General features: G+C 43.7%; 1 protein-coding gene across 1 annotated transcript; it reads left to right on the top strand.

The window, feature by feature from the left end:
- The first annotated feature begins 11,897 nt into the window (after positions 1–11,897).
- On the top strand, positions 11,898–41,878 carry STMN2 (stathmin 2). The gene is made up of 4 exons (XM_075550834.1): positions 11,898–12,135; positions 19,797–19,969; positions 34,402–34,593; positions 41,737–41,878. Exons 1-4 carry the CDS (start codon positions 11,898–11,900, stop codon positions 41,794–41,796), a joined length of 663 nt encoding a protein of 220 aa, XP_075406949.1. The 3' UTR covers positions 41,797–41,878.
- Positions 41,879–72,089: the final 30,211 nt, after the last annotated feature.

The raw sequence follows: 72,089 nt of genomic DNA, 5'->3' as shown, positions 1-72,089 counted from the left end.
ATATTTCTTACATGACTGTGATTGGCAAACAGTTACAAAACCCTCGAAAAATAGATATAAATAAGTTCCTCTCGATGTTGCATGAAATTGCAAATTTCGCATTCAGATTAGTAGTATTTCCAGTACTAACCAATAATGTTATGTTATGTTACAAATGAGTAATATATTAGCCCAAACCCAAATCACCGCCATCAATTTGATTCTAATAGCAGAGACTCTATAGAACTAACTGCCTTTGTGAGTTTTCAAGACTGTCACTCTTTACAGGAGTAGAAAGCCCCATCTTTCTCCCCAGTAATATATCAGTAGACCATAACTGTTAGAGAAGTATAGGTGTCCTAAGGAATCAAATTAGCATTCACTTGGCATTTTGCCTTCAACATATCAACTCATATAAATGTATAGTACCTAAACTGGGAATGACACAACTGCAGGCATATTTGTCAAAATATGTCCATATAAGTACAGCTTTGCCCAAGTGTATGCAGCTGATGATTATCATAATCTGGATATAAAAATATCCAATAGACTTTACATTTACAATGCATACGATAGGACTGACTCCTGCAGTCTCAGGAATACGGAATAGTGACAAAGGCGAAGTTGTGCATGAAAGTGCCAAAGTGGTTTCAGTCCCTATAAGCGCCATACTGTCTTGTAAGGGACGAGAGTTCAGCTCTCCAGGAAAATGCAGCCCTTTGTCTCAATTATAATAGACACTGAGGTGCTGAAATGCCTACTCAACACACAAGAAATGAGCTGCCTCTCTTCTGTCAACCAGACTTGGTTTTTAAAATTTTTTATTAATAGAAACAAATGAGATTCAATACATATTTAGATTGAAAAACGATGTTCTCTATTCAGAGCTGACATTGAAGAAATACTGACTTAAGCAGCTTTTCAATAGTTTGGATTCCATCTGTTGTATTAAAAGTGAAAGCCATTAAGAGGGGGGGGGAAATTATGTACAAGATCACAGTGTTTATTGGTTAAGGCCCCTGGTTTTCTGTTCAACTGCTAACCCAAAGGTTGGTGGTTCTAACCCCCTCATTGACACTATAGAAGCAAAGGCCAAGAAGACACTATGGAGCTACTCTTTAATAGAAGGCGCCTCTAAGAGTCCGAATCAACTCAACAACTAACAACAGCATAGGTGGAGTGTGGACATGAATTGCAACAGATGATATTACAACATTGTCAAAAGAAGAAATGCAGAAAAATGCAATTTAGGAAAGAACACTGGAAACTGTGTCCACCTTGCTGGTGGAAAATAATCTCAGAACTACCTATTTAAGTGAATTTCAATGGAAAGGTATTGGTCCTGGTTGATAACAAATAACCTGTTAGTTATTTACCACTAACTAAACTATAGAGATGAATGGTGAGTGAATCCATAGAGTCGGTATAAGAAATCAGAGGCTATCTCAGGTGGCTTCTAAGAAAAGGTACACAGTTACAGCTGAACTGCTGTTATTAAACAAATGGTAACAAGCTTTCAGAGTGAACCTGGAATCTACTTTCCTTAGTCCTTGCTTCCTGGGAACATTTACAGATTTTTTTTATTCAGCTATGTTTGGCAATGAACTAAATATTATTATCTTGTGGCAACTTTTTCTAATTATCTTCCCTGGTCATCGTTCACCAGTTACAAGTCAAGTATTGCTGTACACTTTTTCTCATGTAAGAATTGTAGCAATTCTGGGACAGTTTGCATCATCTTTACAAGAAAGGAAAAGCAGAAATAAAGGGAAGTTGAGTGACTTTCCCAGGATCTCGATGGCTTTTCTGCAAAGAGTACTCTCTCCACTACAGTCCAATCTTCCTTCCCTTTAACCTTTGTACATGTTGTATGGTGCAGATATTTGGCTTTTGAGCCAGAAACACGTTTCCTTTACTTCATCCTCCTTACAATATCTGTGTGAATCAATACATGACTAGCATGTATTAAGCACTTAACAGGTGCCAAGATCTGGGATTATACTAAACTTCTTGCAAGTGTTTGCATACCCATTTCTGACCCTCGGGGCTCTGATTGTGTTCAGTGATTGGGTGAAGTGAAGAAGAAGGAAGTAGAATGATAAAGAACCAAGGTCCGTGATACTATGTTTTAACCAAACCACGACAGAGGGGCAAATGGAACAAGTGAGGCGCCAGCTAAATTCGCACAGAAGGAGCACGGCAGCCCATGTGATCCAAGAATTGTAAAGAATTAAGTCCAAGATCAGAGGAAGGAGTTGTATTAGAACTTCCATTCTGAGCACCCAGTTTGCAGAAGGCTGCAGATGACTGTGAAAGCCCAACATTCATTTGTAGTATCCCTATATGGCTTAAACATCCATTAAACTTTCTCTGGCCATTGGCCAGGAAAGTGAATAGTCTTGCCCTAAGACAGTTTATTACTGTAGACATAATTAGGTTAAAATTTAACATATAACCATTTGTTTTTCTTTCTGTCCCATTTTTAATTCGGTTTAATTTCTATTATGCATTCCCTTGGAGTGGAGTATTTCTATGTTTTGTTTTGCTGTTATTGCTGGGGCCTTGGGGATGATTTTCTTTATATGAAACCCAGTATAGGTAAATCCATAGTGACCACAACTAGATTAATATTTCCTTAGAGTTATGGCAAGGGAGGTTGCCGGGTAATGGGGAGCTAAAAATAATAGGTATAAGAATGAAGAAAATATCCTACAATTGACTGTGGTGATCATTTCACAACCCTTTTTAATATAGTTAAGCCCTTTACTTGTATGGTATGTTACTTGTATATTGATAAAGCTATTTAAAATATATAGGGGGATTTTTTTTCCCAAGAGCCAAACAACCGTATCATTAACTAGAACAATTTTCAAATTATCAACAAAGCTACAGCAAAGGCATAAAAACTAAATGAGAGAAGCCTTCCATGTGCATCATGCAAATGGTCTGGGAAGTGCAATAAAATGAGGTGAGCGCCACAGTCCGTCACCTTACAGATGCTGCAAGGGGAAGGTCATGGGCATTGTAGCGATGAGAAGGGAAGAGGAAGGCCATTATCCTATGAGAAACATGCACACTCGGGTGAGCAGACTCTTTGCCTTCTCGCCTTGCCTCTGCCTGACGTGAGAGTCCCTGGGTGTTGCAGTTAATCACTCAACTACTAACTGAAAGGTTGATAGTTCAAGCCCATGCAGAGATGAATCAGAAGAAAGACCTGGCATCTGCTTATGAAAGGCCACAGCTAAGAAACCCTATAGAGCGCAGTCCTACTCTGCAGTGAGTGGTCACCTGAGTTGAATTCAGTGAAGTCTCAACCAGTCTCACTGTCATCTCAAGTGGATTACTGCTACTGGAATGTGAGGGGAGAGGGGAGGGTGGGAGCAGGTTGTTTGAACAAAATCAGTATCCCGTATTGAACTGTTGAAATGTATCCAGAATAAAGTACTCTATCACGCCCACAGACGTTAGTGTAATTGAGTCTCCATCAAGGACTATACAAAATCTTTTTTCATTAGATGAAAAGAAAAAAAAGGCCAAGACCTTGCATGATACAGTAGAACTCTCATTAAACTCAGAAGGAGCTATAACTCGAATCAAAAGTAAGGTGAAGTCACCGGTTGGTGCAATTTACTACTTTCACTACAATTACGATCACAGGACTGATTCATGTCATCCAGTTTTCCTTTCTTGTTACAATTTTGCTGTGCCAAGAATGGAGAGTGGAAGTTTAAGAGCCTCATATGTTTCTGTACTACTTTGACCTTTTAAAGTGCCCTTTATTTGATTTTGTATCTGTTCCAACAAAAAAGTATGATGCTTTGGCTAGTCAAAATATTAATCTTTCAAAACCTCCCTAACGGTGATAGTTTAAGAGACCATAATTCTTATGGGGAAGATGAGTAGCGTGAATATAGACTGAATCCATTTATATGCTAAACCAATTAACATTACCTCATTAGCAAAGAAATATCTAGAACATTACCTCATATCAGTGACCTGGAATGTTAAAATAGATTTTTAAAAATATATTAGTTATTTCATTTCCGTTTGCGTAGGCTTTTTGACTTTTGTTGGTGAGAATATACACACAGAATGCACACCCAGTCCACACCTTGTACAGGTGTAAGTCCGTGACCTTGACAACATTCTTCAAGTTGCACAGCCATTCCTAGGCTTTGCTGAGCTCTTCCTCCCCCGTGATCACTAACCCATGGCACCCTAGGGTTCCTGTCTAATGTGTCAAGTTGCTGTTAGTTTGATCTCCTTTAGCTAGTTCTTAAGAGAGCCCACTGCTCAAGGCAGACCATCTTAAATGTTGGGTCTTCAATTACATAGTCATCAACGCGAGTTTTCCTAAGCTCCAAATGTGAGCCAATGGAGTATGCGAGCAGTCTTTTACCCCCTTTCATCTTTCAGGAACAAAATTTCCATGAGAGTATGCCCCAGAGTATTTCTGGATGGGATGACAGATTTTAAGAGAACCATCTCGGTGAGAGTTGTGGGGCCCCACCCAAGCTACTAGGCACAGAGTTTGCTCACGAGCAGTTAAAATGAGCAATGGGAAAGACAGGCATCCAAAAGGAACTACGTCGTGGCTGAATCCTTATGTTAAGATTTGGGGAATGAGAGTAAGGCAAAAATAGGGGAAGAATAAAATTAAGAGTAGTGATTACGTGTGGGTTTGATGTCTAATAACAGTAGGCTTAACTTTCAGGTCTTTTTAGAACCAATCAGCAGCGTGCTCTATTTCTCTCATTGCTTGCTGCCCTTGTAAAACCTGGTATTAACAAAGCGGACTGCCTGGGAAGTAGGGCATACAACTATGGGATCCTGGTGGCATAGTGGTTGCATGTGGGCTGCAATCCACAAGGTCTGAAGTTCAAAACCACCAGCCCCTCCAGGGGAGACAGGCAGGGCTTCCTAGCCCCATAAACAGTTACAGCAAGTCTCAGAAACTCACTGGGCACTTGCTAAGAACCTGCATTGACTTGATGGCATTGAGTTTGATTGTGAGTTTCTGGAAGACTCCTCAGAAGAGTCCTCCCGACACTGCCAGGAAAGCATAGTGCTACTAACCACAAGGTCGGTGGTTCAAACCTGCCAGCCACTCCCATGGAGGAACATGTGACATTCTGCAGCTGTAAAGATTGACAGCCTCAGAAACCCAAAGGGGGGCAGTCCTATCCTGCCCTATAGGGTCACTATAATTCAGAATTGATTTGAGAGCAGTGGGTGAGGAATCAGAATTGACTTGAAGGCAGTGGTTTGGGCATTTTTTAAGATCCCTCTTTGGCTGCACATTATGCTGCTAACCGCAAGTTCAAAGAAGACTGTCAGCGCCATAGCAATGTCCTCTTGGAAACCCAAAGAAGCAGTTTGTCCTACTCTGTCATACAGGGTTACTTTGAGCTGCAATTGATCCAATGGCTGTGAGTTTAGCTTTGGTTTAAAGACGCGTCAGAGACATCCTGGTGGCAGAGTGGTTAAGCACTCAGCTGCCCACGGAAAGTTCTGTGAGATTCTGCAGGAAAGGAAGTGGCCGTCTGCTCCCATAGCGAGTGAAAGTCGTGGAACCCCTGACGGGCATGTCTGCGCTCCGATGGCTCAGCATCAGTCCCCCGAAACAGGAAGGACACCTCCGGCGTTCCCAAAGTCCTAAGCACAGGCCAGAGGTGCCTCGGAAGAAAACCAAGCCAAGCTCACTGCCAGGGAATCAATGCCAACCCTAAGTGGCCGTGTAGGACAGTGTTCCCGACACTAACTCTGTGGAGGTAGGAAGCCCCATCTTCTCCTGCGGAACACCTGGTGGTTTTGAACTGTTGAACTCCTGCTTCACAGCCGAACGTGGAACCACTACGCCAACCCCCAGGGTTCCTACGGTTTCTGAGCATCATAGCCATTGAAAACCCAGTGGGGAGGGGTTCTCCGCTGAAACACATTAGGTCTTATGTTGGAATTGGCTGAAGGCAAGACATTTTGTGTGCTTAAAACAATAAATAAATAACGACAAGACTACCGGGGAGTGACAGATCATCTCTCCATCTCCCCAACGCAAAAATAAAGGAAGGGGGCCTCTGTGACATAATGGGTTAGAAAGTGGGCTGCTAACCACGAGGAGTGCCCTCCCAAACCACCAGCTGCTCTGAAGAAGAGGCTTGCTGCTCCTTAAAGATCGCAGCCTCCGAAATCCACAAGCGCAATTCGACTCTCCCCTCCAGGGCCACCACAAGGCCCTGCATTTGGAAGCAAAACAAAAAAGTGCTTTTGTCATTATATAAATTACTCAATTTCAAAAAAAGGGATTTTGTCAATCATTTCTAATTTTCTCAATGAACTGAGGCACTGACTAGAAGCAGTCTAATGCGAATTTAACATGGTCACCAGGGGTACCTTGCTTATGATCAATGCCGACTCCTAGTGACATAAGTGTTCTTTGAGGACAGGATAGAACTGTTCTTGTGGTTTTTTAGGAATAGGAATCCACCTCTTTCTTCCGCGTTTATATCATTGACTCCAAATTAAATGACAGCAAAATGACAAGTATGCATGCGCACGGATGGCTGTTCTCACACAAGCCAAATGCTAAATTGAAAATGCTTAACTAACTTATTTTTAATTATTTGATGGTTCAAACATAATGGCGCATATTATCATGAATAATGTATGTCATTTTCTTGCTAAAACAATAGGTATAAAGTGGTTATGCATTTTAAAATATGAGCAAAGGCCCAGAGTTTATGATATCTATTTACAAGAATGGCAGCAATATATAAATGGCTACAATGACCAAGCAAGCAAGTTCTCACTGTCATTCTTATCTATCTCAACTGATTATTAAATCTATAATACAGATTGCATTCTACTCAATCACTCTAGGTTCTTCCAGGAAAGCTTTAAAACTCTGTAGGTGTATACAGACAATACATGTGTGCACAGACATGAGCACACAAAACACCCCACAGGAGAAAAAAACAATAGAGCCTGTTCAGGTAGATGCTTGCCAAAACATCCTTCTTGAAATATCCAAATAACGAATGCAGAAGTTTTTCTTTCTAAAATACATAACTATTATCATTCTCTATTTGCGTATTAAGCTGTGACATGACTAGATAATCATAGTTCAGTCATATACTGAGTTCATGAATTTCAATCATCTCCATACCCATATTTATTATCTAAGTGCAATCCATGTATGAAAAAGGACACTTGTAGAAAATCTCTACAGCTGTACATCTGTAGACATATAGGTGGTCAATGACTCGCAGGTGGAAATTAAAGAACAAATGCCTAAGACAACATGGAAGTGAAGAAAGCCTCAGATTCAAATTTTTAAATCAATAATAATATGCATTCTTAAAACATCTGAGCAACTTGTTGGGAAAGTGAACAGCATTATAAATCTGACAACCCGACGTACAAATTGAACCACACCTTCTGACCCACTGGGCTGTTAGCTAGTGACTCCACCTGAGTCTTTTTACCTCATTTGTCACACAGGACAAATTATAGTACTTTTCTCACAGCACCATTGACAGGATGAAATTTTAAAAGCGTGGAAATAGTTTAACACTGTACATGAGGCACTGGTCTCAAATAAAGATATAAAATATAGCTTACAATTATTCCTACTTCATTACAACCATTCGGAGGCATGCAAGAAACCATAATGCTTACCGTGGGCTGGTTTCTCTAGAGGAGCACAACCGGTGAAGGGCAGAAACATCAGTATCCATAGAGAGATTGGTTTCAAGGAAATGCTTCACACACTTGTGAAGGCTGACAAGTCTTAAATCCAAGGGTCAGGTGTCAGGCTGGAAGCCTCTCTTGACTTGGCAGGTTTCTGGGGCTGACCATCCAAAATTGGCAGTGAGACCACAGTCTGCTGGCTCACATCTCAAGAACCAACAGTCAGAGAAGGACAAATCAGGTGCAGCTTTGCCAGACACCCACATCGCCATACCATCAAGGAAACCACACCAGAGCAGGAAATGGGGGCTGGTTACGTAGTCTCTTTCTACATTTTATATCCAAAAAACTGAGGATAGAAATATATATATCTTGATATTTCTATTTCTTCCCTAATAACAGTAGTCCTGGTGCTCAGTGATTCATCATTGACTACTAACTAGAAAGCCACCGGTTTAAACCCACCAGCGTTTCTGCAAAGGAAAGAGGTGGCAATCTGCTCCCATGAGGCAAGCAGGCGTGGTGGCCCTGTGACACACTCCGACTCTGACCTGTCGGGTCACTGCGAGCTGGAATTGGCAATGGCTTTTCTCCTCTCTTTTTGACTCCCTAAGACAATTGATGTTTTCAATATGCGCTTCCAGTTTGTGATTAATTTTGCAATGCGTTCTGGATCCCATATTGCATTCTTTCACATATATATTTTCCCCCTTAGCTGCCACTGTGTCAACCCCAGCTAGTAATGGCTACTTCTCAGGCTCCATAGACCAGCCTAGGGTCAGCCCTGAGGTTTTCACTGGCTGATTCAGTAGTCGATCCGCAGGCCTTCTGTCTCAGAGTCTGAAACAAACACTTAAACCTCTTCAGCGGTCTCACAGCACCCAGGAGGGCGAGTGGAGGCTGCCCCAGGACAGCAAGGAAAGCCAGCGGCCTGAGCGGAAGGTGAAAGCACCTGCCCCAACAGACTTTGAGCCCCTGCGGCTGTTGTTTTCAGCACGTTCGTGGAATGAAACGCCTTGAACACCACGTTTCCGTCTCCTGACAGACATTGTGCTTCACCCTGAACAGCCCCGGGTGGATCTGCCTGGGCTTCGATGAGTGGCATTCGCTCATTCACTGAGGAAACAAAAGCAACAAATAAATATGGTTTCGGCCTCCTAACAGTCCAAAGGCGTTCAATAAAATCTCTCAGAATTGGTGTTGGCAGGACTGCTCTGGTGGCAAACAGGAACAAAACAGAACAAAATGTGTTGTTTATTTTAAAGAACTAAGGGATTCCTGTCTATGACAGTTCAGATCCACCGGGGTTGCTGCAGATGCAAGGCCCGGTAACGGGCTTCCGAGGTAACGGCCACTGGACACCCGATGGAGGTCGCTGTCTTCTGCGGGTCATGGCACAGGGAAGCCGGGAGACTAGATCCCTGTGGGTTTGTGCTTCTTGAGGTTGCCGTGTGTGGCACCGTTAGGCTGATTGACATTTCCATGGCCAGTATCTGATTTGGGATATTGCTTGACTTCCTGCAAACATGGGCAACCCTGTGAACACGTTGAGCTCCCCTTGAACGTAGTGCTGGACAAAGGTCTGGGGGCAGTCTTGAGAAAGAGTGCTTGCTGCCTTTCCTCCGGACAGCTCGGCTTCATCGATGACGAGACGGCTCTGGCTTCTGTGAAACTCAGTCTCCTCCTTTGTAGGTGGCTGGCCAGCGAGGTGGTTGGTCAGGTGACTGGATCACTTAGCACTTTCTCTTTTGAAAGCAGGCACCAGGTGTTAAAGCTGCTTTCTGCTGGCCCCAAAAGATAGGACAATAGTCCCCTGGCCATCTTCGGGGAATTCCTGCCGTAAGACACTCACTTGCCCTTGGGGTAAAATAATGATCTGAAGGCCCTGTCCAGAGCAAATGTGACCTGCCAGGTTCACTTTATTAGTCCAACACCATCTGTTTATACTCCCTTACAAATTAGTGCAAAATATACCTAAAACTTCCCCCGTTTTCATGAATTCTTTTTTTTTTTTTCTGAACTAAATGATCAACAGACGTGAGAGGACCCCCCCCCCCCTGAGATCTCCATATCTGGTGCCCGGGAGCGTCTCCCCTGGAGGTGGTCAGAAAGCTCTTCTGAGCAAGAGGCCTCGTGGTTGGAAATGGGGAAAGTGAGAGAGGAGGAGGAAGAGGTGGGGAGAGATGGAATCTGAAGTTTTACAGCTACTTGGCCTGTGGGCACACCCAAATGGAGATATGCAGAGATTGAAGGGGATCCTTACCATATCTCAGATTTAGGCTTTGAGTGTAGGTAGACAGAGACTGAGATAACAAAACACCCTTGGGGGTAACGAGAAAGCAGCAAGGCAGAACCCTGCAAGATATACCTGCCTAATATCGACACTGAGGTGTTCTCCATTCCCCAAAGGAATATGTGGCAATTCCGAGCGAAACAGCAAAGGAAAACCTGCCAACGTTTACTTCTATACTACAGACTTGCATGTGTACTCATTAGAACGGGCCTACTTTTCTGCTGGGCTGCCTGAGTGGTGCAAAGCGCCAACGCACCTGGCTGCTCTGTGAAAGGTCAGACACCTGAGTGCGCCAGAGGCACCTCTGAAGACAGGTGCGGCAATCAAACGCTGAAAAATCAGCTGTTGAAAACCCTATGGAGCTGGTCTTGAGGAAAATGAAGGTCAAATACTATAACGTAGACCACAAAGCCAATGTTCTACATTGGCCAATAGCCACTGAGATCTTAAAAGCTTGTGGGCAGCCATCTAAGGTGCAAGTATTGGTCTGTCCTTCATTGAGGGAAGTAAAAGTGAAAACTATCAAAGTCCTAAGGGAATGATTAGTCCAATGGGCCAATGGACCCCTTTAACATGAGTCTATGTGATCCTGAAACTAGAGGAGCTAGATGATGCCCAGCTACCATCAGCAACTGATCCGAAAGGGCTCAGGTTAGAAGGGCCCAGATGAAGAGGGAGAAAAATGCGGGACACTCATAACAAAGACCAGGTTTACTGGCAGGATAGACCTGGTGGAACCCCCAAGATGAAAGTCCCCAGTCACCCTTCAGGTCTGGAAATGAACTCACGCCCATGGCCCAATATTTACCCAAGAAATAGACAGGTATATTAAGGAGCCAATAACACATAGGGAGGAGGGGCATAAGTGATGTTACGTTGTGCGGACTGCCATCAAGGATCTGTAAAGACGTGTATGAATTGTGAGTGGGAAGCTGATCTGCTTTGTAACCCATCAGCCAATTCCCAATGAGAAGTCTAAAAGGAGAAGATGCACTTGAAAGTAAATCCATAAATCATAAAGGAAATAACACTCAATGGTGCCTAGTTCTACTGTGACATACACAGGGTCACCAGGATCCAGGGTGGGCTCAATACCAACTGGCTTATCTCCTTGCTAGTTTTGCCTGTTTTATCTCTTTCTCTCTCTCTTCTCTGCCTCCTTATACAACTGGATCTTGATTTCTTTTGCTTTCCTTTCTTTATCTCATTCTTTCATTTGTTACCAAATCTACTATCATATGGAATTGATATCCTCTGTATTTTTATGGAAGGAGCCCTGTGGCATAGTGGATTACCCATCGGCTGCTAACCTCAAGGTCAGCAGTTTGATACCACCAGTTGCTCCGTGGGAGAAAGATGGGACTCTCTCCTCCCATAGTTACAGTCCCAGAACCCCACACGGGGTAGTGTTCCCTGTCCTATAGGGTTGCTCGGAGTTGGAATCAACTCAAAGGCAGTGAGTTTTGAGTTTGGGTAATTATATGCAAGGAGTTCTCGTAGTGCAATGGGTTACAGCAATGGATGTGAACTAACTACAAGTAAGGTCAGCAGTTCAAACCCACCAGCAGCTCTGCTGGAGGAAGAGAAAGTTGTCTGCCCCTGGGAAGATTTACAACCTAGAAAATCCATGGGGTCATTCCACTCTGCCCTGTAGGATCACTGTGTGTCCAAATCAACTTGATGGCAGTGGGTATTTTCATTCGAGGAGCCTACAGGCTCAGTGGTTAAGGGTTCAACTGCTAACTCAGAGGTTGGTGGTTTGAACCCCCCATATGCTGTAAGGAGGAAAGACGTCACAGTCTGCTTTTGTAGAGTTACGACTTTCGAAACTGTAATGAGGCAGTTCAACTCTGGCCTGTAGTGTCACTATAAGTCAACGTGTTTGGTATTTTTACACTACTGATTAAAAAAACAGGAATGTGTACTTAAATTTTCTAATATGTTCTACAAAAGAAAGCCAAGAAGGTGTGTAGCTGGCCAAATTAATTCTGCCAGGAATTGTAATTACGATACAAATGCAAAGAAGCTTTCAAAAGAAAGCCAGAAAATAAAAGATACTAATGTCCAGTCTTTGATTTCAGCCTACAAGGAAAAAATGAAGGAGCTGTCCATGCTGTCACTGATCTGCTCTTGCTTTTACCCAGAACCTCGCAACATCAACATATACACTTATGATGGTGAGTGGTCTGCGACACACGTGCTTCTGCGGGTCAGATTGTTTGGGAAATCTTGGATGTGTGTGTTTCTGTCTCAAAGCTCTTCATATCATTAAGTCAATATTTTGTAGATTTCTCTGTTAACTATGTTGTCTAGCTATCAGGCCTTATTGATTTTCTGATTTAACCCTCAAAACAGGTTGGTCTTTGTGCTACTAACAACACATCGATGTCTCTCGGGAGACAGGCGGGACTGTTACTAGCAGCGGCCTCCAGCATACCAACATCAATAATACTTCTTGGCATGTTTTCTTTAGGAATCATGTGCCAAGCAGTAATTGCAATAGATCATAAGAAGATAATCCTAATCGTTAGAAATTCTAGAAAGAAATTCAACAACTATGGGTGTTTTTGCTTCCTTGTTATTGTTATAAAGTTCACAGATTTTGTGTATGCAGGAGAGCAAGCTAACACGTGCTAAAGATAAAACTGACTCATGAATGAGGCCCCAGTTAAAGGACAATAACCTAAGTATTGGCACAGCTATTAACTTTATTGAAGCGCAGACCGTTAGGTGTCATTCTTCCTGATTAATTGTGCTCAGTTTGGTTTGCTTACGGGCGCCTTCACTATCCACTTGACCTCAGGCAGGTTACTCTGATTTCTCTGAGCCTCATTTAACTCTGGTATCTTCCCAGAAGGTCTGTTCTTAGGTTTAAATGACTTATTGCCTCGTAGGTGCTTAGTACTGAGCTGAAAGTTTTGTAAGTATGCAATAAAGATAGCTATCATTATCAACAATATCATCCTCAATTAATTCAGTCGATGACATTAAAATGTTTGATAGCGTTAACATGGGTAGAAATAGCTGACACCTGTTCAGCTCATAATTACCTTTCGTGTTCACGTGTGTAAAGAAAAGCATCAGGTGACGGGACCCTGTGACAATGAGCTCTCTCTGTGCCTTAAAACAGGATTCAGATGCTTCATCCTTCCAAAGGCACAAGAAGCATAAAAGCGATCTCATCAACAAATGTGAGAGGGCTTCTCTTTCAAAATAAAATGTTAGCAGGCGACAGCAAGAATCTGGGCCCATTATCTGCTTTGTAGAAATTCATCCAGCCAACAAATGTACAAGACAGGTCCTTATTCATTTGTTAGGATGCTCATGGGGTCTCATTATTATAAAAATTAAAGAAAATTGAAAACTACTTTGCGATCATAGGCCAGGAAAGCTGCGCTGATGTTTTTTGTTTTTTTGTGTGCCTTTTCCATCATGACAGTGCACCTACTCATTCTTCAAGGGCAGCCAGGCCTGTCCTACAAGAATTTCATTGGGAAACCTTACCCCATCCACCCAACACTTTTGATCTTGCCCCTTCATACATCTTTCGGTTTCCAATACTCAAAGAACATTTAAAGGGAACATGATTTGGGTCCCTCAAGGATGTCAACACTTCCAATTGGGCCTGGAATCAATAGAAATATGCAGAATTCTTCAGGGAAGGGTGGGAGAGATGGAAACACTCCCTTCAGAAGTATGTAAAACCTGGTGGATGACATGTTGAGAAATCATAGCTTCATATTTTGATATTTTTGCTTAATGAGGGTTTGTGGCATTTTGTAGCGTATGTTTTTCTTACCCTTGTGCATATTACCAGCCCTCGTCTGTCAGTTTGTCTTATTGCAGGGCTTGGTGTGTTGCTGTGAGACTGGACACTATGTCTCCAGTATTGCAGATGCCAGCAGAGTCCCCATACGCCATGGTGGACAGATTTCAGCAGTTTCCAGGTGAAGCACCAGAAAGAAAGAACAGCCAGTTCACTTCTGAGGGATTACCACTGAAAACGTTAGCAATCGCAGAGAGCACTGTCTGATACAGTGCGGGAGACGGGGCCTTCCCTGAAGACGTTAGCAATCGCAGAGAGCACTGTCTGACACAGTGCGGGAGACGGGGCCTTCCCTGAAGACGTTAGCAATCGCAGAGAGCACTGTCTGATACAGTGCGGGAGACGGGGCCTTCCCTGAAAACGTTAGCAATCGCAGAGAGCACTGTCTGATACAGTGCGGGAGACGGGGCCTTCCCTGAAAACGTTAGGAATAGCAGAGAGCACTGTCTGCTATAGTGCCGGGAGACGGGGCCTTCAGGTAGGAAGGCACGCAGAATGCAGCTGGGAAAGAGCTCCCTTCTCAAAGCAGGGTCAACGCTAATGGCATGGGTGCTGTTAGAGCTTTCAGAGCCTTCCGTTGCTGAGGGGGCATGAGCCAAAGAGAAGAAAACAGCTGTAAATATCGACAAACAATCATAGCATGGACTGAATGACGAATGAATCCAGGAAATGCGATAGCCATCAAAAATGAAACCAGCACATAAAAATCAGTGCCCTAGGCTTGGAGAGACATGAAGGCTGAACAGGAATGGGAGAGGGAATGGGAGTGTAGCCCTGAATATTCATAGGTCTGGCAAAGGATATTTGTATATGTGTACTTACCTTTGCTGCAAAGATATGTAAAGCTCAGTGGCCTAGGCATTAATGAGTTTAGATGGACTGGTCCTGGACTTTCTGAATCGGGCGATCTGGTGTATTATGATGAGAATGGACAATTCAAGAGGAAGGGTATCACAGTCGTCATCAGGAAAGAACATTTCAGGATCCGTCTAGAAATACAATACCGTCTGTGACAGGATGACATTTCTATGCCTACATGGGTGACCAGTTAATACAACTACTATTCAAATTTACACACCAACCACTAATGTCAGTGAGGAAGAAACTGGAGAGTTCTGCTGCCTTCATCGGTCTGAAATTGATCAAATATGCAATCAAGATGCATAGAAAGTAACTGTAAATTGGAATGTGAAACTTGGAAACAAAGAAGGATCAGGACTTAGAAAATATGGCCTTGGTGAGCAAAACAAAGCCATGGAAGATGATAGAATTTTGCAAAATCAACTTCTTCGTTGCAAATACCGTATTTCAACATCATGAATGGTGACTATGCACATAATCCTCACCAGATGGAAGACATAAAAGTCCAATGGACTATATCTGTGTGAAGTGATAATGGAGTAGAACAACATCACCAGCCAAAGCAAGGCTGAATTTCACCATGAATTGCTTGTATGTAAATTGAGATTGAAGTTGAATAAAAACAAAACAAGTTCATGAGAGCCAAAATACAAATTTGAGTAGATCCCACCTGAATTTACAGACATCTCAAAAGTAGATTTGATTAATTGAGTACAAATGATCCAAGATGAGATGAATTTCAACATGGCATCATTTATGGAGAAAACAAATAATCATAAAAAATAAAGGACCAAAAAAATGCCCTGAGAGACTCTGAGACTTACTGTTGAATATAGAATAGCTAAAGTGGATAGAAGAAATAATGTAGGTGGGGGGGGGGGACTTCAATGCATGACCCCAAAAAAACCAAAATAAAACTAGTGTACAAAATGTTTTGTACACATATACAAAAACCCAGAGTTAGATGAACAAAAGGAAGGATGTGCTCATCAAAACTCAAGCTAAAGAACCAAAGGGGAAATTTTCCTTGAGTTTCAATAATGAAATAATTTTATACGCAAATATTGAATGATGTGGGTAGCATCAAAATAAGATGGAAGGAATATACAGACACTGTACCCCCAAAAAGGCCTTCAATATTCAACCATTTTAAGAGGTGGCATATGATCAAAAACAGAGTATTGAAGGAAGACGTCCAAGCTGCCCTGAACACATTCTATAAAAACAGGACTCCAGGAATTGTCAAAACACCAATGACATGTTTTTAAAAACTGAGGCAGTGCTGAAAGCCTTCACTAGTCGAAGAATCTAAGCCAAGAAATTTGGAAGTCAGCAACTTGGCCAAACAACAGGAAGAGATCCATATTTGTACCCATTCTAATGAATGATCACACAACAGAAAGTTTAAATTATCACACAATATTATTATTAATATCACATGCCAGTGAAAGTTTTCTGGAGTAATTCAAAATCCAACTTGAATTCAGATGAGGACATAGAGCAAGGAATATCCTTGCTGATCTCAGAAGGGTCTTGACTGACAACAGAGAATACCAGAAAGACGCTTACTTGTGTCTTATTGACTATCAAAGGCATCTGACTGTGTGTATTATAACATACTGTGGATATTATGAAGAATAAGAATTTCAGAACATTCCACTGTGCTCATTTGGAACCTGTTCGAAAGCCAAGAGGCAGTTTTGCAAACAAAACAAGTGAATACTGAATGACTTAAAATCAAGAAATATGGAAAGAACTAGGAGGCAAAAGACCTTTATGAGGTCTAAATAGAGGCATGTACACATGTAAATATATTTATATATAGCAATATGGAAATAGACTTATGCACATATATTTATATGTTAATATTAAGGTAGCAGACAGCCATTGAGCCTCTATTCAAGTACTCCCTCAACTCAAGAACATTTGTTCTAATAACCCAACATTCTGTGATGCTCACCTTCTCAACATGATCACTGAACACAAAATGGGTGCATAAGCAAATGTTCTGAAAAAAGCTGATAGGGCCCGGCTATCAAAAAATATATCTTCAAGCTTAAAGGCTTAAAGATAAACAAGGAGCCATCTAGCTAAGAAGCAACAAAGCCCACATGGAAGAAGCACACCAGTCTGTGTGATCATGAGGCATCAAAGACCCAGAGCAAAAATCATATGGATGTGAATGAGGGGGAGGGCAGAGTGGAGACCCAAAATCCATCTGTAGACAATTGGACATCCCCTTACAGAAGAGTCACAAGGAAGAGATGAGCTAGTCAGGGTGCAGTACAGCACCGATGAAACATACAACTTTCCTCTAGTTCTTTAATGCTTCCTTCCCCCCACCCCACTATCATGGCATCAATTTTAGCTTACAAATCTGGCTAGACCAGAGCATGTACACTGATACAGATAAGAGCTTCAAACACAGGGAATCCAGGACAAATAAACCCTTCAGGACCAATAATAAGAGTAGTAATACCATGAGGGTAAGGGGAAGGTGGGGGGAGGAAAGGGGAACTGATCACAATGATCTACATATAACCCCCTCCCTGAGGGATGGACAACTTAAAAGTGGGTGAAGGGAGAAAGCGGTTGGTGTAAGACATGAAAAAAATTATAAATTATCAAGGGTTCATGAGGGAGGGAGGGTCGGGGTGGGGGAGAAATGAGGAGCTGATATCAAGGGCTCAACTAGAAAGAAAATGTTTTGAAAATGATGATGGCAACATAGGTTCAGATGTGCTTGACACAATGGGTGGATGGATGGATTATGATAAGAGCTGTAAGAGCCTCCAATAAAATGATTCTTTTTTAAATCAAGAAATGTATTATGTTTGTATCCTTTCCCCATTTTTAATCTGTGTTCTGAGTGAATAATCTGAGAAGCCGGGCTATCTGAGGAAGAATTTGACATCAATAGTGAAGGAAGGCTAATTAACAACGTTCACTGTGAAGTTGACACCACTTTGCTGCCTAAAACTTGGGAGGATTTGAGGCAGTTGCTGATAAGATCAAGGAATAGCCTTCATTACGAATGACAACTGCTTTAAAAAAAAGTCCTTGCGACTTCACCAGTACACATCATGATCAATGGAGAAAAGGTTGAAGTTGTCGAGGATTTTGTTTTACTTGGATTCACAATCAGTGCTCAGGAAACTGCAGTCAGGCACCAAAGCAATACACTGCATCGGCAAGTCTGCTACACAGACCTCTTTGCAGTGCTAACACGCAAAGGCGTCGCTTTGAGACCCAAGATGTTCCCGACCAAAGCCAGGTTGCTCTCAACCACCTCAGATGCATCTGAAAGTCTGACATGAAAAAGGAAGGCTGAAGGCAACCTGAAACATTTGAAATACGGCATTGATGACAAAGGCTGAAAATACCATTTGTGCTAGAACAGACACATCTGTACAGCAAGAATGCTTAGAAACGAGAATTTATTCTGGACATGTTATCAGGAGGGACCATTCTCTGGAAAGGAAACCACACTTGGTGGAGAGTCAGCGAGCGGAAGACCTTCAACCTGATGGACTGGCACTGACTGCAATCATGGGGTCCAATCAGACACCAGCGCGAGGAATAGCGCGGGCCCAGGCAGTAGTTCATCGTGTGCACACGGCACTGCTGTGAGGCAGAGCTAACATGGTCGCACCGATGACAACAACGCATGTATTGAGTGTGTTACATTTCCATTGTCTTTTAGCCCAGAGTGTCATTAAAGGGCTGAGGTCATTTTACTGTGAAGCTTGGGCTTCACTTCCACACATCAGTGGACACTAAGTGGCAGAACGCATTCATGGGCGCTCTCCCTTGTCATTATTCTCGCGGAGCATCTTCCCCACTCTGGTTTCCACCGTTTAAAAGGAATTAGTAAATTAGAGAACACCGAGGTTAGTGACCAGGGTAGTGAGAATCAAAAAGCGCTGTTACTCTAGACCCGAGACTATTTGCCTCGGAGAGGAAACTGAAATGAAGCATAAGAACTGTTTTCAAATCCCTGGGCGATATTGTTGTGCAGCAGAGAATGGCCTAATCTTTGATAGTTTTGGACGCAAAGCAAGAATGAAGTTAAAGGGATGACATTTCAGGCTCAAACTAAATAATTCACACATGAAATGATATGTTTAAATCAACGGTAAGTAACTATCATTTTATATTATAAATTGTATTAATTTTATGCTATAAATGCTACTAAGCAAAGTTAAAACTTTAGGATCTGATCATCTTGTCTTTACTCTTTAGCCACTGATGAGGAAAAAGATGAATAGCCACTCTTCAGTTCTTGGTTTATAAGCTTCAAAAAATGTATACAACTCATAAATGAGATAGGTGATATCCATGCTCCCTTCTTTCATGTAACCTCTTTCTAAAGCTCCTGTCAAGCTGTGCTGGAAAAGGATATTCTAAGTAGAAATGAAATAAGAGCAAAGGTACCCCCTACCCCACCCCCCAAAAAAAAAACACCAAACATGAGGCCCTGCCTGTTTTGCCATTTGACTGGAAGCCTCTTGAAGACAAAGATCCTCATCACACCATCCCCCACGGGGAGACGCCGGATGCTTCATGAATCAAGTCAAAACATTTACTGAAGAGCCAACTAGCAGCCAGCAGGATGTTTGCCAGTCACCTGTGACTCTGCCACATATTTCCAACTGTTCAGGGAGCTAGGTTTGTTCTAATATAGCTCCTGTTTTTTCCAACTACAAGATTATATTTGAAAACTAGAGAATGATGCTATTTTCCTCGTAATTGAGAGTGAAAATACCTCCATCTCTGGCCATTTCCAAAAGACAAATCTGTGCTGCTGGATTTCCATGTGATGCTCATATTTATTCAAAAGGAAAAATAAGCAAAATGGAGTTTTAAATCAATCCAAATGATTTTTTTCTAAGTATGCCTCTCATTATTCAACTCTATTGATATCATTGAATTTTCTAACGCCGCAACTATTTATGCTATTAAAATACATCCATAATTACACTAAAGTAGAGTCATACATTCAACAAACAAAATGCAAAACAAATGATCATATATAGCATTTTATTACTACTGAAGATTCTTTCAAATGGTGATTCTTTCAAATGCTGAAATTCCAATTATTAAAATAAGTCACTGCTTCACACTTAACATTCTCAAATGTTCCTTTCTCAGATATGGAAGTGAAGCAGATCAACAAGCGTGCCTCTGGCCAGGCTTTTGAGCTGATCTTAAAGCCTCCATCTCCTGTCTCAGAAGCCCCTCGAACTTTAGCTTCTCCAAAGAAGAAAGACCTGTCCCTGGAGGAGATCCAGAAAAAACTGGAAGCTGCCGAGGAAAGAAGAAAGGTAATTTGTTCCATACGCTCTAAATTCTCTCCCTAACCACCCCTATCCCCGCCCCCCCCCCCACACACACACACATGCACCTGTAAGAGAGGAGGGAGGTCACAGGGAACATGAACCCTAGACATGCGCCATCTCAACATGTACAGTGGGTCTTCCCAGAAGGAAAGCCAAGCGAGTTGAGAGGAAATGGTCTCATTGTAATAAGTGCTGTTTTTGAAGGAGCTGAAACCAGGGTTCTCAGAAGCTTCAAGATTCTAATGCCTTGTGCCTCAATGCTGGGCTTTATCATAAAAGCATCCCTGGCCCGAGTCCATCACATACTCACACTCAAGAGAGCACAGCCTTGGGAAACTTTCAGGCAGGGCTAGCAGGGCAGGACTACTTCTCTGCCATGCCCTCCAGTGTCAGGTCCAAGTTTGCACGTGCATGTTTCTCTTAGAACGCATGAAATTCCCGAGGAGCTCTGGTGTAGAAGTGGGCTACACATTCAGTGCTAACCGCAAGGTTAGCTAATTGATCCCACCAGTTGCTCACAGGACAAAGAGGAGGCTGCCCACTCCAGTAAAGGTTAAAAGTCTCAGAAATCCAAGTCAGCAGCACTACTGTGTCCTAGAGGGTCGCGATGGGTCAGTATTGACTCGATGGCAATGAATTTGAATTGTATTTATTTATTCATGTTTAGTATAAAGTGTCAGATCCTCCTTCTAAGATCTTTTCTAATGCTGTGCAGTTTGTCTATAGTGCAAGGGCCAGGACCTTTCCTCTAGTCTTCTCAGAGCTTCAGCTTCATTGCCTTCCCTTGAAGTTGGTGATTCAAAGACCAGAACTCTGTCCTGGATGGTGGGGTTTCTTCTCCTATCTACTTCTAAGCTTTCATGGAATTATTTCATTTAGGAAACATCTGTTTTATCAAATCTTAAGTTTTCCATTCAGATAGCTAAGAAAAGTGGACATTAAAAATCAGGGTCACTCCAATAGATATCCCAGAGCCTCTACTCATAAAGACAGAAGCTGTATCTGAATATATGAACCCAAAAGGAGCTCTGGTAGTGGTGTGGGTTACACATGGAGCTATTGACCACGGGTCAGCAGTTAGAACTCCGCACCCACTCCTTGAGAGGCTGTCCACTCCTGTAAAGAATTAAAGTCGCAGAAACCCAAATGGGGGGCATTTCTATTCTGTCCTATAGGGTCACTAGGAGTCAGAGTCTATTCAATGACAGTGTGTTTAGTTTACAGTCTTTTACCATTCTCGGTAACCCTGTATATAGGTGCTGTGAGTCCGTGTTAGTCTGTGTTGACTAGAGAAACAAATCCAGAGACTCTCATGTGTATAAGAAAGAGCTTTCTGTAAAGTGTAATTGTATGTTAAGAAAACATCCCAGCCCGGTCCAGATCAAGTCCATCAGTTCAATATTAGCCCATATGTTCAATATCAGTCTGTAAATTCCTCTTCGGGCTCACCCAACACATGCAATGATGCAGGATGCAGGAAGATCACAGGCCAGCAGGTAGAAAGTCTTGTGGATCCAGTGGTGATGGAAGCATCTTGGCACTAGCATGGGTCTCCATGTGGCTCCTCCAGTTCCAGGGCTCTGGCCCTATCAGCGTAGCTCCATGAGGCTTGTCCCGCAGGGAGACTGTGTGTGTCCCACCTCCAGTGAGCTATTTCTCTCCATAAAACCTCCAAATGGGAAAAAACAAAAACCTCCAAATGGGGTCATCAATGTGCAACCTGATTGACAGGCTAAACTCCACCCCTTCACTCTTAATAGTCTCAAGTTGACAGAAGATTATGTAACTATCACAGTCAGGATTGACTTTACGGCAATGGATTTGGTAGCTAGAGGGGTTCATCCCCATGAAGATATTCTTCATTAGCTAAAGTTAGTATTATGTTAAGTAACTTGTTCCTAGAGACTATCTACCTTTTTGAAAACTCCTGTGATTACTAAGAATAATTGTCATACACAGTATTATTCTTTGACTGGAAATACTTCATCTATTGTTTTGTTTGTTTTATGAAGGTATTATCCAGAAAAAAAATCAGTCAACTCATCCAACTCTCCATGTTGGACAGTTATAAAGAGAACAGAGATCGTGCTTTTCCTAAAATCTGAATTCTCTCAAGTGGAGGGCATGACGTGTGTGTGTGTGTGTGTGTGTGTGTGTGTGTGTGTGTGTGATCTCAAATCACACAGCTCAAAGATCAGATACCCTCAGATTAAATTTTGTGAACCAAAAATATATTTTATCTAACCTTTTACGGTTGAAACATCTCCCTATCTCCCTGTGATACTACATACTAATCACCATTTTAATTTTCATTAACCAATGAGGTTCTCCCAATGTCTAATGATTTTTATGTACAAGCATCTATTGTATTTTTCCAGTTGTTTTTGTTATGTTTATCAGTTTGAACACAAAGAGATAATAGCCACATACACACAGGAAGTTATTTTCAAGTTAGTCAAGTTCCTTTAAAAGATGGCTGTCCTTGGTTTTTGCTATTTATAGCCCTCTCCTCAGAGCTATTGTCTCTCAAGGCATTTTTCCCAATGACTGTAACCAATTAAATACACAGGAGACAGTGTGTCCCATTCAGGGGGGTTTAAACTCTCACCTGAACATAGTCATTTTATATGGATAGATAATAGGTTAACATGAGAAGATATGATGATGTTATCAGAAAACAAAACCAGTGGCTGAACAAATTCACACAGAGAAATTCACCATCATGCTTCTTCATGGTATTGCTGGTAATTCCAGGTAATAAATTTAACTTGGAGAATATTGTTCAAGGGAAAAAATAATGCTGAGGTGATCAAAACTCATTGGACATTCTTATTAAAATTCCCCAAAATGACTAATTCTGTTAGAATTCCAATACCCTGATAAAAATGAATTATCAACAATTATACATCTAACCAATCAAATTAAACTAGAATTGGCCACATCACTAAGAGACACTTAGAAAGGTAATCCAGTAGTAAGCTATCCACAAGCCACATTCTTTAAACCTCCTTAACACCAGCATTTTTCACATATCAGGTATCATTTATTAAATTTCTAATACAGAAATTAATAGGTTATGCCCTCGTGGCAGGTTTTAATTAGAATAAAATATAGCTAATTAATAGAAAGTGCCAAGTGAAAAAAATCATTGATTTAGTTCTTTTGGATTCTATTGATTTAATTAGTGCTCGTTTGAAAACTGTTAGTTTTCTTTAAAGAGCCTTCAGAAAGTGCATCTATCTTACTGAAATTTGTTTTAAATGAGGACTGTGCTACACATGTAACTAAAACCAAAATAAAATCCAATTCTACTAGTGGAAACATGAAGGAAAATTCAGGAGCGTATGAGACTAAACTGTCTCAGAGTGGATAGAGCTTCAGGAACAATTGGATCACAAGTATTGAAGAAAGATTTGTCAGGGGAAGCCAGCCCCTAACACATCATTATGGGTCCAATAGGCGCAATTGTACAGCGATAATAAGTAAAGATCATAGTAGTTATAGAGAGCATGAGAGATAAAAGTATTGAAATAAATTGAGTCAGACACTTTTCATGGTAGCATGCTCACCTCTTCCCCACTAGATGGTCCACATGGAGGGAGAGAGAGAGAGAGATTTAATGCTAGCCCAGGCCCCTTTTTTATTCTCTGGGGACATGCAAGTCCTCTAATTACAGGTGAGGACATACGTCACTGGAAGGGGCTGTCCTATAGGTAATACAGTAATGAGAGGGGGTGGTCTAGGGACATACATGCAATAGGAAGAGGAGGGATTGGGGATATACATGTGACAAGATGGGCAGATCCTAGGTTTAGGATGGCGGCTTAACTTTGACCTATTCCCTAGATCTCCATAGGAACCATTATCAGTAGGGTGTAAACCCCACCTTCTGGAACCAAATAGATGTCTGCAGGCGTCCATTGTCTTTAACAGCAGGGAGTGGGGCCTGCCATATAGTCCAGCAACTGATCACGCACTGGGAGGATGTCTGAGCATCTGGCCTCCCCCCACAAAGATTGTAAGAATTTTTTGTTGTTGTTGCCATTTCTTCTTGATCCTAGTCAGTTTTATTCCAAGTGTTGATGGTGATTACTCACCGAGCCCATCTTTCATCTGTTTTGTTTTCTGAGTTTCCAGTTGTATTTTTTCTTCGAAGAACTCAAGACCATTTGTAAACATGTGTTTGTGGGTCTCTAACTCAATGGGAGCCCTGGTAGTGCAGTGGTAAAGCACTCAAGTGCTAACTGGAAGGGCCGAACCCACCAACTGCTCTGTGAAAACAAATACATGGGTTGTGTTGGGTTCTAGGTACTGGGGATATCCTCATTGGCCTTATCGTCTGTGAAGAGAAGTAGAATGGATGGGTAGGTAGGTAGGTAGATAATGGGATAAATCAACAGAATGAAATGTCAGATGATTCGAAGTAAAGAAGACCAATGGGTTTAGGGTGCTGGATGAATGAGGAAGTCTTGATAGTGCTGTGGGTAAAAGCACTCAGCTGCTACCAGAAAGATGAGCAGTTCTAAGCCACCACAGGAGAGCGATGTGTCCTCCCATCCTGCTCTTCAGTACAGTGATGGCTCAGTGGGTTTCCATAAGATGTATAACTTTGGAACCCCTAAAGGACTAGTCTATGAGTCAGTATGAACTTGGGGCAGTGGGTGGAGAGGAAGGGTGCTGTTTACAGGGAGTCGTCAGGAAAGGTCTTCTGATTAAGAGGACATTTGAAAAGGAGTGTGAAGGTAAGGAGGGGTGGAGCCTCTAGCACCGAGCAGCCGTGCCCGGTCTGTCATCTGTACGAGAACCACTTCCTGTCTTTTCTCCCACAGAATGGTTGGTGGGTTCAAGACGCCAACCTGTGGGTTAGCAGTTGAACCCCTAACCACTGTGTTACCTGGGCTCTTTGGTCAAAGAGCCAGAGCGGGGAGTATACTAAGTGTATGTGAGAAATAATTGTGAGGACATGTGGCTAAAAGAGCGAGGGCAATGATTAAGAGTGCGAAGGTAGGACTTTGACTTTGACTTTGACTTCAAGTATAATGGAAAGTCACTGAGAAAAATAAAGCCCTTTCAGTATTTGATGCAAGTCATTATATCTATTGGAGAAACATTTGCTTTTGAAAAGGTGTGAGTAGAAACATAGTGCTAGATGCATAGAGGGCGGGAAAGTTTGTTCTAGAACTGATCAATGGGGTGAAACTACAGAAAGTGTGTGCCTGGGACCGTTGGAGCTGTATCACTGAGGGTAGTGATCACAAAAACTTAGCAGTAGTAAAGGCTTCTGAACATGCAACAACCAAACAGTAATTCAAAATCAAATGCATAATGTACCCAACTGCTTCTGGCACTACTTGCCCGTGTTGCAACCTTCCCGGGCAAAAAGCGGTTGTGTGTGGGAGAAGTTTAGGAAGCTCTGGGCTACAGGATGTGGACGGGGCTAACGACCAGTGAGCTGACGTTCTGAGTGGTCTTCAATGCCAATGTCGTCAAACAGCCTCTACTAGGAAAGACATGGGGAGTCGCTGAAGATTTTGTAAAATTACCCACATGTACAACCTTGCCCTGAGGTCACCAACACTTTGATTTCCCTGGACCTATTTTAGGAAATTCTACTTACAAATTACATTACATTAAAATAATTGTTAACAAATTCCTTCTCCATGTTATTAATCAAAACAATCTCTAACTTCTAAGTTTTTATGATAACAAAATAATAAACATTTTCCTACTAAATGAACACAATTCTAACTCAAAATAAAGATAGATATAGCTATAGATCTGAACTATTATTTCTGTTGGGACTTTTAAAAGAGACATTAGGACCTTCGAAGCATGCTCCTGAATGTTCAGGACCCTCAGGTGGGAACCCTAAGCTGCACTGTGTCACGTGGACTTCTGGGTTTATATTTGGAAGGCCAACATGCAGCATCTCCACGTGGGCTCAGATTCACTCGGTGGTAAATGTTTGGGCAGTTTTATCCCCTCCTTGCTCCATCTGTTGACACTTTTGCATCAAGGACCATCTGGTTAGGAGGTTGGACAGCTCCCTCAGGATCCTTTGAGGCAGAATTGATGGTCCACTAGTTTCCGGGTAAAGGCAGCAGCTTGCTATAGTGTAGCCACCTTTTTCCTGCCTTTTCTCCCTTCTTTGGTTACCGCTGGGAATCAATGTTCACTTTCACGAGACTCTATTACCTCATAAACTCAGCTTAAAGTTTATATTTTGAAATCACAGCTTCCATACAGAAGTTGACTCACCTGGGTAAAATGATATAAACACGTCAGCCATCGATTCACCCATCCACCCACCCATCAATTCATCCGCCCATCCACTCATTCATTCGCCCACCTATCCAGATATTCATTCACATAATAAACATTTATTTAGCCTGGGAAATGGAGCCCTGGTGGTGTCGTGTTTACCATGTTGGGCTGCTCCTTGCAAGGTCAGCAATTCAAAACCACAAGCCGCTCCCCAAGAGTAAGATGGAGCTTTGTGCTCCCATAAAGGGTTCTAGCCTTGGAAACTCAAGGGGTCACTTTACCCTGTCCTATAGCATCACTATGAGTTGACATCGATTAAATAGCAGGGAGGTGTTTTTTTTGTTGTTTTTTTTTTGGGGGGGGGGGTTAACCTGAGAAACAACAGAGCTAAGTCAATTGTAAAACAAACAAGTAAAAGCTCACTGCCATTTAGTCAATTATAACTCATAATGACCCAGTAGGACAGAATAGGTCTATCCCTGTGGGTCCCCCAGGCTTAAAATCTTCATGAGAGTAGACAGCCTCATCTTTCCTCTGGAGAGCACTTGGTGGGATCAACCTGCTGACCTGTGGTTCGCAGCCTAACTACAGCACCAGAGCACTAGCCAGCCATAAATTTGGGTTAACCCAGGGCAATGCCGGTTTCCTTCTGTTATGAGATCATTATTAGTAATTTCTCTTTTCATTCACATAAAAGCCCCGGTGTGCACAATAAATTTTATGGCCCTCCTAAGCAAAGAACAGTGTTCAAAAATATCTTTTAAACAGAGTGGTTATGAACATACAACTAGAACACGCCTGAGATCAAATTCTTGATCCAACACGGATGAGCTGTCTGGCCTGGGCTAAGTCATTTAGGTGTTCTGGGTGTGTTTTTGCTCATCTGCGAAATGAGACGAGCGAGAGAATTACATGATGGAGTGATTATGAGAACTCAAAAAATTGTCTTATATCAAGACCTGTAATGAGCACTCTGAAAGGATTAGAGGCTTTCAAATAAACACACCCCCCCAAAACACATGATTTAAAAAGAAATGTCTCTTTACTCAAAATACTGAAATTTTACCTCAATACGTTTTGTAAATTTTTGTTAATATTACATAATGTTCTTCTATCAAATTATTAAAATGATAGATAATTTGACAGGCAATAGATATACAGTAAGTACACGGGAGTTCTAGAATTCATGGGAAATGGAGTTTTTCCACACACTTTTTGAAGCTCCCGCATGCATGTAAATAGATGATCCCAACTACAAGTTTCTTTGGGGGGAAAAAACGAAACTACTAGTACAAGAAATGATGATAACTTAACAAACTTAGCGATCATTATAAACTCCTACCACGGGTTAACATTTAAAATCACCCCATTCAACCCAGCCCAGTCCGATTAAACTGGCACATAGCCACTGCCACAGAATCAATTCCCAAATCCCCTCTGTTGTTTGTTTTTAAGAAAATGGTTGTAAGAGAAATGGATCCTTAGCCACCGAACTGAACAGACTTGTCTCTTCCATTTGTTGGCATCCGCATTCGCGATGACCATGAAAAGCGAGTGCAGGGGAGGGAAAGAAGAGGGGATTTGCACATCCAGGAAACAGTTGCTCCTTAGCGGAAGTGCCCTTGATCCTCCTGGATGTTGGCCCTGTGAATAGCAGGCACAGACTTCTTTTCCTAGCAGTCAACCCCAAGAAATCCACTACCGACTTTAGTAAAAGGACACTCCAAAGGTCTTTGGATTAGTATTCATTTGAATTTTCTGTATTTCCCACTTTTCAACACCATATTGCACCATTTCACTCAAAAACAAAACCAAACACCTTTTTGTGGCTATCTGGGTGAGAGCTGACAGAGCACATCAATTCTCCACTCAACACTTCATACCCATTTTGTGTCATGTCGGTCATGTAATGGCACTCACCCCTTCCTCTCTGTGTCCCGTGTCCATTGGGCCTTCGTTCTTATACCTTCCTGCCTTCTCTACTTGGTCCTTGAGCAAATGCTGTCCTTTCGATTCAAAGGGTTGTTTGAGTTAAGGAGTGCGTCCCTCTCTGGTATTACAGTTTACCTTATAGACTGTCTGTCACTTGTCTGAACATTGAGCCCCGGCGGTGAGCTGAGTTCCAGGCTTGAAGGGTGACTGAGGGGCATTGAGCAGTCTCTACCCTGTCCAAACAGTAAGCCTAACCTTTGTCATAATTCTAAGTTTGGGTCCATGTGTTTCTCCTGCTTTATCCAGGATCATCTAATATGACCCTGTACAGAGGAGCTGGTAGTGGTAGCTGGGCACCTCGAGTGTTTACAGTCTCTGGGTTATGGAGGCTAAGGTTTGGGTGTTCTGTTGGTTCCTGTGTTTCTGTGTCTTTGATTTCTTTTTTCATTCTTCTTTGCCCTGCACGAGGTGGGAGTGGGAAGAGCAACAGTTGCACCTGAGATGGCTGCCCACAAGCTTTAAGACCCAGCTTTACTCGCCAAGGTCGATGTGCTAACTGACTCTGTGTCCCCTGAGCAACAGCTCTGAGCTGTAGTCCTTAACTTGAGATAATTATATATAATTGCTTTATTTTTCCAAAGCATTATTTGTGACCTCAGATGGATAATAATGTTTTTGCACTGTTTAAAGGTAAGCCCTCGGTTACAGATACCACATCCAACTGACTGTTGAAAAGGGAAGACTGATCTTAATGATTTAGTTTATAAATTTGGTATAAGAACAAATATATCCCCTAAATGATGAGAGGGAAAAGAAAATAAAGCAGTAGGAATGTGTTTATCTCAGAATAAATGGGTTGCTCCAAACCCCAAACTCACAAGCACTGAGTCGATTCTGACTCAGGGACACTGTACAACACAGCACACTGCCCCCTGTGGGTTCCTGATGCTATAACTCCTCATGCGAGCAGAAAGCCTCACCTGGCTTCCGTGAAATGGAGAACTCGTGATATCTGAAATGTAACCTTGACTCTCGTGTGTGTACAGAAAGTCAAGTAAGTTTTATATAGCACTTAATGCAAATTTATCTTTCATTTCATTTCTATGGTACTTAAACTATTAGACTCAGTAATATAACAAATGGTAGTGAGCGTCTTCAGCAAATGTTAAAGTGTTCCTGAACGTACAATAACTCTTCTCTCCTGTCTCATTAGTTCTTCCTGCACGAAGCTCTCCTGTAATGATTTCAGTAAAATTAAGTCCAGTGTGAGATTTATGCTGAGAAAAGGTTTTTGCCAATAAAGTGCCCTTGTTTCTGCACCAGCAAGATGGAGAAGTTCCGTATTCTCCTGGAATGTCATGATGAACGTCTCAGTTCTATAAATATTTTGCCTTGACATTTGCATTATATCAGCTGATAATTATCTTGCCCTAATTTTCCATTTAAGTATTTCAGTGACCTTCTATGTTAAGTACATTCTATTCAGAAATGTTCCTTCCAAGGTCAGATGCACTTCCCTTGAACAATTAATTTTAATAGCTCACAGCAAATCCCACTTCTCCAGCCTTCCTATCAGCCCAGCCAATCAAAAGTCCTTTCTGCTAGTCTGTCTGTACAGTCACTGAATAAGTAGGGAATAAGAATGCCTGCTTGAATGTAGGGTGAGGGCTTCACTTTTACCAGGAATGGAGGAAAGCTCTTACATTTCTGTTTATCACATGTTGTCAATCTACTCCCTTGCTCTCATTTCAAATCATATTTTAGTAGAGTTCTCTGGACTCAATGCTTACTTGCTTATTCATGGATATGTGCAAACAGTGGAATGAGCACCAGATGCATTTCTTGAGGCTATAACTAGATGATTAAACTTTAGGCGGGGCAGTGAGCACGCTCAGGAAGTTCGCTTTGGGGTGCCTTCCAAGATAGACATTCTACTTCTGAAAAGTCCGCTGCTGAGAACCCCGTGGAACACAGCTCTGCTCTACCACTTGAGCCACGCTGAGCAGGAGTCGGCCCACAACAGGTGTTAGTGAGAAAGAAAATCATTTCTCCCTAATGGGTGAATTGGAGAGGTTATCGGCTATGACATATGGATTACGATTACATACTGTGGAAAATCAAAGAATGATTATGATTTCGTCACTGATGGAGTGACAGATAGGGAATGTGGGGAGGAGCCTGCCTGCCTCTTAACTCCATGGAACCATTTGAGTTGAGTTCTTTTGAGCAGAGCTGGAGATAGGGAGTTAAAAGAATTTTCTTACTGAGTCTATTTTCGTAATTCTACATTTTTTCCACATGGGTTTGAACTTGGACTATTTAAAGCTTTGATTTTTTTTTTCAGTTCCTAAAAGGGACTAGTCAACACAATGATGGAGAACATTCCTACCCAGTGTGTGAGAAAGTCCCAGCAAACTGAGCAGCACCAAAACATAGCCAGACCAGTCGTGGTGCAGGCAAATCTTTGTGGCTAGTAGTAGACACTCACTTTATCAAGTTCTGTGCTGCTCGGTGTTTCTCTTTCACCCCATTTACTGGGCTAAAGGAATGTAGATGACACCTATGCTGTGTCATCTCACTGATCCCCAATGACTGCATGAAATTCATTAGCCCCATTCAATGAAGCATTGCAAACTGAGCCACATCGTGTATTCCAGTAAGCACAGTAAGCATCTTTTGGTTACCTGTAATGAGAGCTCTGGAAGTCTGGTCATGCAGACTAGATATGTCTCACCTAGGCAAGACATCTGACAAGATAAGTATTTTCTTTTAAACACTAAGAACATTTATTTTATCTAACAACAAAAAAATCCAGACACAGATATGCTTCAGATGATATACATCAGAACTAGTTCTGCTTTTCTTCTTCTTTTTAAAATTGGGATTTGATACATATGTCATTTCATTGCATGGTTCAATCATATCAAGCAGAATTGTACAACTGAACAATCTTTTTCTACATGGACTTGACATCATCTGGCTGCCACCAACACTGTACTCACCTCCCCCTGAAACCCTTCTTCTACTTGCTGTCTCTATAGGTCCATCAATCCTGGGTTTCCTATACTGATAAACGGAAAGCCATATAACACAACTTCAAGAGGATGTCCTCCTATGACATTAGACCTCTGAGATAGACCCTAATATGACCAAACAAAGACAAAACCAAACAATACAAACCAAAAATACATAAAACTTTGGAAACCAGATCAGGTCCAGTCCACATCATAGGGGGATCTACTGACAAAGTTGTAACTGTTCAGGTCAGATTTATGCCTTTGATCTTCCAGACTCCTCTCTCCAATGCATTCTGTTTAGTGACCACTTTCCTCCCATCCCTCAGTTGTGGATAGAGGGAGTTCACGGAGCTTATTTCCTAGGTAGTTCCACAAATTGTCAGTTACATCTTCATTCCAAGGGGTTCCTTTCTTAATCCTATCCCCCTGCTGTCTTCTCCTAATTTCGCCTCTTTCACCAAGGAAATTAAGAATTTAAATATATACATAAAGTTAAAACTGGTTTTAATCGAATGCCAAAGTTAACTTAAACATCGGAACATTAAAGACTAGGCCATTGTGGCGGCCCCTGGAGAACGCGCCGGGCACTGGCAGCAGTGGGAAGGGCACACGCAGTTGGATCTCGGGGTCCCTCCAGAGCACCAGCGGGCACCCGCACTCAGCCACACAGGAATCAGTCCTGGCTTTCTAAATACAGGTGGCGGCTCATGTCACTGTGCCGCATGAAGTGCTGTCAGAGGGCCACTTGGAGTCGGTATCCATGAATAACCCAGGTGGGTCCTTCCAGATGGCCCTGGGGGCACTGAGTGGAGGAACCACTAACACGCTGACCAGAGCGCTCACATCCATCCTGGGAGGGCGGGGTGAATGGCCAACTTCCTTGGCTGCTACTGGCAAGACGAAAGGTTTGAGCCCACCCAGAAATGCCGCACGGGAAAGGACTGGTGAACGACTTCTGGAAAGAGAGCCACTGAAACTCTTGTGGGGCACAGTTCTCCTGTGACATACAAGGCATTGCCGTAAGTCAGAGTCGTCTCCATGGTGACTGGCTTTTGTTACCTGAAGTTATCCATTGTCACTTAGGAGTAGGTGTTACACAACGGAATAGGATTTGTGTGTCCAAAGTTGCACTTTGTTTTGCTTTTTCATGCTTTGTTTATTCCATTGTGCTTTCTGAAGATGTTCCTGGTGTTTATGTTCATTACAAGTGAAAGCTATGCTTGTAATCAATGCCTAATTCTTAGCCATATCGCACTCTTTCCCAGTGATTACTGCCTTCTCCCTCTCGCAGCTTTTCTGAACTGGAGATTATTGGTATTGAATTGCCCCTCAGTGTAATGAATGATCCAGACCGTTTCTTCTTACTTGTATCTATTTGTTTTGCCTGGTGTTTCATTCACTGTGAGGGTTCCTATCAGACAGCCCATTCCCTGGACATGTAGGGAGGTAGCAAAGATCTCATGCATCAAACAGGAGGACCCTTGGATCCACTAATTGTCCATAAGTAAAGGATTTTAACTGTGGACATCTGAGACCGTGGAAAGCTTATATTTCAGGTTAGCTGTACCAGTATATTCAATTGGCATCCGCTCGTAGTGGCCCAAGGCCGCGTTGCATAGTAATCGCTGCTGTTTACTCAGTAACCACTTCATGTTAGATAAGCACTGACTACCTGAAAGACAAATAGCCCTGTGAAATAGGTACCATCCAAAATAATTCCATGATAACTTTTAGTAGGGGTCAAATGAGGAAGTGCTCTCTCTCACTCTCTGAGACTAAGTATTTCCAGGATTGTTTATCAACAGCCCCCTCTAGAGGCAAGAGGACGAACTAGCAAGAACATATTTCATTCACGTTCCTTCCAGAAAGACTCCATTTTACTCGGTTTGAAATTTACTTTACGTTAATGTTTTGTCCTTATTGTGATATTCGTTTCTATGAAAACTAAAACCTACCAAGCATGGGACCGGTCCACCAAAGATATTATCGGAAACATTGCAGGGTTAATGCAAGAAGTGGGACTGGCTCCCAGGATTTTCTGTCTAATCTCCAGTGAAGTAGAGAATATATGGAATGTATGATAGATAGATAGATACACAATATAGTACTATAGAGTGTTACATAGAACTCTAAAGGACTAAGGGTGTAAATACTAAGAGAGGAGCGGAGTTGGCTGTGATGTTTCCGTGCTTACCACTAAGAAGTCACAAGGGTTCAATGATAAGCTTTCGCATGTTCAAGAGAATGTTCAGAACAAGGAGGTTGTCCTGCCTGTAGCTAAGGCGACATTAAGTTTGCACAGTTCTGGGGTCTCCAACAGGAACCTCTGTCTTATGGGGAAGAAAGAGGGAAATGGATTATGAGGAAAAAACTAATTGGCTGGAGATTTAATTGGCAAAATTTGACAAGTTTGTGGCAGGATCCAGCCTGCAGCTAATCAGAAAATGTGGAGAAAACGAAACCAGAACACAGCCCCTCCTCCCCCCACCCCCACTCGCCCCACCGCCGCCCACCTCTCCCCCTCCACCCCCACCCACCCCTGCCCGTCCTGGTCCGTGTTCCCAAAGCTTCACGCAAGGTTGCCATCCAGTGGTTAGTGACAGCATTTCATGTCATACAAATGGTCAAAGACCCCAGTCCTCTAGGAGCGTTAAATGCTTCTTCTAAGACGGCGGGTTAAAATGAGCCCCGCAGCTGAAAGTTCAGCTCGCCACGCCCACTCCAAGCCGTGGGAGCGGGCGAGCAGAGAATTGACAACAGTGAACTCAAAAACTTTTTTGAGAAACACTCAATTTAAAATGAATCGAACACCCCAATCAAACCATTCCTCGAGTTCATTACAACGCGAAGCGTCCCTGGGTGGCAGCGTAGAATCCCCCCCCCCCCACACACACACACACACACCGGGCTCCGAGGTTGCACATCTGTAAGGAAGTAGAGCGCACCCCTTTCTCCTGCGGAGCACCTGGTGGGTTCACACAACCGACCTACTGGGTGAGCAGCTGAGTGTTTTAACCTCGAGACCCCCAGGGCTCTGCCCTTGAAAGTCTGTAGACCAAGCTCTCCTCCATCCATCCGATGGGACCCTCTCATCTGCATGGGAGCGAATGGCCCCACCCGCCCTGGGCAGCCCAGCCCGCCCTGCTCCGGCTGCTCCGCCAGGAAGGGCCTGGTCGCTGTCAGGTGGCTGTGTTCTCTCCGCAGTCTCAAGAGGCCCAGGTGCTGAAGCAGCTGGCGGAGAAGCGGGAGCACGAGCGAGAAGTCCTGCAGAAGGCGCTGGAGGAGAACAACAATTTCAGCAAGATGGCGGAGGAAAAGCTGATCCTGAAGATGGAGCAAATCAAGGAGAACCGGGAGGCCAATCTAGCTGCTATTATTGAACGTCTTCAGGAAAAGGTAAGCGCCACGGAGTTCTGGGCAGCGGGGCATTCCCGGGCCACGCCGACTGGAGGGGACCCTTGCATGCTCCACACCAAAGAATGGGTCAGACTCTGCTGCAGGTGCGGGTCGGCTACCCACCCAGTGTCACCTTGACAGAGACAGCAGCCTGCAGCCTGGAATGTTTCTCCACTTTCCCAGTGGCCTATGGATTCCAGAAGACTAGTTTATGCTTTTAAACTATTTGAAAAGCTTTTGTATAGACTTAGAGGCCAACCAGCTGCTTAAACTAGACATATATATTTGCCAGAAAAAGCAGAAAATAAAAACAGAACGCTCATGCTCACTGGTAAGCCCATTCTCTCTATTTAGGAACTATAATAACCTCCTCCCCGACCCCCAATAAATAAATAAGCCTAAACCATTATTGTTGAACCAAAGTCTGACTCATCGTGACCCTGTGGGACAGAGTAGAATTGCCCCGCAGAATTTCCAGGCTGGCATGTCCCAGGGAATAGGCTGCTCCAGCTTCCCCTGCAGAGTGGCTGGTGGGTTCGAACTGCTCACTTTCCCATTAGCTGCTCAATCCCAAATCCCTTTTGGTAAACTCTAGCATAAAAATAACGTCGTGTAGAATCACTGTAAAGGGAAGCTAACGAGGATGTCTATCTCTTCAAGTTATGATGTCTTGGAGGGTTTATCTGCACCAACCTGAGCATGGACCCATTCCCATGTCAGCTCGAGCAGCGGAGGGTCTTCTTACAAACGGTCTCCCTTACTGTCTTGTACGCCCTTTGTAATTTACCGCCCCCCACCCCATATTTTTTCCTTATAAAAGGTACAGTGTAGACATGTCATTGTTTAGCTTTGTCCATGTACATGAAGCACTAGAAATACAGCGATGCACAGAGCTGACCTAGAGGGCATGGGGCACTGCGAGTTTAACCAAGATCAGCTCCTTTTCTCAGTATCTCTTAGAAGAGTTGGCTCATCTCGCTTAAGGTCCTTGCAGACTTGCCACTCCATTCTCTGCTTTAAAAGATCAGACTAAACCCCTCCCCAGGAAAGGGCAGGGAGAAGGAAGGAGGGAGGGAGCACAGGGGTAATTAAAACTAGGTAATTGACATGGAAATTTTCATGGGCATCTGTGCCCTTGAGGAATTGTCAAGCGCACTGTGGGAGCAGGGTGTGTTGGCTGGGAGACAGTAGTGAAAAAGCAAGGCTCTCTGAGGTGAGTGAAATACTAGGTGACTTGGGAAGGAATCCAAACCGCCCCTGGACAAACCTTAAGCAAAACCTTGGAGATCGGATTCAATTTATTTATAAGCCAGTGCATTCACTGTCTCCGAAATAGGCCCTTGCATGTCACCTAAATGAATCTGGAGAGGAGTGGAGGATGCCACAGAGCTCAGCTCTCTGCAGGTGCACCTGGCCAAACAATGAGTCCTTTGCTGAGATGCAGGCAAGCAATGTTCAGATGACTAAAAAGGATCTTCCCCTGACCTTGAACCAGTTAGTCTTACTCCATTGACCTTCAGCTTACAACTTTCCAGAGGACTGATGAAATGTGGTTTCTTGAGTGATCAGCACTGGTACCATGGAGAGCACAAACCCACTGTGTATTCTATTTGAAATAATTCTGACTGAACCTGCCTGGTGTTTAAAATGTCTACCACCAAGCTGCAGCTTCTCTGGAGGTAGACTCCGGACATCCGTGTGTTTGTCAGCTCTCCAGCTGATCCCAATATCTAACCTGGTTTGAGAATCAGTGATGTGAACCTGTTCCGGTTTAAATTTCAACAGACAAATTCTATCCTGTGTTGAATGATGAAGACCAGATTATTTCAAACTCTACCTTTTCCCTGATATCCCACGGCTGAAGATATACTTATCAAATCTAATACCACCTTTGGCTAATGTCAGCCAAGATCACATATCTCCTCAATATGGAATTGCCTCTCAGAAATGTCTCTTCTGAAGAGATACAAAATTTACTTCCATTTGATATATTTTCAATATGCTGTGGACTTACTGCATACATTTATATATCTCATATATCTACATATATGTGCCGATGTGCTTATATCTGTGCTGTGTGTACTAAAATTACTTTGCTTTTCCTTAAATATGATAAAGTAGTTGATTCAATTATTAGTGCATGAATGAAATTCCTATTTTGAAATTAGAAATCGAAAAGAGGATCAATATTAAGGCTGGAAAATGCCTTGCAACTGCCAGTAGAACAAACTCTTCTGAAATCTTCAGCTTCAACTGAAATGGTAATGCCCACTAAGTCAGCCAGTCAAGGACTGGTTATTGAGTGCTTCCTATATAATTAGGAGCCTGGAAGTGGGTTAGGTGCCAAAACGCCCTTAGCATTGCTTCCCCAATGACAATACTATACACTCCAACAATAAACAGCAAGGCATCGGCAACTAGAGATTAAGACAATATGCTATGTTCCAATATGGAAGAAACGTCAGGAACATTTACAAATACAAGATTCTGATATCATCGTCTGGGATTGGGCCAGCAATCAATATGCTTGTCAAAATTCATCAAATGAATCTAATATTTAGCCAGAGTTGAGAACCAGAGTTAAGTATACTTAGTTAAAAAAAAAATCAAAACCCATTGTCAAGTTTGACTCATAGTGATCGGACAAGACAGAATAGAGCTGCGCCATTGGGTGTCTGAGGCTGTGAACCTCCACGCCACCGAAAGTCTCATCTCGCTCCTGAAGAGCAGTTGATGGACTGATCCTCTGCCCTTGCTGTTACTAGGCCAGCAGATAAAGCACTCACTCCACCACCTGGGCTCCTTAGCTAGTGAGATATATTTAAATGTTTATCATCTTTGTTCCATGAAGGCATTTTTTCTTACTTCAAATAAAAATGTAAAACTCTTTCAATTCCCTCTTCCCTTAGAACCTCACCTCAATCCTTGAGTCTATCTATTGAAAATAATCGAGTGCGGAGAAGGAAGGGAAGGGAGAAGAGTCCCAAAGAGCTGCTTTAGGCTGAGCAGCTGATGCCAACCATCCTGAGGGACAGTCATATCGAGGACTCCGAATTGTAGTCTGTGGATAATGACTAACCTTCTTGCACCCTGCTATGATAAAATTAACATCTTCTTACCTTTGAAAGGATGCAATTCTTAGAGTTAGAGAAAGGGATAAAGGTAGGGTGGAGAAGCAAATGATTAAAAAATGCCTGTTCTTGCCATGCAGAGAAAAAATATAGAGATACACTTCTTCTTAAGCAATGCCTTGTCCGTGCTGAGAGTTCAATAACTGCTGGTTTTAATCCTCATCTCTCGTTCATTATCCATTCGCAAGCCCACTGTCATCAAGTCAGTCCGGACTCATGAGGACCTTACACGACAGAGTAGAACTGCCCACAGGGGTTCTCTTGGTTTAATCTTTACCAGCGCGGATCAGCCGGCTTTCTCCTATGGAGTCACCGGGTGGGTTTGAACCATTAACCTCTGAGTTAGCACCCGAGTGCTTAATTCTTCTTTTCTGTAATCATTTTATTGGAGTCCCTTACAGCTTTTATAACATTCCAACCATCAATTGTATCGAGCATATTTGTACGTATGTTGCCATCATCATTCCCAAAACATTTTCTTTCTACTTGAGCCCTTGGTATCAGCTCCTCTTTTTGCCCCTCCGTCCCTGACTCTCTTTTACCTCTTGAATCCTTGATTGAATAGATATATAAATATATATATTTGTATACTGTTATTATTATTTCATATCTTACATGGTCCCTTGCCTCCCTTCACCCACATTTCTGTTATTCTTGCTCTTTGGGTGTGTGGCTATCTATACATCTTTGTGATGGGTTCTCCCTTCTCCCCTCCCCCCTCTCCAACTAGCCCCCTACTCTCATGATATTGCTACTCCCTCTACTGTTCCAGAGGAGTTTGTCTGTCCTGGATTAACCCACCAGACTTTTTCTAGAGAGCCAGAATTTTATTGAAAAGCAACTTTTATATATATATATTGTCATACCCAAGCAAGAGTTGGGCACACTAATGATGACGTTTTCTTTTTCATTACATTGATGAACAGGAGAGCGCCCACTGCACAGCATAATCTAAGAATAGATTCTAGCCCGGTGCCTCTAATCATGCCTGGCAAATATTAGGAGCTCAGGGGTGGAATGAATACTATCAAAGAGCCTTGCCTTTTTGATGAGACTTTTCAGAGCATCTTGGCCACCTTCCCTGAGCCTCTTAGAACTGGCCTGCCCCGGCCTGTCTGCTTTTGATGCTCCTACATCGTGATGATGTAAAGCCATATTTCAGTTACACTAGCACCTAGTTAATTATTGGAATGCAAAGTTTTCCCCTCATAAATTTTCTAAATGCCAGGGAACCACAGTTTTTCTGAGAAACCATGAAGACGTTATTTAAATTGTCCCTTGCTAGCAAGCTACATCAGGCTCAGAGATATTTGCTCATTCTTATGGCTAACTCCATTTCTTTATGGCTGACTAAGAGCCCAATAAAAATGCGTACCCCAAGACCCATCACAGGTCGCTCCAGCAACCTCCTGAGGGCACCAACAGTGTGTCCGGTGGAGACGGAGCCGCTGCGACTCTGTGAAGCTCTGTCCTGGTTGTTCGCTGCTCATGTTCCCCCTAGCTTTTCATCAGAGCTCAGCTTTTAACAATTACTTTCTTTCTCTGTGAGAAAAGGGGGCGCGGGGCTGTTTGGGGTTTTTGTGCTAATCCCCCTGACATTTCCATTTGGACATGATGGCTCTGAATATGCTTTCTGTCCCTTGCTTGTCACAGCTTTTGAACATATGTAAAAAGGTCACTTAAAGCCAGTAAATCAAATTACTCTAAAATTCTTTGACCTGAGTCAACTTCCTCTCTACTCCAATCCTGTATCCTGGAAGGAAGTAGAGGGAAGGATATGCCCTTTCTCCCCAAATCTACATTTGAAAAGAGACATTCTTCACACAACTGTAACCTGCCCCACCCCCCATGTTAACCTTGAGATTGTCTAACAGTGGGGAAAAAGTTAGGATGGGGAGCCAGCTCCCTGACTTTGAATCTTCGCTCCCACTGCTTGTTAGCTTTGTGACCTTGCACAACTTATTTGTGACCTTGCACAACTCAGCTAGATTTCTGTGCCCTGGTTTCCTCATCTGTAAAACGGAGATGAGAATACAGCCTCCATCATGGGATTGTTGTGAGGATTAAGAGGATTAATCAAGAGAACACCTGTATGTATGCCTGTCTGGTACCTACTAAAACCGAAAAGCCAAACCCACTGCCAGCGAATCAACTTAGACTCACAGGGACCTCATAAGACAAGTGAGATGGCCTCTGTGGGCTTCCAAGACAGGAAGACTTTACAGGAGTAAAATTAAACCTCCTCTGACCTAATATGCTCAAGATTATAAAGAACCCTGTAATCTGAAGATTTCTTGAGATTAACAGTTTCTTGATCAGACTTATTTAAAGTTAGCCAAGGTTGTTGCCCCTGAGTTAAAGGACACTAACAACTCAAAACCTTTCTGGAGCTTCAAGAAAAAAAAAAGTAAACCAATAATACAATATTCTAAATAGCAAAATAAACACTAATACTAATCAATAACACTATTAAATATCAACTTCAAGTTAGCACTCGTGAGCTGGAAGGCAATGGATGAGTACTTATAGCCATCGGCTGTAGGACTTTGGACTCAGAACAGGGCTAAGAACTAGTGGGTCCCCCTTCCTTGTGTCACTTTCCCTCCTCGGCAAGTTCAGTGCCCAAGTCTAAGGCCAGTGCCTCAATCCTTCAAAAACAAATGGGCTCTAACCCCCTACTATGTGTGCAACACTGTTAGAATCAAGATGAGGAAACACAGTTCACGGCCCCTCAGTGAACGCGTAGTCCAATCGAGCAGCTGCATCCAGAGCAGGAGTGACCGCCAGGCAGGTTAGAATAAAGCAACTGCCACAGGGAAATACAAATGACAGATTCACACAGGTGTTCAAATGAGACCCAAAACTACATCCAGTTCGTTGTTTTGTTTTGACGAGAATCTTTACGGAGACAGAACAATTCCTGCAAGTCTTAAATTCTTAGTTCACAATCAAAATAGGGGATAAGGGAGACTAAGAATTTCAAACTCTGAAAATGATATTCTAAGGCAATTTCATTAAACTACAATATCAAGTCTGAGTAGAAGGGAGAGAGAGATCAGGCAAATTTAACTCAAGTTGTAAAGAGCCTTCACTAACAGGTAAAAAGTTCAGGAAGCTCAAGGAAGGCCTTCTACCTGGATCGAATCCTTCCAGAATCATACATCAGCACTTACACAGCTCTTAAATTGCTGGAGAAGAGGAAATACTAACGCTCAAACTGTTAGGGAGAAGAGCAGTGCAATGCTTGACTGCTAGTCTCTGGCTCTACACAGTATTATCAATATTCAAAATTCTCTTAATCATATGCCTTTTGATCATAAAAAAAAACTAACTCAGCTCATTATCACCGAGTGGAATGTTCACTCCATGTGTTCTATTCAAATACAGCAGTCACAATTTTGTGAGACCACACATGGCTCGTAAGATCACGATGACACAAAAACTTCATTTGCCCCGTGGCTTCCTTTCTTTTTTCCCTCTTAATTTTTTTGTATTATGCTATAGAAAGTCAAGGGGGCTGCAAAAAGGTAGCATCTTTTAATTCCACATTTCCATAGACTCTTTGGACACATGTGCAAGCACACAGGTTTATCCAAAAGATTGCGATTTAAAACAGTGTTTTCGATTTACAATCCAGTGACATTGATTGCATTCACCCTGTTGTGCATCCATTACCAATGTTCATTTCCAAGTGTTTCCATCACCCTGATCTGAAATGCAGTGCCCCAGGCAGTGACGTTCAGGACTGAAAGCAGGAACGCAAACAGATACTCATGTAACACTCCGCTCATTGTGGCGTTGTTCACAATTGCCAAAAGGCGGAATCAGCCTAACTGTGCATCAACAGGTGAATGGACGTTTTCCTTCCTCCTAAAATAAAATTCCTACAGGTGGAAACCGCAGGCAGTTATCGGTATGTCCCATCTAGTGCATGGTATGCAAAGGAGGGGGCGGGGAGCTCCCGGACCAGGCAAGGAGGCTCCGTGACACTGGTCCCCTTGCTCTTTTCCAGGAGAGGCACGCCGCGGAGGTGCGCAGGAACAAGGAGCTCCAGGTGGAACTGTCCGGCTGAGGGGATGGAGGGGATGGCACGCCCACCGCTAGTCACTCCCCCTTGCCTATATTATAACGGATTATGTGATATCAGTATGGGAAATGTATGACATGGTTTAAAAAAAGAAAAGAACTCATTATAAAAAATCAAAAATAATAATAAAAAAGTCAATGCGGTCTCTTTGCAGAATGTTTTGCTTGATGTTTAAAAACTTACCTTGAATCTTATTTTGTAAATACTTACATTTTTGTTAAAAAATACAAGTATTGCATTATGCAAGTTATTTCATAATCTTACATGTCCTGTAACAGGCTTTTGATGTTGTGTCTTTCCACTCAAATGAATTTGCTAGCTCTGTTCTTCTGGAAGCTCCCCACGTCGAACTTCATCCCCTGCCCTTTTCATTCCAACAGAAAACTGAGGTCAATAGACAGTCCACGGTGCTAGCAACCCACCATTGCCTAATGACCTAAACAACCTTGCCAACCCTGAGCTTAATGCAAACCATCCTAGGTCACCCCAGGTCTGATCACGCTGTAGGAAACCCCACATTTGTTGACTCACCATCTACTCAACCACTTAGAAACCATCAAACCAGGCTAAGGAAAACCACCCGTGATCGCGTTTCCTTCTGTTTCTCCGGGATGCTGTACTGAAAATGGCTCTGGCTTTAGAAGGGGGCAGATGAGAGGGCAGATCTCGATCTGGGTAGAAGCACAAAACTGTCCCTTTGGCGGCGCTGAACACAAACCCAAACGGTGTACGCAGCCGCCAAGGAACGAGCGTTCTTCGTGAAGTGGGCTTAATTCTCTCCTCTTAAATTGTGTTGGTGGAATGAACTCATTCATGTGTCGGGGGGCTTATTTGTGGGTGCCATGACCGATGATGTTCATGTGAAGCTCTTACCTGTAGTACAAGTCGATGACTCGACTGAACATCCTTCCGCTTGGACACTGCGAGCCAACCAAATCAAACGCACTGCGGACTTTCATTCAAGCTGGTCTTCCTTCCCCAGTGTGAGGCAACCCTGCCCCTTCCAGAAATAACTACTTCCATCCGAGGGCTGATGCAGTGCAGGGGGCCAGGCAGGGCATTCGTGCCAGTCAAGAGACCCACCGGATACCCACTATGAAGTCACTAGTAGCCGTTTTGAAGTCAATCCCCTACCCGCCCCCCCCCCGCCCCGCCCCGCCCCACTCCTGAACGTGGCTGCCTGCATATTTACTCTTCCTTAGTGCGATTTTCCTGTATGTCATTGTGAGCAAGCTGTGATTAATAAAGAACTGGAGTTCTGTGAACTAATAAAGCTTTAGTCTGTTCTCTCGCTCCTTCACATGTCTGGCCCTGGAGTTCCGATCTTTCCGGGGTGGCCGTCCCTTGGAGACCCAGCCAAGAGACCATTGTCAGCATGTGACGGAAACCCTTCTGGACCAGCAGGCAGCACCTTTTTGTCTTCCCCCCTCTGACAGCCCCGCACAGCCTGTTCTCTTTACACACACTCAGGACTGAACGAGATAACAAAGGTTCTGACCAATAATTCTGAGGATAAGGGCCCCCTTCAAAGTGCTGGGAAGGTTCCTGGCACTGTCTCATGTGCCTGACCTCAAATTCCCCCAGGTGGCCCAAAGGACACCTTCCCTGGCCTAAGCCATCTGTTAAAATGTGATTTTCCCCCCACCACACTGCTGAGTTGTGCACAGCCAATAAAGAAGCTGAACATACTGCATACACAGACACAGCAGGAGCCTGTGACCCAGATGGATTCGACAGGACCAAAGGAAGCACATACAGATCGAGGGGTAAAAAGCATAAGTAATTAAAACCATGGAGATTAGTGAGTAAGACCATTGGCTGGTGTCCACCGAGGTGCTACTAAGCCAGGTGTAGGGTCGAGACCACCTGGTCTCTATCATTTATATCCTGGGTTTGTGAAGGATTCTAACACTTGGTCAATGGGTCTACCTGCTTAAAAGCAAGAGCTGCCTTATCTTCCATTGGAAGCCATTAGAACGTCTAGCTAACCAAAATAAGCTGTATTTTCATTCTGACTTTATAGAACGTAGTTACAAAGCCATTACGGAAGCGGCTGTCACTGGACTACATAGACCCTTTGATAAGCCCAGGACAATTGCGAACCAGTGAATACAAGAAGCTCACAGCCTGGTATCTAATTTGGACCCCAGGTTAACAAACAGGATGTTTTGGTCAGCCTATGTATTATACTGAGAAGAAACACATAGTTTTACTAAGTTTTTTGAAATATAAAAAGTTATCAATAAGTCACTTAAGCTATTTTGCGGGCCCCTAAATGTGAACTGCTGACTCATCCAACTACCTAATTGCAAAAGTGAAAAAGCTACGGGACGCCGAGGTAAGTGATTGCTCCGGGTCACAATCCTCAAATCCCAAGATTTCTCTCCTCAGCAATAGCTCCTCAGCTCGTTGTCTCCAAATCTCGCCACCCCAGTAAAGATGAGCTACTTTTATGAAGCTTCCCTGGTTTCATAGGACCAAACCAACCAGCCAACCACAACAAAACTCTGCCTCTGAGGTGATCCCAGCTCAGAGAGACCCTTTAGGCAGAGCAGGAACGCTCCTTTGGGTTGGCAAGGCTGTGCCTCGTCCCAGGAGCAGGCAGCCTCGGTCTTTCCTTGGTGGATTCAAACCGATGGCCTGACACTCCTCAGCCCAGCAGGTAGCCCACAGGAGGTGGCATTCAAAATGTGACGTGTTTCAGGGTCATCTGTTGTTAGATGCTGGGCTCTAACCCTAGATCCGATTGCTTAGCTTGGTCCTGAAATGCAAGAAATCCTTACAGGTCCCTAAGTGGTGCAGGTGCTGCTGTCTGCAGACCTCACAGGGGAGGCCCCACCATAAGCAATGAAATGGATCCAGGTGTGCGGATTCGCATTCCCTTCCCCCCTGAGAGTTCCTGTTTGAACCAGCGTGTCTCTTCCGAGAAGTTAACAGAAACTCACTCAATCTTTTGCAAAAATTTGAGGTGGGGTGCAAAAGATTCCAGAAAGGGGAAGGAGTTGAACAATTCCTTGCAGGATATTAAAACATTAGAAACCTGCACCTAGAGGCTGGGCAGAAGAAATGGGTGAAGTCAGAGAGCCACTGCTTGGCATCTCTGAAACAGCATATTATTTCAAAAGCGCTTTTCAACATCTGGAAGAAGCTCCTGGCCCGCTAAGAAGTGAGCGGGGCATTGACTTTCCATGAGTTACTCTTCCAGTTTGCTAGCCTGGTTCTACTTAGAGATATTGTATTCCAAAGTCTTGGTTTCCTCCCCATACTGTGCTTACATTGTGTCCGTACTGAACTTTGAGACGTCTGGTGAAAAGTCACAAGGTCCCATTGGTTTGATGACTCGCCCTCTTCCACACCCAAAAATGTATGGGACACCTGGATGTTGGTAAATCCCGCTCTCTGCTGAGAACCATGCTTTGATGTGATGGCGCCCACCTTCACAATATTCCAAAGGAGAAAAGAAAGGTAAAATTGTGACCCGCCCCATTGAGTCCCTTCCCACTGAAGGGGAGAATGAGAACAGGGGGTGGCGGCCTCCTCAGTGGGCAAAACCAGATGAGCGACCTGTATGTTTCCCTCCTTGGAGGAGACAGCCATCCTGGGGCTCTCTTCCTACTTGGGAATGGCCCAAACAGACAACGCCCAGTCCCCAGAGTCTTCGGCCACACTCCCCAGCCCATACCTCCCACCACCACTTGGTCATCAAGTTACATCAATGTGGCCTCAAGTGGCCCCTCATAGCTTACGTCCTTTCGACTTCTACCGCCACATGAAATCCCTCCAGCTGCTCTAATAGGTGTTTTCTTCCATCTGCAGCCCCCTCTTCACTCCAGTCAAATCTCCCCTTTAGCTACAGGATAAAACCTGCTTCCTCACCAGGGAACCATTCCGCTGTTTCTTCAAGTACGTTACTCTCCTTGGGCAAAATATTTGCTCTGTCGGGCCAGTGGTGACATCTCAGGTGTCTAGCACATCCATCTTCTCTACAAAATCAGTCAGGAAAAGTAAGGTCACACTGTAATGACAACACCAAAACCACTGAACCGAGGCCACGTGTCATTAAATGGTGGTGGAGCTGCCCCTAACTGGGACCCTGTGGGCCGGGGTGGCCAAGGGGAAGCGAGAGCAGGACAAACCACGCCCTGGCTCTCACAGAGCTCTAACCAGAAGTGACTCCTGTCACATTTCATTGGCCAAAGAAGTGAGCTGAGCACATTTAACTCTGAGTGGCAGGAAAGTGCAGTTCTGTCATAAGCCAAGAAGGAGGGAAGCCAGACCTGTCAGGTGAATGGACAGCACTGATGAAAACCACCCTAAGAGCAAAAAGACAAAAACCAAGCTCACTGCCATTGAGTGGACTCCAACTCGGCAGCAAGCCCACAGAACGGGTCGGCCTGCTCCATAGTCTCTGGGGCTCTTCATCTGAGCAGGCGCACCGTCTTGTTTTTCTGCTGCTAAACCAAAAATGCAAACTCACAATTATTCCATCAAGGCCGACTCATCGGAACCCTATAGGATGGAGTCAAACTGCCCCTGTGAGCGTCTGAGACTAGCTCTTTATGAGAGTGGAAAGCCCCATCTTGCTCCCTTCTACAAAAACCAAACTCACCAGTTCTCACTCAGAGTGACCCCAAGGATGGAGTAGAGCTGCCCAGGTGCATTTCCAAGACTCTAACCCTTTACTAGAATAGAAAGTCATGGCTTTCTCCCTTGGAGATGGGTGGTGGTTTTGAACTGCTGACCTTTTGGTTAGCAGCCCAATGTGTAACCACTATGCCACTAGGACTCCAGTTTCTACTGATACTCGGTTCCAACTGCTAATGTGTCCATTAACAGCCCAGTGCTGAAGTCACAGTCCAAGCAGAGCGCCTCACTACCAACGTCATCAAGTCCGTTCTGATCCATAGTGACCCAGACTACAGGGTACGGATTGTGGATCAGTAAGCCTTATTGGCTCATACACGTTCCCACGTGCAAGGTATACGCACACAACTGAGGTGTGAGGTGGCTTATTATCATGACAATAACTAATTAATTTAATAACGGAAAGGTTGCCAGGAAGATTAAATGAGGTAAGATAATATCCTTAGAACAGCACTTGGAGTATAGCAAATGCTCAAACCAAAACTAAGCCAAACAAAACCCACTGCCATTGAATCAATTCCAACTCATAGCAACTCTAGCAAGTTCCCAAGACAGCCTCTCATCTTTTTCCCTCAGAGCAGACGGTAGATTTGAACTGCTGAGCTTGCCGCTAGTAGCACTCAGTCATGCTTAAGTATTAACATATATCGCACTGTATCACAGACCCCTGGTAGCACTGTAAGTTAAGTATTGGGCTTCTATTCACAAGGGCAGCTTTCTAAACCCTTCAGGAGTACCCTGGGAGAGAGGCAAGGCTGTCTGTCTCTGTAAAGATCTACAGACACAGAAGTCATCCAGAGGGCCACTTCAGGTTTGAATGTACTGGATGGCAGTAGGCATGGTTTTTGAGGCTTACCACACTGTATTATAATTTCTAAATATAATTATAATTAGAGCCCCAGGGGCATAATGGTTACAAGTTGGGCTGCTAACCACAAGGTCAGCAGTTTGAAGCCACCAATCAATTGCTCCTAAGAGAAGGACAAGACCTTCTAATCCCATAAACAGTTATAGTTTCAGAAACTCACCATTCTACCCCGTTCTATAGGGTCAATGACTCAGTTTTGACTGGATGGCAGTGAGTATTGTAATTTGTATTTAGTTCAAAGGCAAGCCTATAATTTGTTGTTGAATCCCTTGTACTTAGAAAAATTTCCATTCATACACACTAGGTGAGTGAATGAACAAAATCAACTAATGGATTCAAACAAGAAAAATAGTGTTTAGCATGTACAAATATTAGTTTAATCTTTTATCCTTCCTCTAGAATCTGGTAGTGTTTGCTTGTTTTAAGATTATTTGAGCTTGGAATTAAACTTTCTGTTATGCAAAGAACCATTTACCTGATCAGAAAAATATGCTTCTGTGGGAAAAAAATTTTTTTAACCTTTGAACATCTCACCATTGAGACAAACAGAATAAAATTATTTGGGGCAGCTCTTGGGCCAGGAATTTAACACTGGCCCTTTCAGCTGTATACCCTCAAATCAATCCTAATTCCCAACAGCCCCTCAACCAAGGCAGCAGCAATTCTGGGTTCTCAAAGCCTCGATTCTTTTTGGTCCCTGAGGAAATGGAGCCCAGCTGAACAAATCTTCTGAAAACACTAAACAAAACACCAACACAGTTCTCAGTGGTTTGATATTTTGAGACATTTAAATGCTGGTGTTTATGCAGTAACCTCCATTTTATCTTTTACACCTTAAATTCCCTGGTAAACCCCTTTCTCTATCAGAAATCTCTCTCTCTCTCTCTCTCTCTCTCTCTCTCTCTCTCTCTCTCTCTCTCTCTCTCTCTCTCTTTCTCTCTCTCCCCCTCCCCCCACCCTCCCCCTGAGGCACTGCTCCAACTGCAGACTCCTCAGGAAGACAGGCTAAGTATCTCCCTACTTTGTATCCTCGTGTGTTTCCAAATCATTCTTTCTAAAACACCAGTCAGTGTAAACAAAACCAAAATCCTCACAACTGGACCAATAGGTCACATCATGCTAAATGGAGAAAAGGTTGAAGTTGTCAAGTATTTCATCTTGCTTGGATCCACAATCAATGCTCATGGAAGCAACAATCAAGAAATCAAACATCCCATTAGCTGGGTAAATCTGCTGCACAAAACCTCTTTGTGGTATTGAAAAGCAAGGATGTTACTTTGAGGACTAAGTGTGCACCTGACCCACACCATAGTATTTTCAATTACTTCGTATCCATGTGAACATTGGACATTGAATAAAGAAGATCAAGGACGGATCAATGCATTTGAATTGTAGTGCTGGAGAAGAATATTGAAAGTTCCACGGACTGCCAAAAGAACCAACAAATCTGTTTTGTCAGAAGTACAGCCAGGAGGCTCCCTAGAGGCAAGGATGAGACTTGGCCCACGTCCTTTGGACATGTTGTCAGGAAAGATCACTCCCTGGAGAAGGACATCATTCTCGAAAAAAGACAGCAAAAAAAAAAAGGAAGACCTTCAGCATGATGTACTGACTCAGTGACTGCAACAATGGGCTCAAACATAAGAACGGATCTGAGAAGAAGAAGAAAGAGAACAATTATGAGGATGGTGCAGTGTGTTGGGCAGAGTTCTCTAAAGAAACAAAACCAGGATAGATAGATAGATAGATAGATAGATAGATAGATAGATAGATAGATAGATAGATAGATAGATAGATAGATAGGTTTATACAGCAACTTATAAGTTTAACAGCTAACTAGTCCACACAGAAGTACAGAGGGCTCAGTTCAACTCATTTCCATGCAACAGTTAATACACTGGAAGTCCTTCAACTTGTGTGGATTGCCAGGTCCAAAGTCAGGGAAGCAGACAGCAGAATCCTCCCTTGGGGAAGGCAAGCAGAGTCTGCCCACAGGCAGCAAACAACAGGTGGGTCACCAACAGTCAGGAGCTTAACAAAGCAGGCCCAGATGGAATATCAAACTTAAGCAATGCAAGACAAGAGGATCCACCAGCCTCAATTTCAAGCCATATACGCACCAGCAATGTGGCGAAGCAGGTTTGGAAGGAGCCTCAAGATCTAGCAACACAATCCACCTATTGGATTGGCCCACAGGTAGTTTAACTCACAGGTTGAGGCAGAGAACTAGCTAAAAAGCAGCACGTTGTTCCGATCACCAGAGAGCGAGAGAGGGGGTGGCGGACCTTGTAGAGCCATTTATCTGTTTGCCCTCCAATCAAACTGGGACCTGATTAATCCCATATGTTCCTATTGGCCAGGTTGGCACAATAAACCTAACTATCACAGTCCACCCTTGACAACCTGGCACCTGTACACAATTCTTTAGTCATATGTAATTTCTAGACATTAATGAAATCACACTTATACCTAACATCATACATCTATCATATATACAAATGAAAACACACTGAATCTAATTGTATCTGGTACATTGTACATGAACAAAGGAAAGATATTCAATAAGCACATATAAACAAGAAGAAAAAACATTGACAATTACAACCTTGCTTTTGCAATTGATCACATGGTCGTAACTGATTGATACAGCTACCTTCTTCTACTACCCATTCTGTATTACCTCCACTCTCGGCCAGCACCTCAGCTGGCCGCGGTTGTTTGCCTGGTGGGGTGACCCAGAGCTCCATTCCTGAGGGGTCTGGGTCATTAGACATCCTGTCAGAATTGGGTTGCTGTAATTTAATATTTCCTTTAATCATAGGGCATGTTAGTACTACAAGATGGTCTATGGGATCACCTGGACTCCAGACATATTCTTCTTCACCTCCATTATGTAGCACCAGGCAAACTTCTTCTTGTTAATTGGGATCAATTACAGCACTCAGTACAGTAACAGCCTTCCTGACCTGTTGATCCAAAGGCATGAGGAGCCCCAAGTGGCCAGGGGGCATTCTCAGCTGCCAGTTCAGTGGAGTTCCTTCCTTGGAACTAGGACACCTCCTCCCCCACCCCCAGGCCCGAAGAGCATAGGGTTGCTGGGACCAAGAAGCAAAAATGCTGCAAGTGGATCACTAGGAGTAATAGTGAGTGGTGCCACTCCAGCTTCCACCCCTTGGTTCCTGAACCCATGAATCCTGGCTTCCTTGATCTGAAGCAGTGCTATGTGGGATGCCATGCCGGTGGATGAGGCATTCTGTAAGTCCACGAATGGTAGCTGTAGCAGAAGCATTGCATGCAGGGAAGGCAAATCCATATCCAGAGTAGGTGTCTATGCTGGTAAGAGCAAAACGCTGCCCTCTCCATGATGAAAGTGGTCCTACGTAATCAAGTGCTTCATTCTGTTGTACATAGGGTTGCCATGAGCCTGAACGAACTTGATGGAACCTAACAACAACATACCATGTCATCTATACTCTTCATGTCACTATACTGTCCAACCGCTTCCCTTCACACTGGCTGTTCTTAATCAGCAGGTCAGGTCCCCTCATTGCTCTATGATTTTCAAGTCCTAGCTCATGGCTTCTCTCAATCTCTGCCCTAGTTATCGCTCGCTTCAAAATCCATACAGGTGACACATCTACATTCGGCTCTGAGATCCTTAACCTCTCCTCCTCTACTGATCTTGCTCCTCCACTTTCCTAGATGATGCCATTATCAAAAATTACACTCCTGCCCCTGCCTCCGTTCCACCATCCCATTTTCTGACCCTCTCATCACCTTGTGACCAAATTGCTCTAGCACCCTGACGCCAACTATGCTGCCAGTACACTGGGACTTCCGATTCAGTGGTGGCTGCAGTCCTTAGGTGTCGTTGAGTCAGCTCAGGCTTAGGGCAGTCTCTTGATCAGTCCTCCGCCGTCTTCACAGTTGTCGATGAGCTGGAGGTCATTGGGGAGGCCATGGTGTATTTTGAGTGCCTTCCAGCCCAAGGGTTCGTGTTCCAGCACTAACTCCACCTGCATTCCATTGTGAGTCATAGAATTTTCCTTGACTGATTTTCAGAATGGAATCTCCAGGCCTTTCTTGCTTGCTTGCCTTTGTCTGGAAGCTCCGCTAAAACCTGCTCACCATGAACGAGCCTGTTGGTATTTAGAATCCTGGTGACATGGCTTGCAGCATCAGAGTGGAGTTGTCATATGTAATCTCGTTTATCTCTCTGGGTTCTAATACCCATGGCAATGGCTACACAGAACTCACAGACAACATTCATGGCTAAAGGATTTATTAAGGAATATAACACACTGTACGTGACAGAAATGTCCAGGGCTGAGTTATTTACCAGGACCTGTCACAAAGTTCTTTCAGGCATGCTAATAAATGCCCAAAGGGACATACCAATCCACTGGGAGCCTCTACCCGAAGGCATTCAGCTCAGCTCCTTGGGTCAGCAAACCTAAATCTCTGAGTTAAGTCCCTAGAGGCACCCAACTCTAATAAGCCTAAGGCCAAGGGCACTCACCTCCATGTTGGTGGGAAGGCAAGCCCAGCTTCCCCAATTAAATGACCAGAGGCACCCACTGCATACATCAGCCTCCAGCTCAAAAGCACTCAGTGGGCTGGGAAGTCCATCACACTGTTCCCTGCTCTGACTCCTGGCTTTACGGCTGCTCCTCTGATGTTATAGCTGTCTCCTGGATCCAGGGACATCACTGTGCAGGGATCTCAGGTCCAGATAATGAGCTCCACTCCTGGCTCTTGCTGATAATGAGATCCCTCCTCCTGCTTCTCAGCAGGCTCAGTACGTACAGCAGGAGGGCACTCCAGGGAGTCCTGTTCATAATGACTCACAGGCGAATCTTATCCATAGTTTCCTCAACCCTCTTACCAGAGCCATGGGGGAAAAGGTCTTGACTTTGACTAGAAGAGCCCTTTCCCCTGCACCATCAGTAGACAAGCCATCACAGGGACAAATGGATGGTGGAGTCCATTGGTTGTGCCACCCTTTCATGTCCCTTCCCCTTGCGAATGGAGGAGCTCTGTTGGCAGAGTGTTAAGCCTTAAGCTGCTAGACCATTCTGTCGCCTCTTCAAACATTCAACGCCTCCTCCCCTGTTCTCACAGCCGGCTGATTACTCTGCTTCCTAGTTCACTAAGAAAATGAAGCAATTAAGAGAGAATTGCTGTAGACTTCCCACACACATCTGTCCACCTACCCGTGTCTGCACCCATAGGCTCTGCTTCCCAGCTATGATTAGAGTGTTCTAAACCAATCTTTCCATCTCTGCACTAGGTCCCGCTCCTCTCTGTCTCAAATAATAAGCTCCAGGAATTCTCTCCTCTCTCTCCTATTTCATTTCCCCCCTTCTGACAATTTCAATGCAAACACATGCTATTATTTCTTCTGCTCAAATAAAACAAAGCTTGCATTCCACTTATCTCTCCGGTATGGACATGATTCTCTGCTCCTCTTGCAGCACAAACTCCTAGAACGTTGTCTCCACTAACATTTTTATTTCTCACATGTCATCAGGAGAGTCAATCAGTAGAGAAGGACATCATGTTTGGTGACCTAAGGGCCAACAAGGCCACGAGAAAGTCTGGGTAAGATGGGCAGTTACAAAAGTAGCAATGACGCATTCAATATGCTGCACTTGTAAGGAAGATCATGAAGCAGATAAAGTTTTGCTCCTTTGTGCATAAAGTTGCTGTAAATTACAGTGGACTTGACAGGAGCAAACAACAATATGATCTTATAAATCCCCTCAAATCAGGCCTTGAGCCCACTCCACTGTATCCAACTACTCCGCTTAAATTGCCAATAATCTTCACGTTGCTAGATCCAATGGTCAATCCTCAGTCATCATCTCACTTGGCCCATTATTTAACATTCCTGCCATGCCTTCCTCCTTGATAGCTTTCCTACGTGACTTACACGGCTTTCTGGACTTGGCTTTTTCTCTATCTGCTTTGCTGAATCCTCTTCTTTAGAGTTTCTACTGAAACTCTGAATATTCAAGTACCCCAGAGACTGATCTTTCAACCTTTTCTTTTCTCTGCTGATTCTTACTCTTACTCCCTTCATAATCTATACCACTAAACATCATCTATACACTGAAAATTCCCAAATTTAAATCCCTAGATTCCGCACCTTCATTTCAAATTCATGTAGTCAACCTCATTATTCAACATCTTCATTAATATATGTGTTAACCCAGGTAGACTGGAGAAACAAATTCAGGGGGACTCATGTGTATAAGAAAGTGCTTTATATACAAGAGCAATTGAATATTGAGAAAACATCCCAGCCCAGTCAAGTCCTTAAGTCCAATATTAGCCCATATGTCCGATACCAATCTATAAATTCCTCTTCCAACTCACAAAACACATGCAATGATGCCAAATGCAGGAAGATCACAAATCAGTGGGTAGAAAGTCTTGTGATCCAGTGATGGTGGAAACACCTCAGTGCTGGCAGGGGTCTCCACGTGGCTCCTCCAGCTCCAGGACTCTAGCGTGGCTCCATGTGTCTTGTCAGCAAGCATGTCTCATAGGGAGTGAGCATGGGTCCCGCCTCCAGAGAGCTATTTGTTGCCTCCAAATGAGGTCATCAAGCTGTGACCTGATTGACAGGCTAAACTACCCCTTTCCTCTTGAGTATCAAATTGATAAAGATTGTGTAGCTACTACAATAGGCAATAGGCTTCCCAAATCCAGCATGCCTGAAGCAAAACTCCCAAGAATCTCTTCCAAACCTGCTTCCTATTCTTTGAAATGTTCACCCCATAACTTGTGGTCATCTTGATGCCTCCCTTTTTCCCACACGCCACAGACAACAACAAAAAAACTTATTGGTTCCATTCTCAAAATGTGTCTACACACCAATCTGTTGGTGAATAAGTAAACAAGATAGCTGGGCATTCTCCAGAACTTCACTAAATCGCCATTATCCCATATTTGAACTATTGAATTAGCCCCCCAACTCCACAAATGCAACATGCGATATACAGTTGGCTGCCAACCACAAACGAGGGCAGCAGTTTGAAACCACTCCCAGGCAGCACGACAGGAGAAAGACAGGCTTTCTGCCCTCACCGTGAGTTACAATCCTGGAACTCCACAGAGGCAGTTCTACACTGTCTTAAAGTGTGGTTACACGAGGGCTGAGTTCACTCCCGTGGCAGCGAGTTTGAGTGAGGAGAGCGCTCCAGGAGTGGGTCAAAGCCCAGCTTTGTCTCTCCAGTTATGTGACAATGGACACATTTTTTAACTCTTTGGCCTTGGTTTCCTCATGAATTGGGGATAACATAAGTATTGATCTCACAACGTTTTAATAAAGATTAAATTATTAGCAAGTTTAAGCACTAAAAAATTCCTGGTCCCTACTAAGAACAATATAAACGATAGTTACTGTTGATATTTTTATCTAGGGTAACTAACATGTGAGGTTTCTGTCGTGTATTTTACAATATCTTTTATCTCATTGAGCTCTTTGAAAAGATTTGTCTGTGTGGATTTTACCAGTACTCCTTCATTTCCCATAAATGTTTTATTAAAGACTTCATCTTCTTTGTTTCTTTTTTCTTAAAAAAAATAGTTTTATTGGGACATAATCCATAGAGCACAATTCAATAGTCCAATCCTATCAAGCAGAGTTGTGAAATTATTACCAGAATCAATTTTAGAAAAGGCTTCATTTTACACATCCTTTGCCCACAACAAAGGATGGACTCCTGTCGAAATCCTTTTGGGGGCAGATTGAGTGGAGTATAAATAAATAAATATGTCTCCATTGACCTTTTATTATGGTCACAAAGCCCAAACATGTCAAACCCCAGGCACTTACTCGGCTGAGGGACCACATCACCCAGTGCAACAATAGGAATCAATTCTGCATTCAAGCAGTTGCCAGCAGCTTCACATGTCTAATTACTTTATTTGTTTATTTAACACACACGTTTAGGAGCTATTTTTGCTTATATACTTTTTTATTATCTTGAAAATGGACATCTGATGAGAAAATTATACATGATGAAAAAATCATAGGGAGCAAGAGTAACACAAGGATCCCCTAGAGTTTTAACATTCTCTTTAGTATCCACCAGGAAACTGCTAGTGTGCGTGCACTCAATATAAAAAGGATATTACAGGAGAAGTAAACACTGGTTTTAGTTTAGTTCCGAGTATGTACCAGGTATTGCTGTATATTTCCAGCCCCCACAAAAGGGTACAAAAAGAAACCCCATTAACCATGAATAATATCTACTGATACTTACAGAATCATGTGCAACCTATTTAATTAAGCTAGCTGGCGTTCTCTTTGCTGCCTGGTGTTTGTTTTGTGAAGTAAAGCTAGCACCCAATGCTGAAGAAGAGTAGCCGGAGGAACATGCTAGAAATGACCGTCTTCTGCAAAGAAAAGTGCGTGCCTTCCTCCTACCTGCTCTAGCTACTCCAGCCAGGAGGAACTTTGAACCAACTCTGACCAGAAGGACCCAAGGAGGTGTGTATATAGAATACTCTCAGCTACTCATCAAAAGATGGGTGGCTTAAAGCCGCACTGCAGGGCTGCAGAAGAAATGCCTGGCAGTCTGCGCTCTTTCAATTAAATCAAGCCTACTGCCGTCAAATTAATTCTAATGCATAGCGACACTGTGAGACAGGGTAAAACCGCTCCATATGCTTAGCAAGGTTGTACATTTTTAAAGAAGCAGATTGCTCTTTCTCTTGCAGACCCACTAATGGGTTGGAACCCAGCTTTTGAGTGCACAGGCCAGTACTTAATCACCAGAGGGCCTCTGTGGAGTACAGTTCTATTGGGAAACACTTGTGGCCGCCATGAGTTGGAATAGACTCAATGCCAATCGTGGGTCTCTGCCTTTAATTTTTCAGTAGAGTATGCTGCTGCTATTGTTAGGTGCTATTGAGTTGGCTACAGCTCATAGCAATCGGGTATCCAAAAGACCAAACTCACTGCCATCTCGTCGATTCCAAAGAAAGCCTCATCTTTCTCCCTCAGAGCAACTTGGTGGTTTTGAACTGCTGACCTTCCAGGTAGCAACCCAACACGTGAGCACTACGGCCTCAGGGCTCCTTCATTTGGCCCTTCACCTCTCAGTAAAGCTTGCGGAGTGAAGAAATATAACTGGAAGTGGTCATTTCAACCACAGTGGGATTCACTGGTGACAGAAGCAAGCCTGGGGGAGAGAAGAAGCCCTGTGTTCCTAGTTCTCGGCCAGCATCCGTGCCCCGATCTTTCCCATGCAGCGCTCCGCTGTCCCTGAGCCCGTGCGTCTCCTTCGATCAGAAGTGCAAGGTCTAGCACACACCCTGCACTGGCATGGCCTCATCAACGAGCAGGATGACATCCACGGGTACAGGAGTGAGAATGCCAACACCTGTTTTGGTAGACCTGACAGTCGTGCACCTGGTCGATTGTCCATTTGAAGCAATAATGATGTAAAATACCAAGATGAGGAGAACAGGGCTGTGGAAGAGGTTGAAGGGGCAGAGATAAGAAGAAGGGAAAAGGAAAAGAAATGGGAGAAAGCGGGAGAAAAGGGGACGGGCTACACCAAACCTTGAAGTGCCCCTACAAGCTTTGGGCTAGGGTGTGTGTTGCTTGAATTCTTGCTGGAGGAAATGCGAGGTCCCTTTCGGCCACCAGGGGGCAATGCCTCATCACATGGGACGCTACCTCTTTGACCCAAGCAGGAGGGGCTCGCCTCTGCTACATCTGCTAAGAAATTGAGGGCCCCCAGCACAAAACGTGACTCATTCTTTTTGTATTCCTAATAACATTGGCAATGCTCGAAGATGACAAATACTGTAATTAGATTAAAATGTATTAAAACGGAAGAAAAAAGAAGAATTTCATATTCATAATTCTCTAATTACCTTTATCTAATGGAGTAAATCTCGACTTCCTAATCATTCGTAATTTTCATCACTCCGTTACAGGTCGCAGCAGGTATTAATATTGGGTGAGGAGTTTTCCGGTTTCCAGCCAGGATTTATCCTGCCCCGCGCTCCCAGCCGGCGCTCCCTTCGCACTGCACGGTGGCGTTGAGCCTCATCATAACTCATTGAGATAGATGAGAGCAATTATCGTTTGCGCTTGGCAGATAAAGGTACCGGAGGAGCTCGCTGTTGCTTGGGGCAGAATTGAAAATGGCCACCCAAGTTTGACAGGCTGCCCAGCATTCGCCCAGACTCCCTGCCAACACACTGAACAGGCCTGGAGCGCTGCCACTTCTTGGCACAAGGCCAGGGCCAGGTGCCTGCAGGAGTGCGATATCTGAGACACCTAGCGTCTACTCCTGTCAGAGCGGATCAAGATGTTTCTAAAGAGCTCCGAGACCTTGGTCCGCCCCCAACAGGGCGTTCCCAGAGGCCCCAGGGCATGTCACTAGGACATGTGAGGCACTGTATTCTAGAAAGTGAAATGCTATAAGGACTGGGTGGAAATAAACACGGGTTTGTTACCTGTAGACGCCATCAATCGATTAATAGGTATTCATTAAAGAGCATTTTTCACTTTAGGGGATAACAATGCCGAGAATACTGCCTACACTCTGAAAGCTAATTCGGAGAGCTTGACATATATGTATGAAAATCTTTGCTAATAATAATATAAAACAGATTTTATTTCTGTGTGGCAAAGGTCAACAGTAACTGCGATAAGTAAATATTGATGACTGGTTTCTAGTCAGGGCTAAGCACGGGAGGGGGCAAGGGGTGGTGGCAGTTAGGTGCCCTCGTGTCCACTGGGACCCTGGTGACCATATGCACAACAGAAGCAAACACTCCACCATGGGATACAAGAACCCAATTCACTGCCAGCCATCGACCTTACAGGACAGGGGAGGACGAGAACTGTGGGTTTCTGAGACTGTAACTCGTTATGGGGGTAGAAAACTTCATCTTGTTTCCAAGGAACAGCTGGTGGTTTTGAACTGCTGACCTTGAGGTGAGCAGCCCAACAGGTCACCCCCACACCACCAGGACTCCTGGCATACAGGAATGGATGTAAAATAGATGGTGCTGGCCCTTACAGACCTTATCCTCCAATTGTAAGGAATTTGTCCGGTTTATTCAGTAAACTTCAGTGAACCACCTACACGTGAGACCTCACGCTAGCCAGAGGGATAGGAGTTACCCACTCCCACTTCCCACAGATTCAGTCTGGTAGGAGAGGCAGACCTGTAAACAAATAGTTTATACTCCTCAGTGCAGAGAGTATATGTAGACATATTCACGAATCAGTTTAAATTTGCAATGATCTATAACCAGAGTCTGTGAAACCCACCCCAGGAACAAGGAACTCACAAGGCAGCCATGACATGGCACAGGGGTTCAGGAATGGCTGACGCTCAGAATCAGAGTGAAAACCGAGCCGTGATGAAAGATGAAAATGGTGGATGGGAAAACCCAGCTGGCAGAAGGAAGGTGAGCTCAGCTTGACACAATAGAAACCCTGGGAAAGACACAGCAGGGAATAAAACAATTGTATTTTCACAGTAGAAAGATTATTTTGATAATTGTTACCTGAAGGAGGAGTTGTCGTAAAACCTAGAGATAAGGAGCTAATTAAGAGCCCATTTTAGTCATTGAGACAAAAGTTAGTGAGAATGATGGATAAAAGAATTATTTACAATTTAGAACCAAGACTGACCGGTAGCCAACTGAGTAGTAGGGGTAATGGATGAGCAGAGGCCTGTGTCTACTGATGAGCACATATCGGGTATTTTGGCAAAGGTGCAGGGTCTGCCTCTGACCTTCTCCAGCTTCATGAATGGAAAGGAGAATTCACATCCACACCAACCCAAGTCCTGCCTCCACCCTCCACTCTTCTTGTACTCTATTCTGATACCAGCCATTTCCCCCGGCACGCTACGTTTCTGCTGGGCTTGTGACTCATTGCAGTGGCCACACAGAACGCACAGACCATGTTCACAATTATAAGGGATTATTAAGAACGTTAACACGGCAGGATTAAAAACCGTTAAGGATACAGTCTTTGGTCTACAGCAGCACCTCTTAGCCTGCAGCCAAATATCTCGCTCCTTCACAGCCGCATGGTCCCTTGACCTCTTTCCCCACAGACCAGGTAACCTTACAGGCTCATGGTCTCACCGTCTCAGTCTCAGTGCTGTTCTTTGGCTCTGCCTTGCGGCCTCCTTGTCTTGGCCTCAGCTCAGCATGGCATGGCCCCTGCGTCTCTGTCCCTTCAGGCAGGGGTGACAACCAGCCTTTGCTAGTGGCTCTTCATCTTTGATGGTCCCAGGAATGCTCTCTGATAGAGGAATGGCAACCAAAACTGACCAATCCCTTCTATTCGAGTCTCACGTGCCTTATTGATATAGTTCCATCTAATCATTTCAGAGAGTCTAAAGAGGCACAGATAAAACCAAACTCACTGCCATCGAGTCAGTTCTGATTCATAGTGACCCTATAGGACAGAGTGGAACTGCCACCCCTGTGGGTTCCCAAGAATGTAACTCTTTACGGGAACAGAAAGTGTCGTCTTCTTCCCATGAAGCAGCCAGGAGTCAAACTGCTGACCTTGTGGTTAACAGTACAACATGTAACTCACTGCTCCCAACACGGCGCGAAGAGCCACATTCAGACATGTCCCTTCACCACGGGTCTTCTCAAGTAGGAAACGTGGCAGAACATGAGTGGGGAAGCGTTTAAGAGATCAAAATTGAATATGTTGAACCCAAGTACATGTGAGAGAGCTCATGAAGATGATCCACAAATAGGTGAAAACTGAAATCCTCAGAAAGTGCTTCCTGGAAATTTCAGATTGGTTTATATCTAGAGGAATAAGTGCAGTTTGTATGACAGGATACACCCCCAAAACAGATGTTTTGTTTCAAAGCTATATATTTAAAAAATTTACAAGACAAGCTTAGCACCTTCAAAGTACTCCCCATTACACTTAATACATTTGTCAAATCTGTGATTCCATTCTTGGAAACATTTTTCAAACTCTTCTGTTTGGATGGCTGACAGCACCTCCCTCATTTTTCTTTTCTTCACCTCCTCTATGTCATCAAATCACTGTCCTTTCACGTCCCTCGTCATTGGCAGAAATGAAAAGAAGTCGCATGGAATGAGGCCAGGTGAGTAATGTGTGTGGAGCAAGAGAAGCATGCTGTTTTTTTGCCCAAAACTGACACCCTGGGATGGCTTGCCAGGTGCAGTGTCGTGGTGGCAAAACCAGTCCCCCGTCGGCCACAAATCAGGCCTTTTTGTGGCACACTTTTATGCAATTTATTCAGAACCTCTACATCAGCAGTTCTCAATCTGTGGGTCGTGACCCCTTTGGGGGTCGAACAACCCTTTCACAGGGGTCACCTGAGTCATAACAGTAGCAAAATGACAGTGATGAAGTAGCAACGAAAATAATTTTATGGGTGGGGGGTCACCACAGCATGACAAACTCTATGAAAGGGTCGCAGCGTTAGGAAGGTTGAGTCCCACAGTCTGACCTTGTGGAACAAACCCCAAATGCACTAGTAGTTAACATTTTCGTCTGTTCAGGAAGTTGACAGATGTCCAGAGCTAGGCTTATCGTCCATCAACATTTCATCTTTTTTTGAAACGAGAAAACCACTTGTACACTTGAGTTTTTCCCATAGCGCTGTCCTTCTAAGATGTGTTCAGCATCACAATAGTTTCTGCAGCATTTTTCCTGAGCAGGAAACCAAACAGCCGAATGCCATTCTCTTAAATCGTCCATCACAAAGAACGAGGTTCAAGCAAAGCTGCTTTTTTGAAAAAATTCACTGTGACCAGAGAGAACTTTCCCAGGTGACACCACTAGGTGCACTAACACAGAGCGAGTTGCTCAATGCTCACTTAGCAGGAAAAATATATACTACAAAAGCTCCGCTTCGCCCAGCACAATTCTGGTTTGGGGTGGGGTACCCCTGGTTTAAAGAGGAGTGTTGAAAGATATTCCAGGTAAGGAATATTCTTAATTTGAATAAAATTGTTTAGTCTGTCTCCTCTATCCATTAGTCTTTGTAACAAAAGGGTGTAGAGAACTCTAGCTATGCATGAAAATCATGTGGAGTGGACTCTAACCTAGGAATTGGTCCGTTTTGCTGTTCCGCTGGGTATACAAGTAAGTCATTTCAGAACCAGCAACAGAGGACTCCTGAAACCATCAAGAGAGAAGAGCTACCAGTGGAGTGTCCCTGACCTTGCTTGAAGTGGGAGAGATCAGCAGAGGCACCAGAGGCCACCTCAGTGAGACCATAAGACAGCGCAGAGGAGCCAAGCTGAGACTATGAAACAGAGCGGTGGGCCTCCTAGCCCATGGAAGGGGTAAAGATGTGCACCATTGGGCAGGAGACTGACCTACAGTGTGAGATGCCCTTTGGGCATTTACTAGTGCTAAAGGATACTTTAAACAGCCCTGGAGCAGGACAGAGGCCCAGGGACTGTGTGGCTGAGAGACTGAGAAACAGATAGAGACACGGCTGCTGGCATGGCTGAGAAGGAGCACTTCTGACAAGAGAACTGTTTATTTACCATTTTGTAATCTATTAACTTCTCTTTGAAAAAACAACAACAAAACTCCTACAATCGTGAATGGTGCCTGAGTCCTGGGTGGCCACTGCGATGGGTTATCAAAGCAAGCAGAGAAGTAGAGTGTCATCCCAGGGAGCGTGGATGTCAGGATAGGATGGAGACAGAGGGAGATGGATGCATGTCTGACCTCTGCCTCCTCATAGGAATCCCACAGGCAAACATGGAGTTGGACTCTTCTTCCCCTTTTACAGCTCGAGGAGGTCCCATGTGGCCCCATGCCATTGAACCATTACTGAAGTCAGAGAGCATTAGACCAACATGGAAAAGGAAATGGAATAAAAGCCTGTGACGGGTGATGCTTTGCAGACAACATGAACTCGGTGTCATGACGAAAGTGAGCTCCAGGAAGCGAGCTCCGGTAGTCGGCTACAGCACACGCCGCATTTATGCACATGGTTGGCTTTCAGAGACCAGTCATGTGAAAATTGGTGTGATGAAAAAATGGACGGTGACCACATGCTATCGGGAAATGAAAGCTGATTGCATCATCATCCAACTGCCAAATCTCATCATATATAACTGCCAACCACTGAGAACCATGGCCTCGACCAGTTGATACCTACCTTTAGCCACCACAACCAGTGTGGACCTCGCAGCATCTGTTACTGCCAAGCATATATGGTTAATGCAAAAATAGTCATGTTGTAGATATTTTACTGTTTTGGTCAATGTGCAAGGTCAGATACTGTGAGAGTCAATGCATGAGAAGTGTCTGTAAGGTGTCATTAGCCAAAAATAAAAATGCGCATGACAGCAAAGTATGAATCAATACATATTCTGAATATTGAGAAAGGAGAAAAAGATCAAGAGGGAATAATTCAAAATTATGGGGAAACCAAACATCAAAGGAAACAGATCAATATATGGTAAAGCAATACACCAGAGAACAGAGAAGGTGGGGCAATCCAAAAGGACAAGAGATTTCTCAAAAGAGGAGAATTACATAAAAAAGGTCATGCCAAAATAGATGCAAACAATAACAGGCAAGAAGAAAGAGTCTGAACCATATAATGGTAGGTGAGTAACCATTAACTCATTAAAAAATCAATGTACACAGAGTAAAGTATATGAATAATAATTCACAGAAAAAGAGTGAAAATGGCTAGTGAGCATATGAAAAATACCCATGCACATTAATAGACAGGAAACTGCTAAATAAAACTGGTGTGAAGTGTTGCCAATATCCCCACTGGGCTGGTCATGGTGTGGGAAGTCAGCTTTTCCATGTATTGCAGGCGGAAGTGTGAATTGCTCCAATCTTCTTGGCAATCCTCCAGAAACACCTACTATATTTCAGAATGCACATATGCTGGACTCAATTACCTCCTCCCTTTGAAAAGCTATTACCTAGAAATAACAGTACTTGTGTTCTTGAAAATACTTGTGTTATAATATTTAGGGGAGCATGTTTTGGGGTAGTGGAGGAAACGACAAGATAATCCAGATCCATTTTAAATTATTATTATTTTGTTATATCTTATACTTTCTGATGTCTCCCTTTACCCACTTTTCTGTTGCCCATCCCCCAGGGAGGAGGTTCTATGTAGATCCTTGTAATCATTTCCCCTTTTTACCCCACCTCCCCTCCATCCTCCTGGTATCATGACTCTCACCACTGGTCCTGAAGGGATCATCTGTCCTGGATTCCCTGTTTCCAGTTCCTATCTGTGCCTGTGTACATCCTCTGGTCTAGCCAGATTTGTAAGATAGAATTGGGATCATGATAGTGGGGGGGGGGCGGGGAAGAAGCATTTAAGAACTAGAGGAAAGTTGTGTTTCATTATTGCTACACTGCACCCTGACTGGCTCGTCTCCTCCTCGCGACCCTTCTGTAAGGAAATGTCCAGTTGCCTACAGATGGGCTTTGGGTCCCCAACCTTGACTCCCCCTCTCTCACAATGATTTGATTTTCTTGTTCTTTGATACCTGATACCTGATCCCTTGACACCTCGTGATCGCACAGACTGGTGTGCTTCTTCCATGTGGGCTTCATTGCTTCTGAACTAGATGGCCGCTAGCTTCCTTCAAACCTCTTTCTTATACACATGCGTTTTTACGGATCTGTTTCTCTAGTCAACACGGACTAACACACACCTCCTCCCTGCATTTCCTTTTCCCATTCCTCCTGCCCTCATCCATTTGAACTTTGTTCTGGGAAAATATCTGCCCTTCTGATGTCAAATGGTTGATTATTCTCCCATTCATGTGTTATTGTTTCCCTGATAGATTTGCTTATTATTTGACTGAAAATTGAGCTTCACATGAATTTAGTTCTGGACCTGAAGGATGACTAAGAGTTGTAATCTGGGGGGGGGGGGGCGGGAGACGGTTCTGCCAATCTTGAGTTTAGTTCTCTTATGATATTGAGTTTAGGTCCACATATTTCCCCCATTTTCCTCAAGCGAATGTGATCCCTTTAAAGGCTGTTAGTGGTAGCTGGGCACCATCTAGTTCTTCTGGTCACAGGAGTCTGGAGACAGCTGTCCACTAGCCCATTGGACTAGCTGTTTCCATCTATCTCTGAGTTTCCTTACTCTCCTTTCTTACAGATGAGTAGACACCAGTAGTGGCCACTTGCATGATCATTCATGAGCTTTTGGAATTCCAGTTCCTACTCACCAAAGGAGGACGAAGAACATTGTTTTTGTGATCCATGTTATGGGCATCAAGTTGAACTCTGAAGTGATGGAGATCTTTTGTAAGTATAACAAGGTGTCAGGCATAATATTGATCTGTTCACTTTCAATGGTTTATTTTACATTATGCAAAATTTACCAAATTATTTTTTCTAATATGTATTTAAACAAAACAAAACTGCCAGTGAGTTGATTCTGATGCTATGGGACAGGGTAGAACTGCCCCTGTGGGTTTCTGAGACTGTCAGCAGCAGTTCACAACTTGAGGGTCATGACCCCTTTGGGGGTCAAACAACCCTTCCACAGGGGTCACCCAATTCATAACAGTAGCATGTGTTGCCCAATTCATAACAGTAGCAAAATGACAGTGATGAAGTAGCAACAAAAAAATTTATGGTTGGGGGTCACCACAACATGAGGAACCATATTAAAGGGCTGCAGCATTAGGAAGGTTGAGAACCATTGGTTTAGAGAATAGAAAGCCTCTTCTTTCTTTCCAAAAACAGCTCATGGTCTCAAACTACTAACCTCAAAGTCCATAGCCAGCTCCTCCATAAAATAAAAATGAAGATGTGGTAGTTATATAATCTGGTATGAATTTGTGAGGATTATGATTGAAGGGGTAGAGTCTGGCCTGTCAATCAAAATATAATCATTGAGGCCTCTGTGTGGGCATGGCCTTCTCCTGAGAATTCTGGGAACTCTAGTATTTCCTCCGTGGAGTCGAGATAGACTCTTTCTCTCTGCTTACTTCCTGAAAGGCATCCCTGAGGAGAAGTCACATGGACCTACCCTGATGCAGCCCTGGGTGTTGGAGAAGCCACATGGAATCCCCTGCCAGTGCTGAGATGCTTAAAATGCCACTGGATCCAAAGACTTTCTACCCACTGGCCTGTGATCAGCCTGCATTCAGCATCATTGCATGCGTTTCATGCGTCTGAAGAGGACTTTATAGATTGGTATCGGACATATGGGCTAATATCGGACTTATGGGCTTGAACGGGACTGGATTGGGATGCTTTCTTAATGTACATTTACCCTTTATAATAAACTATCTCTTATACACATAATGTGTGTCTATGAATTTGTTTCTCTAGTCTACCCCAACTAACACAGGAGATGAGACGATTTCTATAAATTTAATATCAATTGGAATAAACTTAATGCCAAAAGGATTTTTTGGTTGATTGGTATTTTCAGGTGTAGTCTTATTAGTTACTATATACATATATTTTGTATATTATTTTTTGGTAAAACCAAATAATTGTAATCATCCAGACATGACAGCATCAGAAGCCACAGAAGGGCCTGGAATACGGTGCATGCAGGCTAAGCCACTGGCAGAACACTAAGGAAGACAAAGTTCTTTGGGAATGCACCTTAGCAGAGTGGTGTCAGTGAATAACACCAACAGCAAGAAGACTCCTGATTCCAAAACTTTCCAAAGGAGGTGGATAGATGTGTTAGGCTGAGTGGACTAGAGAAACAAATCCAGTGGCGCTCCTATGTGTGTAAGAAAGAGCTTTATATAAATAGCTAATTATATATTGAGAAAAAAATCCCAGCCTAGTCCAACTCAAGTCTGTAAGTCTGATTCTAGTCCATGAGTCCCTCTTCAGACTCACACAACCACCTGCAGTGGTGCAGAGTACAGGAAGACCACAAACCAGTGGGTGCAGAGCACTGTGGACCCAAGTCGGTGGAAGGGTGGCAGGGCTCTGATAGCTCTTGGGGTCAGTGGCAGGAAAGCAAGGGGGACAAAGAGAGCGGTCCCAGTTTCTCATACTCTTGTACCTTCTAGGAGTCATCAGGCTACGACTTGATTGACAGGTTTTGACACCTCTCCTATTCTCTCAGAATCTTCAAGTTAACATCAAACTATCTCACCAACACAGTAGGGTTTGCATATTTAAATTGTATATGCTTGCGTTTAGTCCTCATGGAAACCCTGTCCATTTGTCAAGTTATTTCATCCCCACTTTGCACTGAATCTCTAACACGATCACACAGCCACTAAGGGACCACACTGGCCTGGCAATTAGCAAACCTGGCTTAAACCTCTATAGTCTGTTCAGCAGGAGCTCAACATGTGAAGGTTCTTCTGGACTCCACAGGAAGCAGGATGGCACAAGAACCCACTTCCCTTGTCGAATGAAGAATGAGTCACGTGCCGGGGCCTGATCAGCAGGAGGACTAGCTCTGGTGTATGCCAGGTTTGTTTACAAACAGCCATCTAAATGAGGTTTCAACCACGTCCACATGGAAGAAGCGCACCAGCCTGTGCCATCCATTTGTAAAGAATATGAGCCAACTCCAAAGGGAGGAATGGTGTCAGGGTTTAAATTGGGAACATTCAGTTTGCACAAGGCTATGGGTGACAGTGGAAACCCCAAATTCCATCTGCAGGCTCCACACATGGATTAAGTCTGCCTTGGCTGAATGCCCTCACCATCGCTGAGGGGTGTGAACAACCTTACTATCAAAGGGCATTGTTACATCAATTATGGTGGTGCGGTTAGGTTAAGATGTAATAGCTTATCATTTGATCTTCTCTTTAACCCCTTTTAAAGCTGTTTCCGTCTTTAGTACTTTCAGCTTTCTTACTGATTCAGGTTTTCCTATGTTTTATCAAGTCATTGTTCTTGGGGTTTTTGTTGTTGTTCGCTGCCCGGTGTATGTTGCATGATTTTCTGTACATGAAATCCAGCACGGATAGAACCATAGAGACAGTAACTGGATTGATATTTGTCTAGAAGCTTGGCCGAGGAGGCTCAGGGGGAAATGAGGAGCCAACCACAATGAGCATGAGAAGAAAATGTTCTGAAATTGGTTGTGGTGAGGATCGCACTAATCTTCCCAATATGATAGAATGATTCAATTGTACGATATGTGAAAAATAAATAAATAGCAACAACAAAGAATGGGCTGATGGAATCTGATTTAAATAAAAACCAGTCTCACTGAAAGTACACCATTGGTTTCCAAGGGCTGGGACAAGAGAAGCGGGAGCTACTGCTTAACAGACACACGTTTCTGGGTGGTGTGGAACAGGATCTGAGAAATAAACAGTGCTGATGTTTGCACGACTGACCCTCTGCTGAGCTTAACCGAGGTTTGGTCTACAAGATCTTTGAGCTTGCTGCAAAGCACAATCTAGGCTGCCGTGACCCCGCTTCCTCAGAGATGACCCCATGGGAACCTGTTCAGGAAGATGCTTGCCCGCATGGCCACTCCACTCGCGTTCACCTCGGGGTTAGAATTAAGCCTGCTAAGGGCATCTAAGAGGCGACCTTGAAACTGAAACCACACCTGCTGAAAGCTGCTGGCCTACCAGGAGCCGTGAGGAAAACTCGATCGTTTTAGTGGTCGGGATGTGTATGCAAAAGAATGCAGCAAACCTCAGCCAAGGCCAAAGGGCACCATGTGAGGTGCATGGATGTACCTCGGATTACATGTGCCTGCAGAGATCCCCACACGGACGACGGGAGCCTTCAGATACCATGCCCACCTGGATAACCTTAGTTTGTCACTGTTGCTGCAGCTTTGGGGTGATTAGTCTAGGAATATGTAAACTTAGGAATATGTTAACTGACATGGGAGTACAGTCAGATGGATGGTGAGTGAGGTTGAGTTTAAGTGAGGTTCAGAGTCACATCCTGAAGCATCAAGAATGGCCTTATGACAGACTGCTTGTTTTTGTCCTTCCTCCTGCCTGCCTTGGGATCGCCAGTGGAATAGTAGATGGCATGTTGAGCTGCATTTTTATAAAAATCACTTTATTGGGTGTTCTTACAGCTCTTAAAACAATCATGTGTCCATTGTGACAAGCACATTTGTACATATGTTGCCATCATCCTTTTCGAAACATTGTCTTTCTACTTGAACCCTTGGTATCAGGTCCTCATTTTCCCCCTCCCTCCCTCATGAACCCTTGGTAATTTATAAATTATTATTTTCATATCTTACACCAACCGGTCTCCCTTCACCCACATTTCTGATGTTCATCCACCTTGGGGCAGGGGGGAAGTTTTACATCGATCATTGTGATCGATTCCCCCTTTCTCCCACCTTTCCCCTTACCCTCATGGTATCCCTACTCCCATTATTGTTCCTGAGGGGTTTATCAGTCCTGGATGCCATGTGTTGGGAACTCTTTTCTGTACCAGTGTATATGCTCTGTTCTGGCCAGATTTGTTAGGTAGAACTGGGGTCATGATAGTGGAGTGTGAGGGTGAGAAAGCACTAGAACTGGAGGAATGTTGTATATTTCCTCGGTGCTATATTGCATCCAGGCTGGATCATCCTTTCCTTGTGACCCTTCTGTAAGGGAATGTCTAATTGTCTACAGATGGGCTTTGATTCTCTACTCCACTCCGCCCCCACCCCCACACTTCACATCTATTAGTGTTTCTTCTGTCTTCTGATGCCTGATACCTGATCCCATCGAAACCTCGTGATCACACAGGCTGGTGTGATTCTTCCATGTGGGCTTTGTTGCTTCCCAGCTAGATAGCCGCTTGTTTATCTTCAAAGGCTTTTTGCTTTCGAGGACAGAATTTGTCTTCTAGGACGTTTTACTTGAGATTTAAATATGGGGTGTACCGCATCTTTCCAAATTCTATTTCTAGTCTATGAAGTGTAGAAGCCAGGACAGTTGGTGACATGACTGTGAAATCGATAAGAAATAAAAAGTAAGTTTCCGAGTGCCTCTCTCCAAGCCAGATTAAGGCACTGGAGGTACCTCCCCAACGAGACTCAGCGGTGCCCTCTCCTCTGCTGCGTCACGCATTCCAGCAGGGTATGTGAGATGCATGGGTGTGTGTCTGCGTGTGCCCTAGCGACCTTCCAGGGGACTTCTTAAATGCCACCCTAATATGAGCAATGGGATGCGCAAGTGGGGGTTGTCACATGGTCTGCAAAATAGACCATTCCACCCCCAGAAAAAATGACTCTCCCAACTTAGATGCTTCAGCTATCAATTTAAAATTGTTGGGCACCCCTTCCCCTTGTTGATTTAGTTTTTTTTAAATAGTGAACTTTAAGAGACTCATCAAGATAGTTTTAGTTACACAGGAGGAGAGGTTAGGAATGGATACTGTGGTTGTTACATAATCTGTTGTCAATTTGAGACTTAAGAGTGAAGGGGTGGAGTTTAGCCTGTCAATCAGGTTGCAGCCTGATGGCCTCATTTAGAGGTGCTAAGGAAATAAATAGTTCGCTGGAGGCGGGACATGCATTCACTCCCTGCAAGACATTAATGACGATGAGCTGATGGAGCTGCGCTGATGCAGCCATAGCCCTGGGAGCTGGAGGAGCCACATGGAAAGTCCTGCCAGTGCTGAGATGCTTGCACTACCACTGCATCCACAAGACTTTCCACCCACTGACCTGTGATCTTCCTGCATTTGGCATCATTATATGCATTTCGTGAGTCTGAAGAGGATTTTATAGATTGGTATCAGATATATGTGCTAATATCAGACTTATGGACTTAATCTGGAGTGGGCTAGGATGTTTTCTCAGTATTCAACTGCTCTTGTATATAAAGCTCTTTCTTGTACACATGTGAGTGTCTCGCTGGACTTGTTTCACTAGTCAACCAGACTAACACAGATACCAGAGGAGGTGTGGACGTGGTAAGGGCCTCACACCTTTATGCCTGGGCACCCTGGGGGCCCTGCATGAACTTCATTTTGAGCGAACATGTTCTTCCACACGAGTTATTATCAATTTCATTGAGAGCCCTGAGAGTTTCCCTCCAAGGAGGTGCTCACTCTTTCGTGTGTCCTAACTGCTGGGCGTCTATGGGTCTTTGCTTGGGGCAACTCGTGGCCCTGGGTTGGTTGGTTGGTTTTTAATGCCTTAAGTATGCATTTACCTGGTTTGGAGGGTAGTCCTTATACACACGGCTTGATGTTGCTGTTAGGTGCCATCCTTATCATAAAACGCTAATCCAGAAGGGTTTCAGATTTTGGGGGGGGCCTGAGTAACAGCCACAAATCTTTTTGGCTTCTAGCCTCAGAATAATGCCATCCAGTATACTTTTTAAAAATCTATTGGCATCTCATAAATTCAGTTAGCCATTTTCCATAGCTTCATCCCACACTATAGGTGTCACTTTGGCCCTTTGTGGAAATTATCCAAAAATGGCTATAGCCATACATTGACATGTAGCTTCCAGGGGTTCAGGTTAGATTCAAAAGAGAATTTGGAACAAGGCATCTCCTTGCTGATGTCAGATGGATGTTGACTGAAAGCAGCCAATACTGGTAAGATGTTTGCTGGTCTTTTATTGACTATGCAAAGACATTCAACTGGGTGGCTCCTAGCAAACTATCTCCAGGATAGCTTTGAGGAGAACGGGAATGCCAGCACACGTGATTTGCTCATGAGGAACGTGTACATGAATCAAGAGGCAGTTGTGCAAGCATAACAAGGGAGTAATGCATAGCTTAGAATCAGGGAAGATGCCGATAAGCAGTCATAACTCTTCAGCATATTTATTCTATCTGTATGCTGAGCAAATCATCAAAGAAGCTGGATTCTATGAAGAAGAATTCAGAATCAGGAGTGGAGGAAGACTTAACGTGAGGTAGGCACTTAATCTAACCTTGCTTGATGGAAACGAGGAAGATTTGGAGCACTTGCTGATGAAGATCAAAGATTGAAACCTTCAATACAGATTACCACTTAATATAAAGAAGACCAAAATCCACACAACTGGATCAATAGGTAACATCATCATAACAATTGGAGAAACGATCGCAGTTGTCAAGGATTTTGCATTGCTTGGATCCACAAGCAATGCTCATGGAAGCAGCAGTCGAGAGATTAAATGACACATTGCATTGGAAAAATCTGCTGCACAAGACCTCTTCGGGGTGTCGCAAAGCAGGGAGAATGCGTTAAGAAGTAAGGTTCACCTGATCCAAGCCAGGGTATTTTCAAGCCACATGTGCACATGAGCATTGGACAATGAGTAAGAAAGACTAAAGGAGAATTGACGGTGTGATTTGGGGTGCTGGCAAAAAACACTGAAGTGCCTTGGACTGCCACAAGGACAACTGTGTCGGTCTTGGAAGAAGTATGGCCAGAGTGCTCTTCAGCGACAAGGATGGCAAGACTTCATCCTGCACACGTTGGACATGTTGTCAGGAGAGACCAGTCCCTGGGGAAGGACATCCTGCTCGGTAAAGTGGAGGGGCAGCGACAAAGAGGAAGGCCCTCAGTGAGGTGGCCTGACACGGTGGCTGCACCAATGGGCTGGAGCATCGAAATAATTGTGAGGACTATGAGGATCCGGGGCTGTTTTGCTCTGTTGTGCACACGGTCACTAATGTCGGAACTCACTTGATGGCGCCTTAACCACCACAAGGACAAGATGTGATGTATTGACTGTATAGGTTTTTCTTTTTTCATCTTTAAAATATGCCAATTGTGATTTTTTTTTATTTTAAAGCATCTAGAGTAATAGTTCATAAGACACATCACTATGCAATTGAGTGCCCTCTGAATGAAGAGCACTGTTT

Source organism: Tenrec ecaudatus, chromosome 5 (assembly GCF_050624435.1).
Source record: "Tenrec ecaudatus isolate mTenEca1 chromosome 5, mTenEca1.hap1, whole genome shotgun sequence".
Lineage (NCBI taxonomy): Eukaryota > Metazoa > Chordata > Mammalia > Afrosoricida > Tenrecidae > Tenrec > Tenrec ecaudatus.
The sequence above is the reverse complement of the archived record's forward strand: the minus strand, read 5'-3'. Positions and strand labels throughout refer to the sequence as shown.

Coding starts and splice junctions, on each gene's coding strand:
- STMN2 (XM_075550834.1), top strand. CDS start 11,898: ATGTTCTACAAAAGAAAGCCAAGAAGGTGTGTAGCTGGCCAAATTAAT. Junction 12,136..19,796: donor CAACATATACACTTATGATG/GTGAGTGGTCTG, acceptor TTCCTTTCTCAG/ATATGGAAGTGAAGCAGATC. Junction 34,594..41,736: donor TTGAACGTCTTCAGGAAAAG/GTAAGCGCCACG, acceptor GCTCTTTTCCAG/GAGAGGCACGCCGCGGAGGT.